General features: G+C 41.6%; 1 long non-coding RNA gene and 1 pseudogene across 1 annotated transcript; one reads left to right on the forward strand and one right to left on the reverse strand.

Annotated features, from left to right (window-relative positions):
* Window positions 1-12623: 12623 nt before the first annotated feature.
* Window positions 12624-13692, forward strand: LOC122425841. The gene is made up of 2 exons (XR_006265023.1): window positions 12624-12884; window positions 13489-13692. It is a non-coding gene; the product is annotated as an uncharacterized LOC122425841 (long non-coding RNA).
* Window positions 13693-17896: 4204 nt separating this feature from the next.
* LOC122425531 lies at window positions 17897-55333 on the reverse strand (annotated as a pseudogene).
* Window positions 55334-72089: the final 16756 nt, after the last annotated feature.

The raw sequence follows: 72089 nt of genomic DNA on the forward strand, positions 1-72089 counted from the left end.
ACACCACGTTGTATGATTGTTACAGACTTGTGTGAACACAACATGTTTGTTGTGTTGATTGTTGTTGCATGATTGTTATGGATTTGTATGAACACCAAATTATTTGATTGTTACTGACTTGTATGAATACATATTGTACAATTGTTATGGACTGGATGTTTATGTCCATGTCAGATTCATATGTTGGGACCCTGTCCTCAGATGGAGTGTGGTTAGGAGGTGAGGCACTAGGGTTAGATGTGGCAGTGAGGATGGAGGCCTCCTGAATGGAATTAATGCCCTTACAACAGTCCCTAGAGAGTTCACTTCCTCTCTTGGCCCTCCAGCAGGTGAAGACATGAGGAGGGGGTGGCAGTCTGCAACCTGCAAGGGTTCTCATCAGAACTTGACCATGCCGACCCCTGAATCTTGGCCTTCCAGGCTTCAGAACCATAGGAAATTATAGCTGTCTGTTGTTTATAAGCCTGCCAGTCTAAGGTACTTTGTGATAGAAGCCCAAAAAAGATATCAGTGTTGTTGTTTACTTTTATTTTTCATTTTATTTGTCTAATTATTTCAAATAGAACCTGCAGTTTAACTCTAGTGGGTATATGTGCCTGTATAACAGAAATGCATGCCTTCTAGTGAGAGGGTGTTTAAAATAAGACTCAGTGAGTCCCAGAAAGCTAGATTTAGTCTTGTATGCCAGGCAATAATAAAGGGACTAAAGTAATGAAGCTTACAAAGGCTTATGGAGAAAAATAGACACCATCAGGCGTTTAAAACTACAACAGCTATGAAGACGTCATGTAATTCCATCTTCCCCATCAGCGCTCTGTGTGCTAATGTGTGCATTTTGCCAAAGGCCTTAATCATGGCTAAATGAAATCAAGACTACTCCCTCACCACCTCATCAAAAAGACATTTGGGCCTTTGAATAAGCAAGGTTAAAAGCTCAGGCGTTCGGAGACTTGGTAGGCATAAATGTCAGCCCTTGCTGGGTTTGCCGCAGCCGCATTTGAGCCACTGGCGGGGTAACAGCCCTGTGGTTTGCAGCTGAGTGCTGTCACAACCCGTGCCGTGGTGTCCCGGGGCTTTCCTCACTGATGACTCTTAGCCATTCTGCAAACACCATCAGGCATCTGGAAGTGGTGGCGAAGCTGACTTGTCCCCGTGGGTAGAAAAGAAAGGCAAGTGGAGAGCTTCCTCAGCCATCACTTGGCCATTAAACAAATGGCCTGGTAGAGACACGACCATGTTGACCTTGCTCGGATGTGTGTCTGGTTTTAATCTAGCTATTACCCTAAATGTTTGCTTTCCTTTAATTCTCCAAATATTTATGGGCAAGGATAACATTCTAAGGGCTTCCCTGGTGGCTCAGTGGTAAAGAATCTGCCTGCCAATGCAGGAGATGTGGGTTCAATCCCTGGGTGGGGTAGGTCCCCTGGAGAAGGGAATGGCAACCCATCCCATGATTCTTGCCTGGAGAATCCCATGGACAGAGAAGCTTGTTGGGCTACAGTCCATGGGGTCACAAGAGAGCTGGATATGACTTAGTGACTAAACAACAAAAACAAGAACAGTCTAAATATGCAGATATATATCTGCTATGTAGGCAAACACATTATTTACTTCTCTCAGAGTATTAGGTTCACTTTTATGGTTTGGAGGGAGAAAAAAAAACAAACAAACTGGAGAGAGGGATCTTTACAAGGAGTGTCCCCTCAGAGAGGTGTCCCAAAATGTCAGAGACCTCGATGGTCAGGTGAACTAGGACCCCGTGTTCCTTCCCCCAACAAAATCAAAGCATTGCCAATTGAATTGTTGAAATTAGAGGCCTCCTCTCGCTCCGAAGGCTGCACTTGACCTTAAGGATTTCTTAGAATTTGTGAGTCCTGCACAGCAGGGAATTTTCTCCTGCCGTCCTCACTGATTCCTCTCTGCCTCAAGTGTTTCTCTTGCTCTAATTAAATCGAATTTAACAAGTTTGAGACCATGATGTCCAGCAGCTGTTCAGCCAGAAACACAAAGAGTGATGAAGGGCACAGAGAATGGCTACATTAAACGAGTCTCTATGTTAGAGGCAAAGATATCGATTCTATTTCTGTTTTTCCAGAAGTAGAACTAATCAGCTGCTGTGGGAATCCAGTTAGACAATTCTACCTCTTAGGAAACCGTGGAAGAATGAATAAGCTGGATTGGCTGCCGACATGACCCTCAGCTCACTGGACACATGTCCATGGGCGTGAGTAGGGGTCCAAATGGTGCTGACCCATAGCCACATCACCAAGGCTGCCAGTTCCTATGTCTGGTTCTATCTGTCATTATTACTACTATCTGTGTTGACAGCATCCTGAAAGCATTTATAAAAATGTTTATAAAAACGATGCCTGTGTGGGCAAAATGAGTCTTATTTTATTGGTAGAAGGTGAGGCTCAGATATGTGGAATGATTCACTCAATTCTTTCATGGGGCACATGGGTGAAGGGTGTGAGCTCTGCCCTCGGCCAGTTTGGTTCAGCCTCAACGACACTGTTGGCATCATACAAGACCTCAGGCAAGCTAAACAACCCTCTGCTTCAGTCCTCATTGGTATGATAAAGTTGTTGAGAAGATTAAATGAGGGAATACAAGAATGAGCTAGCAAGACTGCCTAGGACGTGGTAGTCTATTTCATTGCCCAGGATGAAGCTGGAGATGCGAGAACAGAGTCTCCAACATCCTGAAGCCATTGCTTTGAGATGGTGAATTTGGTGCAAGTGGTTCTGTCATTTGGAAGGAGACAAAATATACAATACAAAAATAACTCCAGCTTTTCAATGTTATGCTATTTTATTGCAGCTGGAACATTTGCCATGAGATCTGCCCTCTTCACCAGATGTTAATTACACAGTCCAGCACCACTGGCTACAGGTGCCATGCTGTAGGGCAGACTCTGGAGCTTAGTCATCTTGCATATCAGGACCACAGCTGTCAAAACTCTCCATATCCCCTCCCCTGAGCCCCTAGCAACCACCATTCTACTCTGTTTCTGTGAATTTGACTAGTTTATTTATTTATTTTTAATTAATTAATTAATTTTACTTTACAACATTGTATTGGTTTTTCCATACATTGACTTGAATCTGCCATGGGTGTACATGTGTTCCCCATCCTGAACCCCCCTCCCTCCTCCCTCCCCATCCCATCCAGCTGGGTCATCCCAGTGCACCAGCCCTGAGCACCCTGTCTCATGCATCAAATCTGGTCTGGCGATTCATTTCACATATAATAGTTTACATGTTTCAATGCCATTCTCCCATATCATCCCACTCCTGCCCTCTCCCACAGAGTCCAAAAGACTGTTCAATACATCTGTGCCTCTCTTGCTGTCTTGCATACAGGGTTATCATTACCATCTCTCTAAATTCCATATATATGTGTTAGTGTACTGTATTGGTGTTTTTCTTTCTGGCTTACTTCACTCTGTATAATAGGCTCCAGTTTCATCCACCTAATTAGAACTGATTCAAGTGTATTCTTTTTAATGGCTGAGTAATATTCCATTGTGTATATGTACCACAGCTTTCTTATCCATTCATCTACTGATGGACATCTGGGTTGTTTCCATGTCCTGGCTACTATAAACAGTGCTGTGATGAACATTGGTGTACACATGTCTCTTTCAATTCTGGTTTCCTCAGTGTGTATGCCCAGCAGCAGTATTGCTGGGTCATATGGCAGTTCTATTTCCAGTTTTTTAAGGAATCTCCACACTGTTCTCCATAGTGGCTGTACTAGTTTGCATAAGTTGAAAACATTTCCCCTAAAGCCAGGAACACGACAAGGGTGCCCATGCTCACCACTACTATTCAATATAGTTTTGGAAGTTTTAGCCACAGCAATCAGAGCAGAAAAAGAAATAAAAGGAATCCAGATTGGAAAAGAAGAAGTAAAACTCTCATTGTTTGCAGATGACATGATCCTCTACATAGAAAACCATAAAGACTCCACCAGAAAATTACTAGAGCTAATCAATGAATATATAAAGTTGCAGGATATGAAATTAACACACAGAAATCCCTCGCATTCCTATACACCAACAATGAGAAAACAGAAAGAGAAATTAAGGAAACAATTCCATTCACTGTTGCAACAAAAAGAATATAGTACTTAGGAATAAATCTACCTAAAGAAACAAAAGACCTATATATAGAAAACTATAAAACACTGATGAAAGAAATCAAAGAGGACATGAATAGATGGAGAAATATACCATGTTCATGGATTGAAAGAATCAATACAGTGAAAATGAGTATACTACCCAAAGCAATCTATAGATTCACTGCAATCCCTATCAAGCTACCAACGGTATTTTTCAGAGAACTAGAACAAATAATTTCACAATTTGTGTGGAAATACAAAAAACCTCAAATAGCCGAAGCAATCTTGAGAAAGAAGAATGGAACTGGAGGAATCAACCTGCCTGACTTCAGTCTCTACTACAAAGCCACAGTCATCAAGACAGTGTGGTACTGGCACAAAGACAGAAATATAGATCAGTGGAACAAAATAGAAAGCCAAGAGATAAATCCATACACCTATGGACACCTTATCTTTGATAAAGGAGGCAAGAATATACAATGGAGAAAAGACAATCTCTTTAACAAGTGGTGCTGGGAAAACTGGTCAACCACTTGTAAAAGAATGAAACTAGAACACTTTCTAACACCATACACAAAAATAAACTCAAAATGGAATTTGATTAGTTTAGATCTCTCCTGTACCAAGTAATGTGGGAAGCATTCTCAACCTAACATGACCTCCAGCATCCTGTGCACTCCTAGGACAGGAGTCAGGATGGCAGGAAGACAGACAAGGATCAGAGTGGAGGCAGAGGGGTGCCAGTTCTGCCCACTGCTTGGTATTTTGACCTATCAAAGTGGCTGTATCAATGTATTTTGTGTTATGAAATAAGTTTCCAAGTCATTCTAAGGCTAAAATCCCATGTTTGCTTGAATTATTTCAAAGTGTGTACTTGAAGTATTAATGAAGAACTACTTCAAAGGAGCTGATGCCCACAAGTCAGCTTGGAAGAATCAGCTGTATTTACCTGTTCCAATTTTCTGTGATCAAAAAAAAAAAAAAAAAAAAAGAAAAGAAAAAATCTATAATCTAAAAAGTAGGCACAAAGGCCCCGAATGCCCCTTTCTGACAATCAATATGTCTTTCTAGCAGCTATACTTCTCCAGGTCTAAGTCCTTACTTTATCTCTGTAACACTCCTTCCCCTGACTTTTTCTGTTGAAACCCTTCTTTTCTTCTCAACCTACCTCAAATTCTAATCACATGTGACTCAAGAGAAAATTTTTAAATTATGAAACTTTAGAGTAAATCTTATAAACCAACATATCCCAACTATATTCCTCTAGACACTAGTAAGTGTATTCAAAAAAAGAAAGAAAGAAAGAAAAGGATTTGGTGGTCATATAAAATTTAGGAAACACTGAGCATTACTTTTTCCTCCTAGGAGATTGCCAGGGCTCATTCTCACAATAAAAACTCTAAAAGTCTGCAACAAAGTGGACTATCTGTTATGACAGCCTCCTGAAATATTTGCGCCCAGAACCCACCCTTCCTTAACTTTCCATGAAACCTCTTAGCTTTGTTTTCTGCACAGCGTGGTCCTTGGAAGCACTTCCTCAGGGCACAAGGAAGAATCAACAGTATTGAGAGAGGAACTTCACTGACTGACTTTCCACTGAGACTGGAGGAGGGTGGGTCAGCCCTTGGTAGGGAGCCATTGCCAGTCCAGGGACTAGTGACAAGGACATGGAGCAGGGTGGTGTCAGCACATGTGGCTAGAGGAGAATACAGGGGTGAAATATCCCCCTGGCAACTGAGTGGATGGATTACAGGTGAGTTTACAGTCTCAGTGGTGACCCACTCCAGTGTCGCCTGGAGAATCCCATGGACAGAGGAGCCTGGTGGGCTACAGTCCATGGGGTCACAGAGAGTTGGGCATGACTAAACGACTAACACTTTCACTTTCACTTACAGTCTCAGGGTCAACCTTGTAGAAAGAAGATGGTACCATTTATTTGTTTTTTCTATTTAAATAGTTTTTCATGAGTCGCATAGCCAGTAAAGAATCTGCCTGTGAGGCAAGAGACCAGGGTTTGATCTCTGGGTCGGGAAGATCCTCTGGAGGAGGGAATGGCAACCCATTCCACTATTTGTGCCTGGAGAATCCCCTGGACAGAGGAGCCTGGCAGGCTACAGTCCATGGGGTCACAAAGACTCGGACACAACTGAAAGACTCACACACACACACACACACACACACACACAGAGCAAATATAATTCCCCAAATGTAAGTCTGCATTAACAATACTAACTTTAAAATAAAATTAATGTTGTGCTAATTTCTGCTGTACAGTAAGTGAATCAGCCATGTCTCCTCCTTTTTACATTCTTTCCCCATATAGGCTGTTACAGAGTATTAAGTAGAGTTCCCTGTGATATACCGTAGGTTATTGTTAGTTATCTATTTCACATATAGTAGCATGTATATGTCAATCACAGTTTCCCAATTTACCCCTCCCTTATCCCCGGTAACCATAAATTTGTTTTCTGCATCTGTGACTCTACTTCTGTTTTGTAAATAAATTCATTTGTAACCCCCATTTTTAGATTCCATGTATGACAATCTCTAGGTTCATCCATGTTGCTGCAAATGGTATTATTTCATCCTCTTTTATGACTAATATCTTGTTATATACATATGTCAGATCTTCTTTATCCATTCCTCTGTTGGTGAACTTTTAATTGTTTCCATGTCCTGGCTATTGTAAATAGAGAGCAGAATGATCTCAGTGTTGGTGTGCTGAATTCAGGCACACACACACAAAAACAAACCACATAAATTAAGAGGTTTGGGGGTAAATGGCAGAGCCAGGCAAAGTGTGGAAGAGAGGACGAGTCTGGGAAATAAAAATTGGGCCATATTTCATAAAATAATAATTAAAGCAGATTGCTGGCTGTTAATATTGTGTTGGGTTAAGGGACATACAAAAATCCCCTTTTAAAAAATTCAAATTGTTTGTAGTTAACCATATATGTTTGTCTCTTGAAATATATTTAATTTTTAGAAGTTTTTGTTTTAATCACATTCTTACCATAGTTCTTTTTTTTTTTAAGTCATTTTTATCCCTGTTATTTTTCCCATCCAGCTTTTTCCAGGCTGTCAGAAGCACAAGCTGCAGTGGTTATGATAGGAGAATGATGGGTGAAATGCCAGTCCTAATTAGAGACTTGATTGCTCCATAATAAAAAAGCTTCAATTTGATTTGGATGGCGCTGGCTTGTCAGGTAGAATGAGTCAAATATGTCTGTACTTTCATTTCAAAATGTGAAAAATGTGAATGTGCATTATTTATATTGTATTTCATGGCTATAATTAATTATGTGTCTGTGGAAATGATGTCCCCAAAGACAGTTGATTTTATGTTCAATCTGTATGTGCATTTGTAAAACTAATTTGTTCTCATTAAATTTTTTAAGGGTTTATTTGAGCTAAACTCAGGAGGTTTTCCTCGGTATCAAACTCACAAAACACAAAGCAAACTGTAATTTCAGCTTTTACGACTGAGTGAGATATTCAGCGCCTGAAGCTTTGTGCTAGATATTATTGCAGGGAGTGTGGTTGGGTTATAAAGATAAAGAGAAGACAGACTTCCTTCCCAGAAAGTGCTTTTGAGCTTGTTTGAAAGACGGGGATGTAAAACAAATGAAAATAATGCAATTTGAACTTCTCCTGCTTTAAGAAAAGAACATAATGTTTAGTCAATGAAATATTAATCCTGTAATAATGAGTTAATCAACTTTTCTTTTTACTCTGTAGAGATTTGGAAGTTATTTTGATGATGATGATTTTTTTAAATTGCCCATCTTTGCTTCCAGTTTCTTTACTTTCACTATTTGGTAAATATATTAACTACTGATATTAAAGTTTCAAAACTATCTCAAACTATATAAATAAAGCATTTTTCTTTGTCAGTGTCAGCAGTAAACTGATTTGCTTTCAAGAAGACCTACAGTTTAAATGTAATATTTCAAATAATTTATCCCATGTTCACTATAATTAAATCTGTTAATTTCTATGGATGTAATTGCAATTATTAAGGCAATATTTACAAAAATTTTGTCTCATCTTTCATTTGGTCATATGATTATGAATTCATATGTTATTCTAGTTATGGTATAACTAATAATTCAATGTAATATGCTAGTTTACAGGTATATTAGAATTTAATTTCTTAAAATATTATTTTTAATCAATGAAGGTAAAAGAATATTTATGTCTGAAATGAATAGGTTGACTTCCTTGGGTTATGAGTGTTCCATTCCTTTGTCAGTGTTCTTTTGCTAATTTTCAGCATGACAATGATGGTAAAACAAGCTGATTCCTTTGTTTTATTTTATCCAATTTCAGAGCTCACTACCCTCAACAAGATGAAGCAATTATTTTCCTCTTTATTTGGTGTTTTCAGAGACCATTAAGCTTATCTTGTCCACATTGGGAAACAAAGTAATTTTCTATTCAAGGTATTTCTGCTTCTCAACAATGCATTTTTCATTAGAGTCAGTTTTGTTCTTCTGGAAGTCACTTTTCAGCAGGCCCAGCTGTGGCCAGAACATGGTCCAGAGCATGGACAATGGAAAAATAAAGTCAAAGCAATGATTGTCACAAAGACTCTACAGTTAATCCTGATGGCAATATTGAGTTGCTTTCAGGTTTGAGTTTAGAGGAAGGTACATGATTAGACCCAGGGAGGGGACTGCATTTTGAACCAACAGTAGTTGGAGGAGACAGAACTTGGTCACATCATAGGCCCACACCAGCAAAGAAGATGAAACCATGAGGTTAACATAGGATTGTCCACAGAGTCTGGAATATAGACAGAGGTAGTGGAGAAACAGCAGGGCCCTTAGAAATGCCACCAGCAAAGAAGCAAGGACCTTCGAAGAACCTGCCAGGAGACCAAGGTATAGACACTGGTTAGGAGGAGACCATGAGCCACGGAAGGGAGAACATTCCAGAAAGACATCAATACCAACGCAGCAGATGGGCACTGCAGAGAAAAATGTGCCTTGAATATTATACATGCACATCGCTGCTAACTACTGTAGGAATTATCCCAGTAGTGTGGCAAGGGTGAGCCCAATAAGGAGAAAAGTGAGGATTGATAAGCAACAAGGACTTATTGCATAACACCTTTGTTAATAAAAACCTACAATGGAAAAGAATCTGAAAAGGAATATATATGTATATATATATATATATATATATATATATATATATCGCTTTGCTGTACACCTGAAACTATTAATAACAAAATACTATCAGTTATATTTCAATTTTTAAAGAGAAAAATAAGGATTAGAGACAACAAGTATGATATGATCTTTAATGAAAATTGACTGAGTTGTGCTTATGAGCTCTTGGCATGTGTGTAGAGTGAAGTGCTTAGTCCCTTAGTTGCGTTTGACTTTTCGTAACTCCATGGACCATAACCCACCAGGCTTCTCTGTCTGTGGGATTCTCCAGGTAACAATACCCAGGGATCGAACCCTTCTTGGCTTATAGTAGGGGCTAAATGGAAATTATTAAGATGCTATAGCTATTATCATGAGTAGCATGTAACTCCATGTACAAGAATTAAACCCTGGATCTTATCTTATGTCACTTAGAGATACACTGTGATGTTAAAATTATAAAAATCCTCCCCTCTCTTGTTAATTTTAGGCATATAAAAATTCTAGCATTTCACAGAACAGCTATTAATGAAAACTGTTGATTTTTTCTTATTCTCTCATCTCATCAGTCTGTACTCAGTATAAAAGTTTTCTACTTTTTCTTTTTCCATCTAATGTCACATAACCAAATACTTGAGAGAGACAAATCTTTATTTACATAGAACACGATTGTCTATGTAGAAAATTCCAAGGACTCTACAAAAATGAAACCTTGGAACTAATAAGGAAGTTTATTAAGGTTGCAAGGTGTAAGATCAAGAGAAAAAAATTAATCATATTTCAATATATTGGCACTGAACACATGAAAATAAAAATTAAAAATACAATACCACAAGGAAATCATCAGCAAAATGAGAAGGCAACCTGGGAGAAGGGAGAAAATATTTGCAAATTATTTATCTGTTAAGGGGTTAATAGCCAAAACATACAAAGAACTCATAAAATTCAATAGCAAAATAGAAAGCAATCCAATCAAAAGGGGGCAGGGGATCTGAATAGACATTCCCCAAAGAATGTCTATTCCCCAAAGAAAACATACAGATGGCCAGCAGTGTGCAAAATGGTGCTCAACATTATTAATCATCAAAGAAACGCAATTCAAAGCCATCATGAGATATCACCTCACAAATATCACCTGTTAAAACGGCTATTACCACCCCACCCTTCCAAAAAAGATAACAACTTGGATGAACCTTCAGGAAAGCGTGCTGTGTGAAAATTCAGTCTCAAAGGTTACATTCCACTTAAATAAATCACATTCTTGAGATGACAAAATTTTAGAAATGATGGTAAAATTAGTAGTTACCAAGGATTAGACTGAAGGTGGGTGATCAGTGTGGTTATATATATTAAAAAAAATCAATAGGAGAGCTCCTTGGAGTAATAGAATATTTTGTATCTTGATTCTGGTGGTAAATACAGAAACCTGCACAGATGTTAAAATTGAACAGAACTTAACACACACATCCCCACACTGTACGTTCAAGTAAACTCAGGAAATCAGAATAGAAGTGGTAAATTTTATCAGTGTAAATATCTCAGTTTTAACAGTAGTCTAGCTTTTTTTTTTCTTTTTAGCAAAATGTTGATATGGGGGAAATGCATAAAATGTAGACAGAATCTCTTTTATATGACTTCTTTTACTGCATGTAAACACATAATGATCTCAATAAAATTTTCAATTAAAAGAAGTTCATTTCCTTCTCAGCACCTGAAGAAATAGAGAGGTCGTCGTTTGTTCCCCATCAAAATCTAAGCATGTGTTGCACACACGTTAGTGATCACAGCAGCAGTCATCCGCTTGCTTGCTTCCTCCAGATACAGAAAAGGGCCTTGCCACTTACCAACAGCTACGGCACAGGGTCAGTTCTTTCTGCTGCTGTGAAATCCGGAGATTTTAAATTGCTTATAATTTTTTTAAATGCACATTTAATGTGGACCCAAATCAGCTTAGTATTATTACCCTGTCTGAGATAACCTCTTATCTAAACCACTACCCCGCCTCCACTGTACAAAACAGCTGAATGTAGCTTGGCGAACTGGGGTTCCCACTTGGCTGTTTTTGTCAGGATCACACTGAGCCTGCCTGATCTCTCTTGGATGAAGTTGACAGGTGGCGCCTGGATTTTCTTGCTCACTGGAACACCCTTGCAAATCCTACACATCTGTAATTAAGCAGGGCTACAATTTCTTGATGAGCCATGTTTGAAACTTCAGCTTTTGTTTGTGTTGTTTGTACAGTTTCTTGACCACTGTATGGGCTTCCCAGGTGGCTCAGTGGTAAAAAGAACCCGCCTGCCAATGCAGGAGACACAGAAGATTAAGTTTCGATCCCTGGGTTGGGAAGATCCTCTGGGGGAGAAAATGGCAACCCACTCCAGTATTCTTACCTGGAGAATCCCATGGACAGAGGAGCCTGGTGGGCTACAGTCCATGGGGTACCAAAGAGTCGGACAGGACTGAAGCGCCTTAGCACGCACGACCACTGTATAGGTCAAAGGTAATGCCTTTCTGTTTTCTCTTCCACTCATCTGGGCTACTGTCTTGCCCTGGTGATGCCTTATATTAATATTTCCTAGATAACTTTTCCATTTCAGTGGGCACTCGGGTAAAATGCATCACTTAAATCTCAGGAAACCTTGTTAGATAGATATTTTGATCCCCATGCTTACACGTATGAAACAGAAATTCTGGGTAATTTTCTAAGCTCCTAAGCAAGAGAGCCTGACTTGAATTCCAGGTTTTCTGATTCTAAATTGAGTGTCTTCCCCTGACAATCAGGACTACTGGGGCGAAACAAAGCCTTCCTGTCTCCATGACTCATTTGACCTTGCTGAAGAGGTGTTGGCAAGCTCTGAGAGCCCCCAGCAGGGGCCTCCGGTCCCAGTCAGGCTTTTCAGTATAAACAGATAAACCAGGATGGTTAGAATACTGCCTCAAATAGCACAGACTTTCTTAAGCTTTTCTTAAGACTTTCTTTATTGGCCTATGGATTTTCAAAAACAGCTACCTAAAGTAATAGTTTAAGGTCATACTTCCTGAGCTATTGACAAATAGAGTAATTAGTTCTGAAAAAGTGCTCACTCCATGATGAGACAAGAACGTCCTCCGAAGAGAAGGAACAGTGACCCGATGCTTATTGAAGAGGCGAGTAAATGCGGGAGGATGTGAGGCTGGTGATGTTGGGGTGGAGGATACGGCATTAAGCCATTTTAAAGAGACTTAGCTTAAAGGTCCGATTGAACAAAACAAATTATGCAACCTACTTGGAATACTGGATAGTCAGAGATGATTTGCTTCATTTGTTGAATCTTTGAACATTTTATGTCTTTGTTGCAGGTTTGTGTATTTTCTTTCCCAGTCTCTTGACACATCTCTGTTGATGATGTCTTTCTAGAGAGAGAAGGAAGGCCAATTACATTCCCCTTTGTGGATGAACTGAATCAGCCATCCAGGTGTGTTTTAAAAAACAATCAAAACGCTGGAAATTTCTCTCTGCTTCCCCCCAGTTAACATTGTCTTGGATAGAACCGGTTTAAATGAAAAGAACATGGAAAGTCCGATGAAGCGTGGCACTCATTTGCTTTCACTGTTGTGCTTCAGCATCAGGTGAGCTGTGTACTTAGTTCATATCTGAGCCCTCGGAGGGGCTGCCCACAAGCAGAAGCCTTGAAGCTGGAGTGTCTGAGCGGGTTCTTCCTCCAGCCCTGGTCCCTGGGGACGCACGAGCTGCAGCATCTATAACAATGGGAACAAATAGAGTGATTTGCAGGACTTTTGTTATTTGGATTAAATAAAAGAGAAGCTATTAATACTTGTGGGCTTCCCTGGTGGCCCAGTAGTGAAGAATGCAGTAGGCACAAGAGACTTGGGCTTGATCCCTGGGCTGGGAAGATCCCCTGGAGGAGGAAATGGCACCCCACTCCAGTATTCTTGCCTGGAGAATCCCGTGGGCAGAGGAGCCTGGGGGGCTACAGTCCATGGGGTCACAAAGAGTCGGACATGACTTTGTAACTGATCAAGCACCACACCCAGACAACTGTTTCAAATTACTGTCTATTTACAATTTAAAAATTAGATTATGCACTAAGCTAAATAGCAATTACATAGCTAGCATCTAATATTAATTCTAATAATCTATACATATGTAACAGTGATAATTTTTCTTTCAGTTATTTATATTTTCATCTTCTTTTCTTATCTCACCACGCAGGCAATATGCTTCAGGACAAGGTTGAACAGCGCTGCTATCAGGAGGAGATTCTTGACTTGTTCCTGATCATAATCGCTGAATCATTAAGCATGAAACCTGCTATATATTTTTGTTGGAGGATTATTACCTTGAGAGTCATTTTTTTCTTTTCTGATTTTGTATAAATTTTCATTATGAAAGGCTATTAAATTTTATCAAACACTTTTTCTGCATCTAATGAGATGATCATGGAATTTAAGTCCTTTGATATGTTCATGTGATACAATTTCTTAATTGATTTGACTGTTAACTTTTCTATTAAAACTTTCCTGCTGTCTTACCCTTTTCATACATTGTTGGACTTGGTTTGCAGTCTCATTTCAGGTTTTGTATTAGTGTTCACGAGCGAGGCTGGACTTTCATTTTCCTTCTTGCCTTGAGCCTGTCAGGCTCGGTATTCTAAAGTCATACTGACCACACCTGTGGAGTCTTTTTCTGGAACTGAAATGGTTTATGCAAGAGGCATTTGATCCTTGAATACCTGATGAAGCTTGTAGTGATCTCTTGGTGTTTTTTTGGAGGAAAATCTTTGAAAAGGATCTGATAGTGACTGTGGGGCTGTTCGGGTCTTTTTTTCTTATTTACTGAAGCTTAGTTGCTTAGCAATGCTGTGTTAAGCGAAGTGACTCAGTCACACGTGCACGTGGACACATATCCTCCCTTTGTCCCCACAGGTCACGGAGTGGAGGTCTGTGTGTTATACAGGAGATTCTCGTCAGTTACCCGTGTTATTCATGGTAAGATGTATATGTGTCTGAGTTCTAATTCTTTTTGAGTCTCTCGTTTCCACTCTGTCAAGGTTCAAGAGAGACCTGTGTTCTTACAGTCTTCTCCCAGTCAAGACTGACCTCTTCAGACCTTCGCTTTACTTGCAGGGAGATCTTCTATCACCCCCTACCCCAAAGAAACCTTGGCTTGGCCCCTGACCCCACAACCCACAGGCTGCTGAACCCAAAGTTGAAAGGTATTCAGTGCTGTGGATATCTTCAAGGGGAGGCTGGGTTTCCAGGCCGTGTCTACCTCCACAGAGTCCTACTCTCACTTTGTTTAGGTGTTCTGACTTGGTTTTTAGCCAAAGGATGGTCAAGGTATATCTAGATAGCCATGCTACTGGAAATGAAGGTTTCTTTCTTTCTTAATTATAAGATTCCTTAAACTCTTAAAATCTTAATTCTGAAAATGTATTAAGTTCTTCTCTATTTTCTTTTCTGGCCATGCTGAATGGCATTCGGAATCTTAGTTCCTCAACCAGGGATCAAACCTGTGGCCCCTGCAGTGGAAGCCTGGAGCCTTAACCACTGAACCAACAGGGAATCCTTCTCTAATATTTATTTCCTCAATTATTTCTTTTTTTCTGGACAATATCCTACCTACTGCTATCTCTGTCTCAATAGGTTGGCTGCTTAGATCCTTGTGTCTTTCATGCGTTTAGAGAGATGACATTAGTCATAAAATACTTATTGCATGTTTTTCTTTGTGTTAGGGACTGTGGTAGATGCTGGAGGTAATATGCAGAACATGAGGGGGGCGTAATGGGTGGCGTGGCGGCTGGGTGGGGATGGCCGCCCTGGACCAGAAGTGGCCCCAGAAGAAGGCTGCAGGCTGTGGGGGTGGGAGCTCAGACAGATGTCTTCATCCATCGAGAGAAACGGGGAGCAACAGCTTACAGCAAAGTGTTTAAATATAGCCTCCTTAGCCTGGTCTCATGCAATTTATTTCAGTCAATTTGATTAAATCTTTTTATTTCAAACCATTTCTTTATTCTTATTGCAGAGTAAATCTTGAAGTACATTTTTGGCCATGCTTTTATTTCTCGTCCGCTCCACCTAATGCCACAAATATAATCTGAAATAATTTAAGATATGTGGACATTTAAAGAAAACATTCCTATCTGACATTTGGTTTTGTTGCACGTTGGTTACAGGCAGACGTGGAGGAGGCAACCTCGGTAAAGAGAAAGTATGGAAACCCAGGATGAGAGGACTCAGACTCAGTTCTCTCACTCTGACTTGTTGAATTTCACAGAGAAGACACCACCCTCTCTGAGCCTCAGTTTCCTCATGTGTCAAATAGAGGCAGCAATGGGTTTTCTCCTGCAGTTCTGATGAGAACAAACATTACAAAATACGATGCAGAAATGATGCTTTAAATTTTGAATCAGCTCATTTCACTGTCCTGCTTGAGGGTCTTTGATGCCTTGTCATTTTAGTTGGAATACAGTGGGATGACCCACAGTGGAGATGCAGAGGTAGAGAACAGACTGTGGCCACAGGGCGGGAAGGAGAGGGTGGGAAGAGTGGGGAGAGTAGCCCAAATGCATATGCCCAACCACATGAAGAACAGGTAGCCAGAGGGAAGGTTCTGTATGGCTCTGGAACCCAAACCCAGGCTCTGTGACAACCTAGAGGGCTGCAATGGGATGGGAGGTGGGAGAGGTTTCAAGAAGGAGGGGCTATATGTATAGCCCACCAGGCTCCTCTGTCCGTGGAATTCTCCAGGCAAGAACACTGCAGTGGGTTGCCATGCTCTTCTCCAGGGGACCTTCCTGACCCAAGAATTGAACTTGCGTCTCTTACATCTCTTGCATTGGCAGGTGGGTTCTTTATCACTAGCGTCACCTGGGAAGCACCTTTCATAGCCTAAGAATGTTTGAAAAGAAAGTGGGCTTCTGTCATCATTCGGATTCAGGGTTTGATGCTGTAAGTGGCAGAGACCCCCCGATAACAAGACATTGGGTCCACGGCAGGTGCAGTCACAGCCTGGGCAGCGCCGCTCTGTTCTCCTGGATGACCATCCCTGGGCTCTGACGGATGAGCATTCCCAGCTGCCATTTTCAGCGTATTTTCCAAACAAGTTGATGGCTGACCCTTCAGTGGCTACAGTGTTCTTTTGGAATCCTAAATTCAAAAGTGTATTTTTCAGAATCCATACTGAGACAACGTCTGCATGACAGCAAACATGGCAAGCTCCAGCTCCATCCAGCCCAGAGCCTGGTGCCTGCTGAGGAATGTTCCATGGGAGACAGCGCTCCTCTATGTGTGATGATGTCAGTAGGAGATGCTTTACCTACACAATGAAGTTAGACAGCACCTTTCACAAACGTGAGGAGTTCCCTTTGGTGTTGTCCATTGCACTTCTCATCATAATTATACTCAGGCATGTTTCCGACTTAATATGATCAGCATCATATGTCCAAAAGCTATACAGCACTTGGTCATTTACAGATGTTCGGAAAGAGAGAGTTTAAGTCAATCTTTTTTTCTGGAATATTAATTATGCTGTTCAATCATATGCTTGTTCTTTTATTGTTTGGATTTTTTTAGGGGAGATGGTAGAGCCCTTAATCATACATACTCTAGATCCAGATGACCTGAATTTGAACTACCACTTCATCTATTACTAGCTGTGTGACCTTGGTCAAGTTACTTAACCTCTCTGTCACTCAGTTTTAACATCTATAAATCAGAATAAAATAATAATAATGATAATATATACTCAGAGGTATTAAGAAATGTGATGAGCTTAGAATACTGCTACATATAGAAATAGGTGTTACTTGTTATTTTTTTCAGCTGTGAATAAGATTTCATATTTTTTTTTCTTGAGGTATAGTTGCTTTACATGGAGAAGGCAATGGCAACCCACTCCAGTACTCTCCCCTGGAAAATCCCATGGATGGAGGAGCCTGGTAGGCTGCAGTCCATGGGGTCGCTAAGAGTCGAACACGACTGAGCGACTTCACTTTCACTTTTCACTTTCATGCATTGGAGAAGGAAATAGCAACCCACTCCAGTGTTCTTGCCTGGAGAATCCCAGGGACCGGGGAGCCTGGTGGGCTAGAGTCGGACGTGACTGAAGCGACTTAGCAGCAGCAGCAGTTACTTTACACCGTTGTGTTACTTTCTGCTGTACAATGAAGTGAATCAGTTGTATGTATATCCCTGGGTCGGGAGGATCCTCTGGAGGAGGAAATGGCAACTCACTCCTGTATTCTTGCCTGGAGAATCCCATGGACAGAGGAGCTTAGCAGGCTACAGTCCATGGGGCCGCCAAGAGTCAGACACAACTGAGTGACTGAGCACATACATAGTTATCTTTCATCACGAGCATCTTTTATAGCTCCATAGGATTTACCATATTAACATCAAACTCTGAGGCCCCAAATATCGATTTCCATAACTTGCACTTGAGATGGTAGAAAGAAAGTCATGATATAAACATTAAATGATAAATATTCTGCATTTTCTGTATTCAACTTCGCCTCAGGCCACACTCTCACTCTGGCTGGATGACACACACTGGGCGCTGTGAATTGTTGGGGTTCATTAGGATTCGACCAAGTGTGGGCACCTGACAAGCTCCTGCGGCTTCAGGGGGGTTCTGACAGCCTTGCCTGGGGATGGATTTTAGACCCTGGTTGACTCAGCACGTTCGCCGGGCCTGTGCGGCTCCAGGGCGTGGGCTGAGCTGGGCTCTGGGTCCCGTGGCCAGTCCCTGGATCCGTCAGGGGCTTCATCAATACTGACACGATCTTCTCTAGTTCTCCCCGGCCCTGAAACAGGGCAGCGTCAGAGTCAGCACAGTTTGGCAACCGCCTCAGGTCTCAGGGCTTTTGCTTGTTTGTCCTTGTGTCTCTGCCACGCTGACCCTTCAGCCTCTGGTCTGGCTGCAAGACGGATGCAGCCTCTGGGGCAGACAGGGTGGCATCCTATGACGAAGAGGGGTGTTTTCTTCCTTATTCACTTACGGTGAATAAGGAAACCTTTCTGCTGAGACCTCCTTAGGGCCCTTCAGGTAGGACTGAATCACAGACCCATGTCCTCACCGGACAAGGGGCTGGAAGTGGAAGGCCACACACAGACCCCTGATCTCTAGTCACATTGGGTGCTGGCTTAAGGCATTGCTGGGCTCTTGTAGCCTGCTTACAGGTGAATGTTTTCCCAGTTAATCCTATCACACTATTTTCCCTCGTGTGTGTGTGTGTTCAGTCGTGTCTGGCTCTGAGACACCATGGACTGTAGCCCACCAGGCTCCTCCGTCCATTGGGTTCTCCAGGCAAGAATACTGGAGTGGGTTGCCATTTCCTCCTCAAGGAGATCTCCCCAACCCAGGGATCAAACCTCTGTCTTCTGCGTCTCCAGCATTGGCAGGCGGAAGCCTGACACCCGGGAAGCTGCTTGATGGCATATGATATTTTGTTTTGAAGTATATCTCCAGAATGAAACACAGTGCCCGACACCAAGCAAGGGAAGTTCTTCAAGGCTGATATCCCTTCCTCCTGACTCAGAGACCAAGGAAGCCAGACACTCCCCCTCTATATGTTATGGGTAGCCAAGTTTCACATCCTTGCAAACTCTATGAAAGAGGATTTTCAACGATTTTGAACGGTTCGGCAGCCTTATCATGAAGTTATTCTCTGAATCGGTTGACAAATATATCAACCTTGGCTATGGTACTGCAAATATTTCAGAATCCTTTTGGATAATGCTTTCACTTTGAGTCTCTAAGAGTCAAAATCTCCAGTCATTTCCAGCATCTGCACACATTTCATCACCTTTATTCAACTCTCAAACTTTACTTCATTAATGTATATGGATAATGTTCCCTTCTGTCACATCTTATTAAGAACTAATGAAGCTCTTCTAGACTTAATTTTAGGACTCAGTGGCTGTCTGCATTTCCTTGCATCAGCATTCACTTTTGTCATCACAGGCCTTGCTAATTCTCCTTCCCACCGCAGCCAATTTTGTGAGTCAGGATGGCCTGCAGGCTTCCTTCCTCTGTGGGATTCTGTTCCGTTCAGTCCTCATTTCCCCATCCCAGCGACCTCAAGGTCAGTAAACATGAGCGCAAATTTGATCTCACACTCATCAGGAGCATAAACAAGGCTGTGAATGCAACCCTGTTAACAAACACATTTTCCCTCGCTTTTTTATTTTCATTTTTTGTTGTTTTCCATTGCTGTTTTAGGGCTATGTTGTATCTCCTTTGGGGAATGAATTCAATACAATGAGAACAATTAAGTACATTTTCAGAGTTTGAGGGTTTAAAATTCTCTGTCATCACTTTGATTTGCTGTCTAAAAAAAGGAAGTAATGCTGATAATAATAACAATAGTGCCACCACCAACAAGAGTATTCACAGTAGCATTGATTGCAAAGTGCTTGGGGAAAGATCACAAGCCTGGTAATACAGAGTTAGTAGATTTCAGGTACTAACCAACTTTTAATCTTCCTTTTCTTTCCATATAGATACACACTGTTAAGGATAATTAACTTTGTGAAAGGTGGTGCCCTTTCCTTAGGGAAAAGGATATACACCATTGTGGTGTGTGTGCTAAGTCACTTTAGTCGTGTCTGACTCTTTGTGATCCCATGGACAGTAGCCTGCCAGACTCCTCTGTCTATGGGATTCTCCAGGCAAGAATACTGGATTGGGTTGCCATTTCCTTCTCCAGGGAATCTTCCCAACCCAGGGATCCAGCCTGCATCTCTTATGTCTCCTGCATTGGCAGCTGGGTTCTTTGCCACTAGCACCACCTGGGAAGTGCACCATTTTGGTAAGATAGGCTAATTCCAATGAATCCTTCTCGAACCTTCTCTTTCCTCCTGACCTCTCATTATCAAGTTGCAGTAGAAGCTTGCAGTTAATTGGCCTGTATTTCAAAATTTGTACTTGTGAGGGGAACACAACTCAGAAGTTTTTACATGCTTTCTGAAAATGAACTGCAAGTCAGCTAGGATATTTAAAGAAAAAGGAAGTCTCTTTTTACAAGATTTCCAGGATGATTCATAGACTTGTTTGCCTGCCATATTTACCTTGTGAAAGAATCAACACCATGTCTGCATGTTCTTTTATGTTACAGTGTTTATAAGCCAAGAGCTAAAAATCAATCCTCTGATATATGCATCAAAAAATTCCCGCGGAAGCCCTAGAGAACAGACTTGTGGTTGCACGAGGAGAGGGAGGGCGGGGATGGGGTGGATTGCGAGCTTGGGGTTAGGAGATGCCAACTATGACATGTAGGATGGGTAAACAGCAAGGTTAGACGTATAGCACAGGGCACTAGATTCCATATCTCATGATAAACCATAAACAAAAGGAATATAAATAAAGAACATGTAAATACGTATGTGTGTGTGGTGCTAAGTTGCTTCAGTCATGTCTGACTCTTTGTGATCTTAAGGATCATAACCCTCCAGGTTCCTCTGCCAGTGGGGCTCTACAGGCTAGGCTACTGGAGTGGGCTGCCATGCCCTCCTCCAGGGGATCTTCCTGACTGAAGGATTGAACCTGAGTCTTTTATGACTCCTGTATTGGCAGGTGAACACTAGTGTCACCTGGGAAGCCCATATAGATGATAGATAGACAGATGTAGATATAACTGAATCATTTTGCAGGACAGCAGAAATTCACATAGCATTGTAAATCAACTGTATTTCAATAAAAAATCAATTATATTTCAATTAAAATTCCTGTGAAATAATAAATCCCATTAATTCCTCCATGGCATTGATTTCATAAATTTACTTCAACCTTATTCTTTCCTATGTGCATTTGTTAAATGAAGACCAGTAACAAACTTCATATTACTCAAATAGGCAGAGAGATTTTTTTTAAAGTATTCTGAAGTCAACGCTCCAATAGCTCAATATAAGCAATTGGCATGAATCTACTAATTAAACACTGCAGAGCGAATCCTCTTCTTCTAAGGCATTTATTAGAGTTACAAGAAGGGAAAGAAAGTTAGCTTTAATTTTTCTGGTCCATGTGCTATCACTCTTGAATTTAAACAAGTTCGGCTTGATATTAAATCTTACAGAAAGTACTGTCCTTGTGTGTAATGGCAGACCATTAAGATGTAGAGGAAAACATTCCATTTTCCATTCCATTTTGCAGATGTCTCTGCATATCCATGATAGATTTAGTGAAATCTGTTTTGAGTTCCCTTCACAGATACAAGTGTCCTTCTCATTGCCTGGACTTGATCGGGAGATGGGAGGATTCCCAATTGGTTGGCAAGAATCATTTGCTAATCGGTTGACAAGAATCAAGTTGATTTGTGATGTGTCCTGAGAAGGTGGAGGCCACATCTAGGAAAAACGGTGTGTTTGGGGAGCAGTGGGGCTAGGTAGAGTCTGAGAAGCACATGTGAAAACATCTTAGCTGCTGAGTGCCTAAAAATGAGTAAGGTGAAGCTCCTTATATATATTACATTAAATCATTTACATTCTGTGTGTGTATATAGCATTAAAAATATGTAATAGTCACATGAACACTACTGGAGCATGCGAGTGTGTGTGTGTGTGTGTTGAGATCTCAGTCGTGTCCAACTCTTTGTCACCCCAAGGACTGTAGCCCACCAGGCTCCTCTGCCCCTTGGAATTCCTAAGCAAGAATGCTGGAGTGGGTTGTGGGGCCCTTCTCCAGGGGATCTTCCCAGCCTAGGGATTCAACCTAAGTCTCTTGAGCATCCTGCGTTGGCAGGTGGGTGCGTTACCACTGCACCACCTGGGAAGTCTTACTCGCACATATCCAGCTGTTAAGCTTTCATCTAGAAGTGAACATTTTTATTCATTGAATTGTAGTGACAGTAATTGATGATAAATGAATTAAAGTTGTTTTTTTTCTATATTACCATGAGATGATTTATTTTTGTTAAGTGTTTCAGTCTCCAAAGCAAGTGTCTCACCATCAATTTATCAGGTTTATGTGGAGCTTCCGAGGTTCATCTGCACCAGCTAAGTCTCTGCAGCAGTCACTGACTGCTCACGGCCTCTCTGCAGGTGTGTCTTTTCGTGTGTACAGTGAGCGTGAAGTGAGCAAAGAAAAACTCCATCGAACACAAATCAGCAAAGGGAGTCTGACTCACGTAAGGGAGCAGCAACTTGACATGTGGCCCATGGAGGAGAGAGACAGGAAGATAAGCCACGAGAAAGATGAATGGGATTATCACAAATGGTGGATAATTAGCTACCAGAGATAAGACGCAGTTGCCTTTGTTTCCTATTTGAATTCGATTAATGGTGCAAGACTTCAGCAAATATGTATATAATTTTACTAATGTTTTCCCTACTAAGTCCCTCATTGAGACCAGATGTAGAATTGGTGGTGGTGGTGTTTGGTCGCTAAGTCATGTCTGACTCTTCTGTGACCCTGTGGACTGTAGCCCGCCAGGTTCCTCTGCCCATGGGATTTCTCAGGCAAGAATACTGGAGTGGGTTGCCATTTTCTTCTGCAGGGGATCTTACCAACCCAGAGGTCCTTACCAACCCAGAGGTCGAACCCATGTCTCCGGCGTTGGCAGGCAGATTCTTTACCACTGAGCCACTTGGGAAGGCCTGTAGACGTGCCCAGTGATGTGTAAAACATTTGTGTTGCTTTTTCCATTTTCCAAGAAGATGCAGCTGGGTGAAGAAGAGACATCTTACCGCATATGGCTTTGTGGTTTCCTTTGAGCCAGTGTCAATGCTCACAGCAAGAAGAGCTGACACAGCTGAAACTTCCTTAAGTTTCACCTTAGATCAGATAGGTAGAATTAAGGATATTTACAAAAACACAAAGCTATTGTTTAAAAATGTTGAGGTATATTGAAAGGAGTGTATCAGGACGTACCGGTATGTATGCATCAATTACTGCTGAGCTTGAAGAGGGGCTTGTTGAAGGCACTAAGCCAAAACACTTGTGTGGGTTGTTAACACTATTTTCTCATATTAAAATGTTCAGGAAAATAACCCTGTTCTTTGCACTGCAGCATCACTGCAAATTAACAAGGTAAGAGAGACTCCCTTTTTGTAAACAGCCCTGTTTTCTTTCTTAACAACAATAATGAAAACAGTGATGCTCCTCATAGCTACATTGTGATCTTTTATACCTACACACATATCTTTTCAATTTATTTATGACAAACCTCGTGGGACAAATAAGACAATCCTAAATCAGCCAGTGGAATATCAGAAGGACGCTGAAGGTCTCTGTTAACTGCTCGCAGAGAAAAATCATGCGGACATATGGATTGGTTACCAGGAGATTTGAGTTCTGTTCCTAATGCCATTTCATAATGACCTTAGTCAGGTCATACAGTTGTGTGTGTCTCTTTGCTTCCTTAAGTATAGAAGTTGAATCATAAATCACTGTTGACTTTATGTGTGACTGTTTAATAAAGGGTTAACACACAGATTAAACATAACACCATGTGTAAGACATTAGAAGAATCTTGATGTGAGTGTAATTATTAAAATAATTTAAACAAATATCTGGAACATACAACTGGGTTAGTAGTATATTTTACTATGATGGTAGATTTTTCTTGCTGATATAGAGAGAGGATGAACAGTATAAAGATTAGGACCCAGATTCTGGTCCAACACTTATTGAATTTATAGCCCAGCTCAGCTGTGGGTCTTTACAAAGGTCACTACGTTTTGGACCTAGTTTCTCTTCTCTGTAAAATGGGATAATAATAGTAGGTAAGTAAAAGGATTAACATGAGGCTGAAGTAAGTTGATAGATGCAAAGTGGTTAGAAGAGGGCTAACACATGTATGGTGATCACTGTACAAGTTAGTTATTAAATTCTGGCAAGTATTTTAGTATTAACTGATCTATTTTGAATTATCATGAATAATTTATTCCCTTATACCAAACACTGAGTCTTCATTTTACTTGGCTGTGTCATATTTTTCTGCTATGTAATACATTTACTTGAGTTATATTTATACTTCTAGTCACTTATTTGGGTTAGTTTGAGAGTAATTTGGTTTGTCTGTAATGAGGTACTGATCTTCCTGTGATATATTAATCTTTTCATTTGTAATTCTGATGATATACATGAATGATTATCATTCTGTTATGTGGGATTTTAGTTTTGTGCCATGTCATTTGATAAGTGAACCTGTCTTATATATCTTAAAGCATTTTTAAAGGCAGGTGAAATGAATGTCTGGATATTGAAGAAAGAACCTGGCTTGTAGCAGCAAGTTCAAAATACTTGACCTTAAAACCTAATTCATTGATTAGTCAGCACCTTAAGATTTTTTTAGAGTATTTCTGAGTGGTAGGAAGTGTGTGCAAAATTTGCGTTTTATTCCATAATAACTTTGTAGTAATATAAATAGTGCATTAATTTATACAATATGGAATGATACAGCACTGCATATCCAAGGTGATAGGAAGCCTACAGAAGCTGACACAAATATATTTTGATGTTCCTAATATCTTAAACATTGATCAGAATGTGTGTGTGTGCATTTACCTGTGTCTATATCTATATCTGTATGTAAATTTGACTAAAAGCAAATTGACCATAGATTTTGATGAACATAAGTGAAAATCACTCAGTCGTGTCCGACTCTTTGTGACTCCATGGACTGCAGCCTGCCAGGCTCCTCTGTCCATGGAATTCTCCAGGCAAGAATACTGGAGTGCGTTGCCATTTCCTTCTCTATTTGATGACCATACATAGAACCAAATATTTTAACAGATTCTTTTCCTTTTAATTTTCCTTTATTTAATTTAAAGAAGGAAATTTTACTGGGCTTATATCTGTAATATCTTTTTTATCTTAAGATAAATATAAAGGCGCCATTTAGGAACTGAGTTAATGGAAGCCATATGCACATGTGAAGGTGTTTTCTGAGTTCATTATCTGCCAACACAGCAGGCCAGACTTAAGCAGAACAGACTAGAAGGGTTTGGATAAAGGCCAAATAGTGATAAATTTGTCATATTTTCATTGACTCACCTAGTTTAGGGATTTCAAAACATCGTGAAAGTTGCCAAGGAAATATGTTTGGTCTAAATACTGAACAATGATAGAGAGTAGATGAGTTAGATCATTTGAAATCAACACAGTATAGAAAAGGAATAGTTGAGGCCATATAGAGACTTCAGATCAATCTCAATAGCTTCATAGACTATCATATCTCACTAATATTTTGAGTTTGCCATATCAGTCCCTTGCCGACAACTTGTGTTTTTGTTCGCGATTTTTTGGGCTCCAAAATCACTGCAGATGGTAACTGCAGTCACGAAATTAAAAGACCCTCACGCCTTGGAAGAAAAGGTATGACAAACCTAGACAGCACATTAAAAAGCAGAGACATTACTTTGCCAACAAAGGTCAGTCCAGTCAAGGCTATGGTTTTTCCAGTAGTCATCTATGGATGTGAGAGTTGGACTATAAATAAAGCTGAGCACCAAAGAATCGATGCTTTTGAACTGTGGTGTTGGAGAAGACTCTTGAGAGTCCTTTGGACTGCAAGGAGATCCAACCAGTCCATCCTAGAGGAAATCAGTCCTGATTATTCAATGGAAGGACTGATGCTGAAGCTGAAACTCCAATACTTTGGCCACCTGATGGGAAGAGCTGACTCATTTGAAAAGACCCTGGTTTTGGGAAAGATTGAAGGTGGGAGGAGAAGGGGTCAACAGAGGATGAGAGGGTTGGATGGCATCACCGACTCAATGGACGTGAGTTTGAGTAAACTCCAGGAGTTGGTGATGAACAGGGAGGCCTGGCATGCTGCAGTCCATGGGGTCACAAAGAGTTGGACATGACTGAGCGACTGAACTGAACTGAAGTGAATAATATGCAATGCAATACGTGTTATAATGATTGGGTTAGTCTATGAAATGAGAGAGCATTTGCTTTTAGATTACTTTAAATTATGTAACAACTTGAAGTCGGTAAGCTCCACAGCAGAAACAGAGTTTGTATGTCTCCGTGAACTCGCTCCGACATTCAAACAGCACATTCAGCTTAATATTGCTGGTGGTAGCCAGTGATGCTTTTCCATTTCAAGCATATGCTTTCAGCTGTTTTATGAGAATTGCTACTTAGAGCAATGATGTGAGACACTTGATCCATAATCTTCTATCATAGTTTTATCCCTTGAAAATTTTTCAACTGATGGCAGGGTATAGATGTTCCTCAGATTTTTCTAGGAATAGGCGTTATACAATTCTGACTGTTTCATCATCTTCACCACACTATTATAATATCTACATTATTATAGTTTGTTCTCCTCTCTAGGGACACATAACAAAAGAGGAATCTTATGGTGAAAACTACACAACTTAATGAAATGGATAATGTAGTTGGCACTTTTTCCAGCATAGTGATTCTAAAATATTTAACAAATAAAATTTGCATTTTATTTTGACTTTTCTATTATACAACTTCTCTTTTAACTTTTTCCAAAAGTTTCTTGTGTCTTTAGAATATTTAAAAATGATTTAATTCCCAAAACAGACATTTTAAGATACTTGGCTTGTTTTAGGGGAGGATCTTTCAAGAATATTTTTGATTTAAGATTAAAGAGGTCAAGAAACAAATTGATACTCAGCATTTACCCAACAAATATCTATTGAGGACTAGCTATATTTTTGGCTAGGTGTAGGATAAAATTTTGAGCAAAGAGAGAGATTATGCTCCTGTGAAGATTATAGTCTCCTCCTAAAATCTGTTCTTTCATAGAATGAAAACAAAGACATCTTTATCTGGTAAACTCTTAGTTTGTATAAACTTTGTTGTTATTGTTCAGTTGCTCAGTTGTGTCTGACTCTTTGTGACCCCACAGACTGTAGCCCACCAGGCTTCTCTGTTCATGGAGATTCTCCAGGCAAGAATACTAGAATGGGTTGCCATGCTCTCCTCCAGAGGATCTTCCTGACCCAGGGATGAACCCAGGTCTCCCGTATTGCAGGTGGATTCTTTACCCACTGAGCTGCCAGGGAAGCCCAAGAATACTGGAGTGGGTAGCCTATCCATTCTCCAGGGGAACTTCCCAACCCAGGAATTGAACCAGGTTCTCCTGCATTGCAGGTGGATTCTTTATCAGCTGAACTATCAGGGAAGCCCTTTGTATAATCCAGTGGTCTATTTATGATAGTAATTCCAAATATACCATGCCAATAAAAGGTATCAGTTGATTTATACAGTACCCATCATCTAGGATCACAGTCAAGGTTGCTTATTCAGTCAACAAACACTTTTTGAACACCTAGAGTATAAACATATTAAAATGTTTTAAATTGTTTTGTAAAGTCCCTCATATGTGCGTGCTAAGTCGCTTCAGTTATGTCTGATTCTGTCCAACCCTGTGGACTGCAGCCTCTCAAGCTCCTGTGTCTATAGCATTCTCCAGGCAAGAATACTGGAATGGGTTGCCATTTCCTCCTCCAGGGGACCTTTTTGACCCAGGAATCAACCCCACAACTCTTACGTCTCCTGCGTTGACAGGTTTGTTCTTTACTACTTACTCTACTTACTACATGGAAAATTAAGTGCACCATCACCATCTCCAGATACGGACATAGTTCCTGTCCTCAGGGTTACCTCCTAGGGAAGAAAATACATGATTATTGCTCTTCATATTCAAAAGAAGGCCAGAATGTCACAAATGCTCAGAGATGGAGCATCTCATATGCCCTCTGAGGTTTAGAAGAAACTTCCTGGATGCTGAGATCGCTTTGTGTCAGGTGATTGGAGGGGGGTTTGATTTAGTGATCCACAGAACATGTACCGGATGGATAACTGAAACAGCACTGTCTAACAGGAAGTTCTCTGTTGACAGAAATATCTTAGGTAAGTGCTATCTAACTCAGGAACCATTTGCCACCTGTGGCCAGGGTGTGTGAGGAGCTGAATTTTTAATTTTATTTAATTAGAGCTTAAAGTGACTTGTGGTCGCTCGATTGGGCAGCATTGGGTTGGCTCTTGTCAGGCTGAGAGCGTGAGAAACTAAGAAAGAAGCTGCTGCAGCAGGCCAGCCCCAGGGAATGCGCTCAGCCAACGGCTGTGGGAGTAAAGGTGAAAACACGTGCTAAAGGGATTTTCAGGGAGAGGGAGAGATCCAGGCGACTACCACTTCCTGGGTGAGCAGCCTGGTACATTGGGCGTCACTCAGTGATACAGGGAATGAGGAAGGAGAGCAGTGTGGGTCAACAAGGACCCACAATCTGCAAGGTGAAGAAGGAGCGGGACCAAGATGGGGGACTGAGTGGGCACGAACTACTTGAGGGGCAGACATGGGGACCATAGCGGAGGGGATTGTTAGGTAGGTGATGGACAAAGAAACTCAGGAAACTCTGGTGCTGCTAATTCTAAAGGACCTTCAGGAAGGGTGAAAGTTTAAAAGTCACACAGAAGGTGAGCAAAATAAAGATACACCATGGAATATTACTCAGCCATTAAAAAGAATTCATTTGAATCAGTTCTAATGAGATGCATGAAACTGGAGTCCATTATACAGAGTGAAGTAAGCCAGAAAGATAAAGACCAATACAGTATACTAATGCATATATATGGAATTTAGAAAGATGGTAACGATAACCCTATATGCAAAACAGAAAAAGAGACACAGATGTACAGAACAGACTTTTGGACTCTGTGGGAGAAGGCGAGGGTGGGATGTTCTGAGAGAACAGTATCAAAACATGTATATTATCAAGGGTGAAACAGATCACCAGCCCAGGTTGGATGCATGAACAAGTGCTCGGGGCTGTGCACTGGGAAGACCTAGAGGATCGGGCAGAGAGGGGGTGGGATGGGGAATACATGTAAATCCGGCTGATTATGTCAATGTATGGCAAAAATCGCTACACAATTTGTAAGATTAGCCTCCAACTAATAAAATAAATGGAAAAAAAAAAAAAAAAGACCAAGTGCTGATTCCCAGAGGATGGGGAATTTGTATATCAGAAGTGATCAGAGAAAGTTTCTTGCTTTCTTTTTTTTTTTTATTTTAGTGGTTTTTGCCATACACTGACAGAGAAAGTTTCAATAGAGACATAATATCTCTGTGGGTTTCAATGATTGAGAAATAGGTTCTGTTTTGCCGGATGTCCAAATCCCCGAGCGGGAATAGAGAAGGCTTCCAAGACAATGCAACTCGCAAAAAGGGACGTTTATTACTGACTCGAGCCAGGGCCTCTGCCACAACCAACGCAGTGGTGCAGGGTCAGAAAAGCCCCGAGCCCAAGCTGTTACACAAATTTGTAGGGTGAGCACACGCTGTTGGTAGTTGGTTTAAGCAGATTGGTTACAAGTTTGCAAAGCAATTTCATTGGTCAAAACTTTCATGCGCGCGGGACTTTCCCGGGGGTTTCCGCCCCGTTCCTAATTTCCTAATTGGCAAACAGCGGTCAGTGTTAAGCGAATGCTGATTGGTTGTATCCAGGTGGCCTGATAATCTTACCACCCAGAAGTAGGAAGGCCTCCTCCTCATCTAAGCTGCCTGCCATGGCGTTACTTCTGCTTGCCTCACAGTTCTTGATAAGGCGGTCTTCTAATGTAAACTTTTAACTTTATATTTAAACAAGTAAATAACTCTCAGGACCCAATCACCCTTTTATCTCTCAAACAAACTTCTGTCCTAACTTATTGTCAGGAAACTTACCAGATACTTATCAGAAGAACGGGAGAACCTGCAGGAAATAACTCAGGGAAGGAAGCCTTGTTTTCATTGATCCAAAGGGGATGTATTGTCATCACTGCTCCTTTAAAACACAGTTGTTGTTATTTTAAGCCTATGCGTTGTCTTCTGTGTACATCCAGCCCTTTAGAGAGTGTAAGCAGTTCTTGTCCTCAGGGTCATAAAGACTAGTTTTCCTGACACGTTCAGAGTCTCACACAAGTCACAATGAAACCTTTTAGATGTTGTAGACAAATGCAGCCTAAGGAACAGCAAGTCGAACCCTTTTAAGTTGTTTTAGAATTCTTGATTGGCTGGTTCTTTTCCATCTTACTAAGCAGCTGGGCTCCAGGCTCCGTGGGGGCTGTGGAAGCAGAGCTCTGCAGTGGGGCTTCCTAGTGGTTTGCAGAGGAGACTACAGTTTCATAAAGAGGTGGGTGAGAGGCGTGAGTAAAATAATAGTTTAACTAGATACCAAGACATAGCCCCCAAACTTCATCCATAAAGCAGAGGCTGACTGAAAAGGATGATGTACTTCTGAGTACAGCTGGAGAAGTTTATCCTGAGAAGCTGTGTCTCTGCTCCGCATCTTGAGTGTTTTTCCCGAACCATCTCAGCGGGATTGGCCTGACTGCATCGTTAGTTCTCGAAGGGAAGGAGGTGCCTGTGTACTTTGGGAAGAGCTATCATACTGTCACAAGCGAGGGCTAAAAGCAGGGGAAAAAACAATCAAATGTGGCTAAAATGTTTAGAAAAGAATCCATTAAAAAAAAGAGAGAGAATCGATTAAGTTAGAGCAGTGGCCAAAGGTTTATTAACTCCTCACAGCCATGTGGTCACCTCTGTCATTCTCAATTTAAAGGGAGAAGTTCTGAGAGAATTGACAAATTCTAAGTCCAAATGACAATGAGGCTGAACTGCTTGTTATATCAGAAGTCAAGGTGGTTATGAAATGCTACCAGACTCATGTCAGCTCGAAGTGACCATCAGTAAAGATGATTGTTGCAGTGCATTGAAGAACATTAAATGTGTTCTTTCCTAGATGAACTGTTTCTCAGAGCAAGCAAACAGTTGGTTGATGACCAAAGCTTTCTGTTTTATAGAATTTACATAATCAAAGAAGAAGAAATAACAGACGTAGAATATCACGCTTTTCCAACTCTTAGCTCAGAAGTAAGGAATCTACGTAATGATGGTAAATAGCGATAAATCTCATGAAAAGCAAAGCAATCACACATTCTGTGACCCCTCCCCAAAGAGTATATCTTACATTGTCTGTGGAGTGCATGTGTGTGTGTGTGCATGTGCGTGTGTGTGTATGTGTTTGCTCAGCCGTGTCTGACGCTGTGATCCCGTGGACTGTAGCCCTCCAGGCTCCTCTCTCCATGGGATTCTCCAGGGAAGAATACTGGAGTGGGTTGCCCTTTCCTCTTCCAGGGGATCTTCCTGACCCAGGGATTGAGCATATGTCTCCTGCGGATCCCGCATTGCAGGTGGATTCTTTACCGCTGAGCCTCCTGGGAAGCCCCTGTGAAGTATTACTGCTCCCCACCCCAAGTCAAAGCCAGTCCAGCCAGTTGCCTGTCCTAATCTCCCAATATAATGGGAATACAGAGCAGAGGGATATGTTAAATAAAACCACAGTGATAAAATTCTAGAGAATTTGGCTGGAGGAAATTCTATAAAATAAGCAATCTGGCATCTTCAACAATGATTTGCAAACAAAAACAAAACCAAACAATAAACCAGCACAAACAAGAAGGGAATAATATAGACTGAAAGTAGGCGTATCAAACAATGACTTAAACCATATAAATTCTTTCATTTTTTTTGCAGTTGGGAAAATTTGAATACTGCACATATATTTAAGGATAGTATGAGGTAGTTAATATTAATTATAAGAAGATACTAATCTTGCAGTTATTTTGGAGTCATTTTTTGGAGATGCATCTATAGTATTTAAGGGTGAAATGATATGTTGTCTAAAATTATGTTCAAAGTAACTGGGAGGAGAGGCAGAGTAGTGTAGGGGGAGTGTATTTTGTGGGTCAGCAGAATTGTGCAGATAGCTTAGCACACCTACCCAGCCATAGGTCTTAAAGGTCACAACCTGGAGAAATCAGGTATTGGAGAGAGAATCCAGGTTAATGTGAAGTGGAGGAAAAGTATATGGCCCCACTTGCATTTGGAGAGAGAAGTCTTTTTTTCAATTTCTACCTGTCTTTGTAGACATTCCTTATATGGCTCAGATGGGCAAGAATCCATCTGTCATGCAGGAAACTCGGATTTGATCCCTGTGTTGGGAAGATTCCCTGGAGAAGGGAATGGCAACCCACTCCAGTATTCTTGCTGGGGAAAGCCCATGGACAGAGGAGCCTACAGTTCATAGGTTCAAAAGTGTCATACATGACTTAGCATCTAGCCACCACAACCTGTCTATGTATTGAGGGTTCTTCTTTCAGGCCATCATTTGAACTGGGTCCCCTGTGGTATTAGGAAGTACTATTTTCTTTTGTTTCTGAGGTTTCTCCAAACTTGAGCACCGGCACTTATTTTCATTTATGTTATTTTGTCAGCAACGCAAAAATGAGTTAACTTTGAACCTCTTACAATTTGTCAGGTGTTCTGGTGGTGTTTTTTTTTTTTTTTTTGCCAGCATTGTCAAATTCAGAAATCACTCCTCGAACACCAGGTCGTGAACTCTTGCTAACTTCTACTTTCCTTAGTAATCAAAATCCTTCCCTTAGGGAACATTGGGTTTATATTTACACTGGCAAACTGACACTACTATGACTCATAGCCACTAAACTCATGGGATCCTCTCAGAACTGCCTGGCCTTTCTCCTATCTTCTCTGGGTAGGCTGCTTTCTCCCTCTCTCTGAAATAGTCATTTCAAATTTTATACACTCTACTCCAAGTCTCCCTACTTCACTCTGACTCTCAGCAGATAACCATCCTTGCTATTTAACCTTGCAAATAGAAGTTATCAGAAGAACTTCATCAGCTTTCCTGTATCTATAGACAAACATAAATGTTTAGCACTCGTCTTTAATTTTTTTTTTTTTTTTTTTGTGGTCATGCCACACAGCATATGGAATCTAAGTTTCCTGACCAGGGATCGAACCTTCACCCCCTACATTGGAAGTGCAGAGTCTTAACCGTTGGACCACCAGAGAAGTCCCAGCATTCATCTTTCTCTCTTCCATGAGTAGGTGATAGAGGCCAATCCCTGCTCTAGGAATGACTCCTTTCATGCTTTTTAGATAAACTTACCTTGTTGATTATCTTTCCTCCCCGTTTTCAGCTTTTTTCCTCTCTCTTCTTGATCCTCCCATCAGTACTGAAGTATGGCTTAGGCTCTATTTTAAAAGCGAAATGAAACAAAAATAACTCTTCCTGGATGTCATACGATCACCTCATCTCCATCTAATCATAGCTAAACTTTTGGAAAGAAGCAGCTTTCTACAGCAGTTAATTTTCTTTGCTTCCCACTCACTCTTCAATGTCAGATCTCTGGCTCTGTCCCACTGCTCAGCGGATCCTGACATTTCGCGGGGACCCAGTAATACCAACTTCCGCCAAGCCGGTGGGCGAGGCTCACTCGCTGTGGACTTGGCTTTCAGCTTTTCCATCATCTTCAACACCCAGGAGCGCTTCCTTCTCCCTCGGCTTTTGTGACTGTTCCCATCATGTTCTCCCTCCCTCTCCCTGATTACCAGGTGGTTTGTCTCCCTCCAGTCTCTAAGCATTGATGTTTTTCCAAATTCGATTCAAGGCTACCTTTTCTTACTTTACCCTATTCTTAGGAAATCTCATATACATCTATAGCCTCAATGACAGAAATACAGAGTATTTTCCACTTTATTCTCCTCTTGAGATATTTTTTTTTGGCCACACTATGCATATGTGGGATCTTAGTTCACAGACCAGGGTTCAAAACCACACCCTCTGCATTGGAAGCCTGGAGTCAGTTGGACCGCCAGAGAAGATCTGAAATCTTTATTTTGGATGCTGGTTCAGTATTTTCAATACCTATGTAGAATTCCCCATGAATGTTCTAGAATCATCCCCATCCTAAAACTGACCTCATAATATTACCAACACTCTTCAGTTCAGTTCATTCACTCAGTTGTGTCCAACTCTTTGTGACCCCACAGACTGTAGCACACCAGGCTTCCCTGTCCATCACCAAGTCCAAAAAGACCCTCCAAAATTGTTCCCTTATTCATCATCCATTGAATTGTCTTAGTTAAAAAGTTTACCTCAGATTGATTCATAGCAACTATTACATTCTTATGAAGTCCCAGGAGATGTCTATAAAGTAGAAATTGAATTCTATTTCTATTAAAACAGAAATAAAATCTCTCCTTCTCCAAATCTGGCTGTCCTTATGTTTTACTGAGATGCTAAATGATAGGGATTTAATTTCAGTCCAATCAAATGCAATGTATGTTATTCAAAAAATGACACATTGTGCCCAGCAAACATTAATCATAAAAGACTATGTTCTTATCTTTGAATTTCATCAATAAGGTACACCTTACTTGGAAATTGATTTCTTCCATTAGCCACCTGATATAGCCAACAGTCACAGTGATTTTGCCTCTGCTCCTCTACCTCTGAGAAGGATGCCAGGGAAAAAAAAGCAAAGGAAAAAGGTAGCAGTTTGGAGCTTTTATACTTGTCATCTTAGAAAATTCCTGAAGGTCAAATTTCGTTTCTTTGTCTCCAAATAATGGGGTTAGATAAAAGCAAATTGTTGCCTTTTAAGCAGTCAGAAAATTAGCGTGTTCAACAAACACCCTGATAGGTTTTTAAAATGGTTAAGGGTAGAAGGAGAGGGTAAGGAAAAACACTGAAAGCTATTACACAATGTATTTCAACTTGAGTGTGAATTGGCTAATATGTAAAGAAAATGAAATTGGACTGAAGGAATCAACACGTGTGAGTTTGAGTCCTAAGTCTTCCATAAAGCCTTGGCTTTGCTGAATCATGTAGCAACACCATGACTCAACATTTCTCCAACTCAAAAAGCCCAGTGCCTCCAGCAATTCATGCATGTGAAAGTATGTCATTATAGTTTTATAAAATTGTAAGCTACTGTCCTTTACAAAAATCCATAGATTTCCAAGCTATCAGAGAATCAGATTTAGCTCTACTCAAGCTCAACATTTTTAAAGCTTCTTGATAGGGGAAACCTTCCATCTTTGTATCCTGGGGGAACCCAGAGAGTGATCAAAAGGATCTCCTAGAAATTCGTGCTGCTGACAATGTCAACAAGGCAAGCAGACCCACGAAGGCAACCTGGCCCTTTTGTGATCATCCTGGGGGACTGTGCACCCGAGTTCAGGCCAGGGCACAGACTTATTTTCAGGTATCATCTTTCTCTTCCTGGTTATTATAATTTCACTGAATACAAGGATGACAAATATCTGTTGCATGCGTGAATGCTAAGTCACTTCAGTTGCGTCCAACTCTTTGTGACCCCGTGAACTGTAGCCCACCAGGCTCCTATGTCCATGGGATCCTCTAGGCAAGATTACTGAAGTGGATTGCCATGCCCTCCTCCAGGGAAATCTACCTGACCAGGGATCGAACCTGCATCTCTTACGTCTCTTGCATTGGCACCCGGGTTCTTTACCTCTAACGCCGCCTGCAAAGCCCAAACATCTGCTAGGAGATGCTTAAGAAAGAATGTGTTTATTTTTGCCCAGTTGAATAATTTCTAGATGTATAAAAATTCTATAGGTCAAACCCATTACTAATTAAACAAACTTTAAAGGAACAGTTATGACTTTAGCCTCCTTTTTATTTGGGGGACAATTTATTTGGTCTGTTTTATTGTTTTTCTAGTCATCTGATTTCATCCCAGTTGGGCAGCCCCTGCCCGTCCTGCCCCTGGAGGGACTGGGGTGGCCTTGAAGCCCTTCATGCAGGACCTGCTGGTGTGAGCCTTCCCTGGCCAGGCCTTTGCTCTCTGCTTTACTCCCTCGAGACTCAGGCATGTCAGGCACCGAGTCCTGCAAGCGGTACCCATGTTCCACCCTCCGTAGCACAGTGGACATGCTGTTTTGCTCTTAATCTGCCACTCTTCCTTGCTTGGTTAAGAACTGGTTAAGAATCCTGCAAGGAGGTGCCAGTTCCCACTGAGCCACAGGGGAAGCCCGAGAGAATAATTCAACTTTTCCAGATACCCAACAGACGCACCTGGAGTATCACCAGGCTGGAAAGACCCATTCTGTCAGCTGCTCTCCTGGTTGGATCAGCATTTCACTGGCTTTCAATTTGTAATCCCACTTAGTAGGGAGAATCATTGTGTGTTTTTAAAAATTTGGTGGAGTATGGTTGCTTTACAACATTGAGTTCGTTTCTGCTGTGCGCATTGATACAGCCTCCATGGAGAACAATACGGCAATTGTTCTTAAAAAACCAAAAATAGAGCTACCCTGGTTGTTGTTCAGTCACTAAGTTGTGTCTGACTCTTTCTGACCCCGGGCACAACACCTCGCCAGGCTACTCTGACCTCCACTATCTTCTGGAGTTTGCTGAAATTTACATCCATTGAGCTAGTGATGCCATCTAACCATTTAATCCTCTGCTACCCCCCTCCTTTTGCCTTCAATCTTTCCTAGTCCCAAGTCTTTTCCAATGAGCTGGCTCTTCGCATCACATGGCCAAGGTACTGGAGCTTCAGCATCAGAACTACCACTTGCTGTAGCAGTCCCACTCCTGGGCACATACACTGAGAAAACCATAATTCCAAAAGATAAAAGCACCCCAGTGTTCACTGCAGCACAGTTTGCAATAGCCAAGAACATGCTTCCAAGACATGGAAGCAACCTAAATGTCCATCTACATATATAGAAGATGTGGTACATATATACAAGAGAATAATTGTATTTTCCTCATCTGTTCATATACCCTTTAAACTGCTAAACATTTGTGCAGGGTTCTATGTTTCTGTTGCCAAAATGAAATATATTTTAGCATCATTTCATCACCTAATAAAATGGTGTTAGTCACTCAGTCATGTCCAACTCTGTAATACCGTGGGGTGTAGCTTGCCAGGCTCCTCTGTCCATGGGATTCTCCAGACAAGAATACTGGAGTGGGTAGCCATTCCTTTCTCCAGGGGATCTTCCCTACTCATATGTCCCACACTATGGGCAAACTCTTTACCATCTGAGCAACAGGGAAGCCATATAAATTGGTGGACTCTTTATTCTCTTATTCTTTGGTGGGAAATAGATTACCCTCAGTGTAGGTGTGGTGGTGGAGGTTTAGTCACTAAGCCATGTCTGACTCCTGCGATCCCATGGACTGTAGCCTGCCAGGCTCCTCTGTCTGTGGGATTCTCCAGGTGAGATTACTGGACTGAGTTGCCATTTCTTTCTCCAGAGGATCTTCCCGACCCAGGAATTGAACCTGAGTCCTCTGCATTGCAGCAGATTCTTTACCACCTGAGCTAGTGTGTTTACCTGCAATTAGAGGGCAGTCACCAGATATATGCTGTAAGATTCTTTTAAACTCAGGGGCTAATAAATACATGCAATTGTTCCAACTGACTTTTAAGAAATGCAAATAAAATGTTAAGAGATGAATTTTACCTATAAAATGGGGAAGATTAATAAGAATACTAAACATGTCAACCAGCCTATGGAGATGTAGGAAACCTCTGTGCTCCTGGTAGGTATATAAATTTGCATAAAATTTCTGAAAGTCATTTGTCAATATTCATCAAAAGACTCTACCCCTCGAATCAGAAATTTTACTTTTGGGAAACTCTCCCAAGGAAATAATTGAGCATATTTATATAATAAAACAGCTACAGAGCCAGCAATGCAGTCTTTTTGCAACAGCCCCAAATGGGAATAATCTAAGGGTTTAAGAGTAGATGGAGAGTTGAAGAAATCATGGCCGAGTTGTACAGTGTGCTCATTAATATGCAAGGATAGAAATAAATTTTCTGACTTGGCAGGATAGTCACATGCATGCTTGCTAAGTCGTTTCTGTCGTGTCTGACTCTGTGACCACGTGGACCCTCCAGGCTCCTCGGTCCATGGGATTCTCCAGGCAAGAATCCTGAGTGGGTTGCCATGCCCTCCTCCAGGAGATCTTCCCAATCCAGGGATCAAACCCACATCTCTTACATCTTCTGCATTGGCAGACATGTTCTTTACTACTAGTATCACCTGGGAAGCCCAAGATAGTCACAGCATACTGTTCAATAGAAATATAAGTCATTAAAAAGAATGAGCAGTGTTTAAAAATCTTCACATGTGGAAGTGATTTTCTCTGGGTGGATGGCTGCTGAGTGGCTTCCTCTTTCTCCCCTACTCTTATTCTCTTTGTCTCTCTAAATTTTATTTTTCAAACAATAAACACATGACTTTGTAAAAACTAAGATATTAGTTGAACAAATGTTTAAAAATAACCTTTTTATATGATGTCTCTTTCCTCTTCCCAGTTCCCTCCAGGGACAGTTCACCAGCCAAGGCGCTCAGGGAAGGACATTCTTGTCGGTGTGGTTTATCTGTTACTATTGTTTGTTTGGCTACACCAGCTCTTAGTTGTGGAATGCAGAATCAGTTCCCCGACCAGGGATCGAACTCCTGTATTGGGAGCAGGCAGTCTTAGCCACTGGAGCGTTAGGGAGTCCCTACTTTTATTATTTTAAAAGAATGTGCTGGCGTTCAGTAGCTAAATCATGTCCAACTCTTTGTGACCCATGGACTGCAGCCTGCCGAACCCCTTTGTCTGTGGGATTTCCCAGGCAAGAATCCTGAAGTGGGTTGCTATTTCCTTCTCCAGGGGATCTTCTCTACCCAGAGATCAAACCCAAGTCTCCTGCTTGGTGTGAAGATTCTTTACCACCATGCCATCTGGGAAGCACCATTATTATTTTAAAGGAATACAGTTCATTGATTCCCTCACTCTCTTCACATAGGCAGACTTTGCAAGAGGAGAAGAGACTACAATATTCAGATTGGGGAGAATCAGTCATTTGATTAATGTATATACTTCTTCTTGATTTTCACTGAGGAGGGCATGAAGATGCCAAATCCTTTCCAGAGCTGGATTTGTTCTATGAATGCAAATAAATAATAGTCACCCATTAATTTAATAGGAAACTCAAGATTAACACCTAAGCAAGGTCATTGTGGACTTTTTATTTTTTCTCACTCAATACTTTAAAATGTTGAAATAGGTGGTTGAGTAACAAAGCTTTACCCTTCCACTGTGTTTAAATTTCATTAAATTATATAAAGTCACTTACAGTCTTGGCTTCAAACTTGCTGAATCATTTTTTGGCTTATTTTGGGCAGTATGTGAAATTTTTCTTTCACCACCCTGTCTTCGTAACATTGTTTAAAGAGTCTCTTCAAATGGTTTACTTTGTTTATACTTCATCTATGTTCCCGCCTTCCAAATAAATAACTTAAGTATCAGTAACATTTATTTTGGCCCATCTTTACTCCTGAAATGGGACAAAGCCTGCCGTGCTTCTTCCATACGTGGGGCATTTCTGGAATATTGAGAGAAAGACATTTCTGATTATTAATTATTTTCTTTGAATTAATTTCCAGTGATGGTCACACAATTTTTCTTAGCACTTTCCAAAACATATCAACAGAATTAAATTTTTTAAAATTAGTAAACTTCTATTTGTGTAAAGTAAATTGCAAATAGGAAGGTTGGGTATTGTAGTTGAGGAAAAATAGACTCAGCATGACTTCTCTGTTGTTGTTTAGTTGCTAACCTACTCTTTGTGACCCGATGGACTGTAGCCCACCAGGCTCCTCCGTCCCTGGGATTTCCCAGGCAAGAATACTGGAGTGGTTGCCTTTTCCTTCTCCAGGGGGTCTTCCCCACCCAGGGATTGAACCTGGGTCTCTTGCATTGTGCCAGGCAAAATCTTTACCACCAGGGAAGCCCATCACTTCTTCAGCTCAGCTCAGTCACTCAGTCATGTCTGACTCTTTGCCACCCCATGGACTGCAGCACACCAGGCCTTTAGTGCATGCATTAAAAAATGCCGAGCACTGATGCAGAGATAACTTTGCATGAAATGTTGCTTCTTCTTCACCATGGCTCCATTTGAGGCAGCACTGAGTCCAAGGAAAACCAGTCAATGATCCATCCGGGAGGAAACTGACTCGTGTTCCTTCCTCAAATCAAACTTTCTCTTTGCCCAAAGGCATGGTTGAAACTCTGTAGACTCTGTTCCCTAGCTGAGCAAGAATTCCTATGGGCCTTAACTAGTAAAACTTACCTTCTTATTAATCCCTTTAGGAATGTGGCCACCTGGGTCTCAAAGTGTTAGCTGAGCTTTGCACCATCTTTAGCTAGATGAGAGCCCTCCACATGATCTCTGTGACTCAGGGGCAGCGGGAGGAATGGTCAGCGACTCTGGAGAATTCAGTCAGGAATGACTTTTTGTTTGTTTGACTAAGCATATTATCCTTTTGCTTTGATGTAAACCATCAAAACCATGACTATAATGTTTAAAGTGGTTTGTTTTGCTAATTAATTTGAGTATGTCTTAATGGAATGACAGTTAGCTTCTCCTTAGCCTGAAGTGAATTATCTACCTTTCTGATACGGTTTTAGCCAAAGATCCCTGTGACCAGAGAGAATTGTAAGTGGATATAGGCATCCCTGGTGGGTCAGCTGGTAAAGAATCTGCCTGCCATGTGGGAGATCTGGGTTCAAACCCTGGGTTGGGAAGATCCCCTGGAGAAGGGAAAGGCAATCCACTCCAGTGTTCTTGCCTGGAGAATCCCTTGGACAGAGGAGCCGGTGGGCTGCAGTCCATGGGGTCACAAAGACTCGGACACGACTGAGCAACTAACACTTGATCGAGGGTCCCACTGACTGTTCTGTTGTGAGGTCCAGGCATTTTCAAGTTTCTGTAACAAACAGTGCCTTCACTATGATGCCAGTTGAGTCAATTCTATGCATAAAATTTATTGATCTGTTCAATCCATTTTCTTGACAGGATACAGCTAATCAATTTGAATTTGCAGTGTACCAGTGCAGGCAAAACATCACTTTCTTTCTTTAGTTGTGGCTTATCTGTTCATATGGCCTGTGTATCTTTCCTGCTGTCCATTTAGATGGAATTTTGCACATTTTAATGAGCCAGGTTTACTGTTCCATTTGCTTTCTTCAGACAACAGTTTCATGCAAACTTTCTATTTGTGAAGAAGTTCTGGCCTTCTAGAAAGAAGACTCAGAATATCTTTTTCATTTTTTAAAATTTCAAACTGTAAACTTTTTATTTTTTATTGGTGTATAGCCGACTAATAATGTGATAGTTTCAGGTGAATGGTGAAGGGACTCGGCCATACATACACATGTATCCATTCTTCCCCAAACCCCTCTCCCTTAATGTATGTAAAAATGTGGCATTGCAAAGACAACCTTCCCTAACAAAAGGAAAGGGAGGGAAAGGAAGTCATTATATCCAAAATAAGATCAAAAGTGTAAGATTTGACACCCCGTGTTTGTGGTTTAATCTCTTTTAAAACTGGGATCTAGAATCCCATTAGTGCCAGGGTTCTGAAACTCACCCAGCATGTGTAGATAAGAATGGTAGACATCAGTGGGGACCAGCGGAATCCGAAAGAGGAAAACTTCCTTTATTTAATTGAAACCATAAAGTGAAATGATAATCCACGTCACAAGGTTGCAATTTTACAAACTGAGAAGAGTCTCATTTTATAGCATCAAATCCCTTTGTATTCTCCACAATTTCCTGAGTGAAATCACCCTTAGATTAATTCCTTGTTGCATTTGCTCCATCCTGTCTCCTTGGAGAATCAATCAGGAATGCGTGGGGGTATAGTGAATGGTTAATGATGTCTAAGGCTTCCTACTTATCCTTAAAGGCTGTAGGACACCATTGCATTGCATGGCAAGGTGGGCCATAATGTCATGTTACATAAAATGTTAGAATCCATCCTGATATATCCATGCCCAGAGACAACCAGGAATACCCTTGCAGCCAAAGTTAGGTCTGTTAACTTGCCCCCACACCATGAGGAACCACTGGGTGGCTCGAGAAGCATGTGGGGATGGCTTGTCATTTGGTTTGAAGTTTTGATTTTGGGGGAGAATGTCAGGAAATTAATTTAATTTTGGATTGGACGCTGCTAGAAAGCAGGGGTGATCTGTTAGTTGAGCATCTTAACACTTTTTATGTAGGAAGAAGAGGCACTAGTGGTTGAGAACCCACCTGCCAATGTTGGAGATGCAGGAGACACTGGTTCAATCCCTGGGTTGGGAAGATCCCCTGCAGGAGGGCATGGCAACCCACTCTAGTATTCTTGCCTGGAGAGTCCCTACGGCCAGAGGAGCCTGCCTGTCCATGGGGTCACAAAAGAGTCAGACACAACTGACTGAGCACGCACACAAGAGTGATGAAGTGGCAGTGTCAAGTCATGACGGAGAGATGCTTGTTCACTTAAATGGGAGCAGGGTGTCCTGGTTTTAGTTTTGTCCCAACATGGCCTGGAGTGAACACATCCGATGTTCATATTCTGTGAAACTGTTAACATTTGCTTGGGGATCTCCTGGCCCAGCTTCACGGTTCTCTCCAGGCATTACAGCCCACTCTCCAGGGCACCGTTGCACAGTATAAATATTTGAAGGAAGCACAGGAACATTTGTTGAGTGTCCTGTGAACATAACTGCACTCTTTGGACCTAACTATGGAACTGTGGAATGGTTAGGACTTCTCTTGGCTTAGGGCTGCAGTGAAAAAAAAAATTACCCAAAATGCCAAGGACACTGTGGATGGGCACACTTGAGAAGGCTGGCCTTGATATTATTTCACCTTCAGATGCTGGGCTCCAGCTCCTGGGGCCACGGTGTTCTTCCTCAATCCCCTTCTCTTCATCTGTCTCCCAGCACAGAAAAGTTTGAAACTGGGGAACCTTGGTCTAGAACTGCGTTGTGTGGTTCAGAAGCCGCTTACTGCATGTTTCTGTTTAAATTAATAAACAGATACAGCTTAAGTCATCAGTTCTTTGATCCCACTGGCCACGTTTCAGCTGCTCAGTGGCCACATCTGACGAGCGGTCACACAGTAAACAGCACAGATGGAGAATGTTCCCATCCCTGGAGCAAGTCCACTTGGCAGGGCTCCTGCCCACACAGTGCCCACAAAGCAGTCTGCATCCCATGGGGCCAGTCATTCTGCCATAAGAGGATGCCCACACACAAGCTCTTACCTGTCCCGTGAAAGTTTCAGCCCCAAATATTCTTAAACGTGGAATCAGCCTGGCTCCTGGCCCTTACTCACCCATCGAAAGCATTCGATAGCCCTGCTTCGTCCAGGCCAAACAGCACCTCAGGCTGAAATGTTTGCCTTTGTACTACTTCAGCCTCATCTAGAATATCATCCCAGAATGAAATGATGTCTACAGCATAAACAGATTCTCATTTCCACAGTGAGAACCCCCAGAACAACAAACAAAGAATCCCATTAGAGAAAGTCATAAACTTACTGTCTCAGCTTCCAGGAATTAAGGCATCAAAAACCTAAAGTTCAATGAGTATCGTTTAAAGGCAGGTGACTAAGCCAGCACACTGCTTGCTCCTGGACAGCTGGGGACCCCTTGAGGACCCACATTGTCCTTGATCATCACTGAGTCTTCCCAGCTTCTTGAATAAAGCTGCCCTGGGGGCGGCAATCCACTTCCCCGAGAATTCAAGTGCCGCTGGTGACAGAGAGCAGGGTCGTGAGCGTGGGTGGGAGTCAGGCTGCCTACCATTGATTCCCACGTCCTCCACTTGCTCTATCTGATGACTTAGATAAACACCTTAACTCTCTGTGTCCAAGGTTGCTCATCTGTAAATTTGTAAATTTATAGACGAGGAAAAGGACAGTATGTAACCCAACTCAGAGGGTTGTTTTGTGCATTAAATGACTCAATGCATATAAAATTATGCCAGATATACAGTGCTCACTTAATCAATGCTAGTTATTTTTATTACCGTCTATCAAGTAATAGATGGGTGATTTCACAGGATATATGACTTACTTTTCATTAGGACACTGTAAAACATTAATCTCATTTATAGATTAGAAAATTAAACATTAGAAAGTGTAAATAATTCATCCTGACTCATACCCATTAGATGACAAGGCTGAGACCTTAAAGAAGGTTAGGTTTGTCTGTGATATCCTCCCAAAATACCCATAACATTTTCTATTACACACTCAATACACTTGCAGTGATTTGTGAAGCTGTTCTTCCCAAGGAGATGGTACTTTCCCTGAGAACAGGATTCATGTCTGTCTTGTTCAGCATTCTACTCTTCCTTCTTGTAACACTGTGTAGAAGCTTAGTGAGCACTTAATAAAGATGTATTGAGTGGATAAATTAACAGACAGATGAATGAATCTATGTGTTCTCTAGTTTTCCAAATGCTATTTTATTTTGGGTGAAAAGATGGTAAAGGAAAAAAAAAAGTCGAACATTTTATGGGTAGATTAAAATTCTTGTTCACTTTTTAGAAAAATAACATTGGTATGAACAAGCAGATTTAGGTAGCATTTGTCATGGAAAAGGGACATGGGTTTTAAAGTTGAATAATACATTTAACTGGAAAAAAAATAAACAGGCAGCATTTAACAGTGATTTAAAACAAAAAAATCCTGAGAGCCAGTGCTAATTTTGTAGTACAGAAGGTTCTAAAGTAATCCAGGCTAGAGATGACTAAAGCCTGGATCAGGGATTTGCCTGCAGGGATAAAGAAAGAATAAATGAAGATCTGTGACCTTTAAGAGTAAAAAAATTGTGTTTTTAAAAAAATCCCAATCACCTTGAGAATGACTCTTTCTGTCTAACACTAAGTTCCATTTTTAACACAGAAATCCCAAATTCAACGTAAAGTGATTTGCTGCTAGATTATTTAATCTGTAATTAACTGGTCTTTATACTTCTTTTATTAGAAATTACAGATTCTTGCTTAATAGCTAATATGCCAAGCCACCAAATCCATTACTTATACGAATAAGTGCAATTTAAGTGGAACAATATCCGCCAAGTACTGATAACAGGTTAAAGCATTTACCCATGAGTAACGTCAGCAGAAATGAAACGTCCTGACTGAGGGGACGAAGCCCTGCAATGCAGCACCAGTTACCTAGGACACTCAGCCTAGACAACTTGGCAGCTCCAAGGCCGATGCAGGGCAGTCGTCAAGGTGGCGAGAAACCGTACTTCCCTTGTTGATCTGCAAATCCTTATCTCTGTCATTGTCCAAAGACTAAGAACATTTCTATTTGAGGACACACAAAGCATGATTTTATCACAGCTTGGAGTTGTGAAGTTCTTAATCTGAACAATGCCGGGATAAACTTACCTGCAGCAATCTTTTATTGTAATACTGGAGTTACTGTGCTCTAGTTAATTGGATGATTTGGGTATCTGAATTTCTTTTCTTTTTAGTATCATAATCACATTTAAAAATGTATTCCAATATCAAATAGTAAAGTTCAACAAGGCAAAACTGAAATTACTTTTGGCATCTGAATTTCTAAGTTAGATACCTTCTGAATTTGTTGGGGAACACTGCTTTTCCTTTAACTGTGTTATGTATTGAATGTTTGTGTCTCCCCAAAATATGTAGGGTATTAATACCTAGTGTGGCTGTATTTGGAGAAGGGGCCCCTGAGGAAGTCATTGATGTTAAAGGAGGTCAAAAGGGTGATGCCTGGAAACCACAGAATTAGGGTCCTTATAAGAAGAGACCCCAGAGAATTTGCATCTCCCGTCTATATCCACATCTCGTCTACCCAACCCCCATGCCCAGGCACTGAGGAAAAGTCACAGGAGGACAGAGTGAGAAGCCCAGATCCTTTCTAAGGCACTGAAGGGGACAGTGAGAGAGTGACCCCATCCTGGTCTCTTGTGTAATCCCACCTGGCTGCGTGCTCTGTATCCCCAGCTCCCCTGGGAGGCGTGTTTGTGTTCCCACTTCTGCCCACGTGCCCAGCAGCTGGTTCTCACTGCAGGGTGCTACCAAACTCCTCTCCCCGTGGTCTTGTCATCTATGTGTGTCTAATTCCCTTTTTATTATTAAACTCTCTTTGTTGAAACATAAAAAACTAGTCCCATTTCCCCGCTTAGACTCTGATTTTGTTGTTTAGTTGCTAAGTCGAGTACGATTCTTTTTTGACGCCATGGTCTGCAGCCCTCAGGACCTTCTGTTCTTGGAATTTTCCAGGCAAGAATATTGGAGTGTTGCCATTTCCTCTTCCAGGAGATCTCCCTGACCCAGAGATCGAACTTGTGTCTCCTCTGTTGCAGGTGACTTCTTTACCACTGAGCCACCTGGGAAGCCCAGGTGAATCTTAGGCAGGTATTTAACCATATATGTCACACTTCAAAGATTCAGAAATTAAAACCTATGCTGATATTCTGATTAGAATCACTGCAAGATTCCCAGTGCTACTATATATTTATGTAAGTTTTTATCTTTTTGCCACTTTGTCAGCACTGGAAGTAATTCCATTTTGAATCAGAAGTCCGTGTCTTTCTCTAATTTCTTACTTTCAATCTTTTTCCCACTGCAGTTTCATTTCTAATCACTCAAGTTATTTTCTTGATAAGGAACTAGATCAAGCCATCCCCATTCTCGCAGGACTGTTTGAGTACTGCTTGCTCAATCGTGTCCAACTCTTTGCGACCCTATGAACTGTAACCCACCAGGCTCTTCTGTCCTTGGGATGGTCCCAGCAGGAACACTGAACTGGGTTGGCATTTCCTCCTCCAGGGGGTCTTCCTGACCCAGGGATCAAACCCATGTGTCCTATTTCCTACATTGGCAGGCAGATTCTTTACCACTGAGCCACCAGGGGCACAAGACTCTTTAGCACAAGATAAATGTCCTTTAGCCACTTTGTCCACAATTTTCCCCATTGCTTCTTTTTTTTTTTTTTTTTGGTTATCCGTTTTATTTATTTATTTATTATTATTTTTTTTATTAGTTGGAGGCTAATTACTTCACAACATTTCAGTGGGTTTTGTCATACATTGATATGAATCAGCCATAGAGTTACACGTATTCCCCATCCCGATCCCCCCTCCCACCTCCCTCTCCACCCGATTCCTCTGGGTCTTCCCAGTGCACCAGGCCCGAGCACTTGTCTCATGCATCCCACCTGGGCTGGTGATCTGTTTCACCGTAGATAATATACATGCTGTTGAACCCTGATTCTCTGTGAGCACCATACTTTTCTCCACTTAGGGTTTTTCCACAAGTTAGGTCTTCTGAATGGAACACACCCCTCTTCCTGCCTCCCTGGAAAGCTCCTATCCATTTTTCAAGTCCAACTCAAGGTCCTTTTTCCACGATCCTTCTTCAGCCCAGCGGATATCACGGGAGCAGCGTCACCGACCCCAGTTGTCCTCGCTGAAGCCCGCTTCTCTGTCGCCCAGTTGGCACTGAGGGGTCAGAACTGCTTGGAATAAGCAGTTTTTTTTATCCCCACAGGTTAGCACAGTGTCTTTTAACAGGGTAAGAACCCAAATATTAGACTGAATATTAGACTAAATAATAAAGTAGCAAATAAAAACACTTCAAGGTGAACAGTACTTTTTCTGGATTACTAAAGAATAATTATTTTTAGTAATGCCAAATAAAATTTTTAAAATAAAAACTAATATTCTGTGAAATCTTATTCTGTGCCAGTGCTACATATTCAAGACCTAATCTCTTAGCATAGTTTTGGCATCAATCTTGAGAGACCCTTGGACAGCAAGATCAAACCAGTCCATCCTAAAGGAAATCAACCATGAATATTCATTTAAAGGACTGATGCTGAATGTGAAGCTCCAATACTTTGGCCATGCAATACAAAGAGCTGACTCACTGGAAAAGACTCTGATGCTGGGGAAAATTGAGGGCAGGAGGAAAAGGGGATGACACAGGATGAGATGGTTGGATGGCATCATCGATTCAATGGACATGAGTTTGAGCAAACTCTGGGAGACAGTGAAGGACAGAGAAGCTTGGCGTGCTGCAGTCCATGGGGGTCGCAAAGAGTCAGACACGACTGAATGACTAAAATTGAAAGTCCATCTAGTCTCAGTCTTTGCCTCTATTTCTCTTTCATGCACACAGACATAAAAAAAAAAAAAAAAAAAAACTTAGGCAAAACCATGCCCAAACTATTCCATACCTATACACATTAATTCTAAGTTTCTATTTTTATAATACTTTATTTTAAATTATCTATTGGTCTTAAAAATAAAACATCATTGCTGGCATAGAATTAAAAATATAATAAACTCTTTAGTTGCTACTTTTGTAAGTTGTGGCTTCTTAAATCTGCTCTTAAAAATAAAAAATGCAGAGAAATGTGGGCAGTGACATGTCAGTGGGTGTAAACTGTGGTGTGCCAGCAAGTTTAAAAGCTTATTTGAAATGTGAAGATAAGCTTGATTCCAAAATTATTCCATCTTTATTTTTCTCTGCCTTTTTTTTTGACTTGGAGATATCTCCTATTTAACATGACAAGAGCCTCCTGCTCCCAAACTCCCAAGTTTGAGAAGAAATTGTATGAAATGTCATCATATCCCACCCCACCCCATTTCTTCCCTCCTTCTTGGTAACAGAGAGGTCTTAATGAACCCGATCTGATAATTTGACTCTCAGAGAATCAGATTTTATTTTGGGCAACACATCTGCCTGAAATGTCAGCCTTTACCTGACTTTCAGACTTCCTTTAAGTGGGAGGGAGAAAATAGATGTGGCTGCATTAATAATAGCTAAATGCTAATATGACATTAGAATTGGGATGGAACAGCACATACTTTGTCGCTGTCGCTCTGAATGACAGCCCTCCCATAGGTGAGTCAATAAGGAAGAAAATCGTGTTGGAGAATATAGTCCATGAAGGAAAGAAGAGAAGGATAAAGGGAGAAGTCACATATTTTACCTTGTAGAAATAAGAAAGACTTTAGGCTAAGTACTATCCACTTATTACAGTATTAAGGTGTCTGATCACAGGGTCTGATCACAGTGTCAAATCTTGCTTTTCCATCATTTTCATGGTGAAACAGAAATTGTTTAGTTTCTAAGCCTTATGTGAGTCTTTGAGACCCCACGCACTGTAGCCCATCAGGCTCCTCCGTCCGTGGAATTTCTAAGGCAAGGATACTGGAGTGGGTAACCCTTCCCTTCTCCAGGGGATCTTCCTGAACCAGGGATTGAACACGCATCTCCTGCACTGGCAGGCTGACTCTTTACCACTGAGCCGCTGGGGAAGCCCTGAAACAGAAGTGAGACATCATCAAAGCCTCCAGCTGGCCCTACTCACTCTCACTTGCTTCTTTCCTTGCCTTCTCTCTCCTTCAGAGATGTTGAAGTCTCTGGAATTCCATCTCTAATACACTGCCAGATTAGATGGCAGGCAAGCTTAGATAATTATTCCAAGAGGTGATGCTCTCTGGGTTCGGACTGCAGGGTGCAGTTATTAACCTGGCCCAGACGACTCATCTGAGAGTCTTCATCAAGCAAACTCTGATATTCTTTTCTGGGCCACACACTTCACCATCATGAGGAAACATGCTCTGTCCCTACAGTCCCATCATTCAATGCTTAGTGATTTAGTAACATCCCTCAGGGAAACAAAACTAAAATAATCTAGCTCCCTATAAACAAGGACAAATGAAATGTGCACATCATTTAATTTTAGTTCCATACCTTTCTGGAAGTCAATTGTTTACCAGGTTAACCAGGCATTCTGCAAGATCCTGGAATAATCAAATCTAGTGAATAATGAACCCCCATTCATGAAGGAAAATATCTCTTGCTCCTGTAAATCCCTTCATCCTTTCTTTTACTTACTTTAATCTCCTCCCAACTTTGGCTCATTGGGCTTCCCACTCCAGTATTTTTGCCTGGAGAATCCCATGGACAGAGGAGCCTGGTGGGCTACAGTCCATGGGGCTACAGAGAGTCAGACACGACTGAGCGACTGAGCTCACAACTTTGACTTTGACTCATTGGGGCTCCCTGGTCCCTCATCTTGTCTGATCAGAGCCGAACTTATTATCTGACCTAAAATATTTGTCTGGTTCTTTCTTCTCATCTTTCTTTTTCCCATCTCTCTTTCTCTCCCTCTTTTTCTCCTTTTCTTGCTCCTTTAAAATATTCCTGTGCACTCACTCTGTGCCGGGAATTGTGTGCTGGGACGGGAGCTTCAGTGGTGAACAAAACACACGTTTCTGACAACCTCGTGCGACAGAGAAGCCCGCCATCGCACAGATGAGAGATGATCATAGAAAGAATACAGGAAAGGCCTCATTTATTGAGTTCATGTCAGAGAAGATGCTGTCAAGAGGACACCCTGAGCTGAGAGCTGCACGGAAGTGAGGCAGGCAGGCAGGCAGGCAGAGGGCAGAGCGTCCTAGGCGGAAAGCTCAGGGGTGGTGGAAAGGCGCTTGGGTGGCCACTAAAATGGTACTTTGTGTTGCAGTGAAAAGGAAAAAAAGAATAATGAATTTTCCTTTTCTTCCCTGAGAATGAAGAAGATAAAGGGAACAGTGAGCAGGCCTGATCATTCCTGGTTTTTTCACTTTCACTTTTCCCAATCTGTAGTCTGTAACTAAATCTGCTTTTCTGCCCCCTAACTCTGCATGGAAAAGGTGAGTTTTCATTCCAATCCCAAAGAAAGGCAATGCCAAAGAATGCTCAAACTACCCCACAATTGCACTCATCTCACACGCTAGTAAAGTAATGCTCAAAATTCTCCAAGCCAGGCTTCAGCAATACGTGAACCGTGAGCTTCCAGATGTTCAAGCTGGTTTTAGAAAAGGTAGAGGAACCAGAGATCAAATTGCCAACATCTGCTGGATCTTCAAAAAAGCAGGAGAGTTCCAGAAAAACATCTACTACTGCTTTATTGACTATGCCAAAGCCTTTGACTGTGTGGATCACAAAAAACCGTGGAAAATTCTGAAAGAGAAAGGAATACCAGACCACCTGACCTGCCTCTTGAGAAACCTATATGCAGGTTGCAAGTTAGAGCTGGACATGGAAAAACAGACTGGTTCCAAATAGGAAAAGGAGTATGTCAAGGCTGTATATTGTCACTCTGCTTATTTAACTTATATGCCGAGTACATCATGAGAAATCCTGGGCTGGAAGAAGCACAAGCTGGAATCAAGATTGCTGGGAAAAATATCAATAACCTCAGATATGCAGATGACATTACCCTTATGGCAGAAAGTGAAGAGGAAACTAAAGAGCCTCTTGATGAAACTGAAAGAGGAGAGTGAAAAAGTTGGCTTAAAGCTCAACATTCAGAAAACTAAGATCATGGCATCTGGTCCCATCACTTCATGGGAAATAGATGGGGAGGCAGTGGAAACAGTGTGAGACTTTATTTTTTGGGCTCCAAAATCATCATATTAAAAAGCAGAGACATTTCTTTGCCAACAAAGGTCCGCTAGTCAAGGCTATGGTTTTTCCAGTGGTCATGTATGGATGCGAGAGTTGGACTGTGAAGAAAACTGAGCACCGAAGAATTGATGTTTTTGCACTGTGGTGTTGGAGAAGACTCTTGAGAGTCCCTTGGACAGCAAGGAGATGCAACCAGTCCATCCTAAAGGAGATCAGTCCTGGGTGTTCATTGGAAGGACTGATGCTGAAGCTGAAACTCCAGTACTTTGGCCACTTCATGTGAAGAGTTGACTCACTGGAAAAGACACTGATGCTGGGAGGGATTGGGGGCAGGAAGAGAAGGGGACGACAGAGGATGAGGTGGCTGGATGGCATCACCGACTCGATGGACATGAGTTTGGGTAAACTCCGGGAGTTGGTGATAGACAGGGAGGCCTGGCGTGCTGTGGTTCATGGGGTCGCAAAGAGTCAGACACGACTGAGTGACTGAACTGAACTGAACTCTGCATGAGCTACCAGTTGTACCTATTAGCCTTTGACTCTGTGCTAATTGCATCCTGTATTTGCTGCTCACCTTGATAGCACTCTCTTTGAAGACCACTCCTCCTAGGTTTTTTCTTTTTACAAAAAGAAAGCCTCACTCAGTACGTTGCACAAAAGACGATGGGCCCAATCATCAGCTGCCAGAGGCTACCTGACACCGGCTTGTGACTGTTCTTGAAAGTGTGCAAGAGGAAGAGATGAAGATGCTAGCACCTTTGATCCTCATCATGGACCCAGACTGCAAGCCCTCATCTTACATAAGCCCTGAGACTTTCATGGAGGACAGGGCACAGCTCTTGAGGCACGAACCTCCTGTGTTCCCCACTCTGCCGGCTGAGGATTAAAGCCACCTTCCTATTTCCTCCAAACTCTGTCTCTGTGTTTTTCGTGTGGCTTCATTGGGCTCGGAAAGCCAAGTTCTTGGTGGCAACACTTGGAAGAACTTAGATGCCCCTGGCGTCAAAGGGTACTGGAGGGTGGGGGTATTTTCTGAGATGAGCCTGAGAAGGCAGTGTTGGGAGAAATGCAGGAGGGTCAAAGCTCAGGAAAAGATCAGGGGCTTTCTACATATTCGGAAGCCAAGGGTGTTTGTTTTCTTATCTAGCACAGGAGTGACAAAATTTAGTTTGAATGAGGTAAGTCAGGAAGGCCTTTCAGGAGGCTTTTTGCCTGAAACTGTAGCTTTCAGAGAATTGCACGTGGAGTAGGGAGTCTATGGGCTTCCCAGGTGGCGCTAGTTGTAAAGAACCTGCCGGCCTATACAGGAGACGTAAGAGACTTGGGTTCAACCCCTGGATCGGGAAGATCCCCTGGAGGAGGGCATGGCAACCCACCCCAGTATTCTTGCCTGGAGAGTCCCGTGGGCAGAGGAGTCTCATGGGTGATGGTCCACAGTGTCACAGAGTCCGACTCAACTGAAGCGACTCAGCATGCTTGAGCACACACTACTAGAAACTACCAAACTCTAAGGAACGTCAGTGTTTCAAGACTATGCAGGGAAGCAACACATTGAGAAGGAGTGGGCCACGAGGCCAGAGTACACTTTTACGGAACAAAAACATGTCGAGAAAGAAAGAGTCAGAAATGTTGAATGCTTCTGATACAAAAGACAGGAAACGTGTCCTCTGAATAGAATGTGGGCATCACTATGGCCGTCCTACAGGTGGTCTGACTTCACATTTCCTCCATACAAAGTGACCTCCCAGGGTCTCCGCGACCTTGTATCTCTCAGAGCTCCGTTCTCACCAGCTCCCCAGACTCGCGTTTCCGTCTGTTTATCCCCCTACTGACCTCCTGTTCCCGACCATGGGTGGTCCCACTGCCTTCTTTCAGAAGAAATAGAAATACAGACATAGACTACTCAGCGCCCCCTGCCCATCCCCAGCCTCCTGCGTGAGCCTCTCCACATTCCGGCTTTCACTGGACCTCACCACTCCCTCTCCTCTCTGGGATGTCCCACAGCGGTGACTGCCTTTCCCCCAGGCTTTTGCTTTCTCTCGTCTTTTATTCACCTCTCTGCCTATGATGACGCTGAAGCCACTCCACCTCTTCACGGTGCTGCTTGATTTTCAGGGGACCATCCTAGCTGTGCTTTCCTTGACTGATAACATTCTAAAAGATGCTATATGTAGACACCTGTATCCCCCAATTCTCCCACATAAACAGCTCTCTTCACTGCGCTCTTTGACACTTGGACTCCACCACAGCAGGGGCATCATTCATTTAAGGTCTGTTTTTACCACTAAATCCTGAGTTCCTTGAGGGCAAGCGGCCACATCTTATCTCTGCAGACTACTCACTGGCCAGCACATGACATACAGAAATTGCTTGATCATCACCCGAGGAATAAATAAATAATGCCTTTGAACATTATTATAACTTGGCAAGTGTTACTCTTAATAGCAAATGTTGACTTTAATAATGTACTGAGGGTTATATTTCTCCACTATAACCCATTGCTGGGCAAAATTGAGTATAGACTCTCCACGCTAAACCTTCAAAACCCCTTAGAGAAAATGCTGACATAACCTTTCTTCCAAATGAAGCCAATATATTCAAAATACCAGAAATCCTTTGCTGACCCCACCGTGATAGTTGACCTCCTAACATGCAGACTGTTAAAATCCTAGGCTCTGTCCTCAGAGAAGAGTTGTTACAAACAGTTCTTGCCAAGTAAAGAGGATTCTGCATTTCTAATCCACCAAGATGTTTTTAAAAAACAGCTGTTACAATGACTATTTAAGCTGAGGATATGTGAGGTTCTTTTATTTACAAATTTTTCATGCATGAGTACTTGTCGGGTGTTTATTTTTCAAAACCCATGTCATATCTGTCTTGCATGCCATACTCCTGATGACATTCTTTTCATCTGAAATCTAGAGATTTAGGCACATTCAGTGTTGTCACCTGCTTGCTAATGCTCAGGAGATCAACGGCATTCTGTAGGCAGACCATCTGGAGTCAATGGTTACATCATGTGGGTTGTTGAAAAGGAAGATTTTAATGCAGAGGAAGCAGCCAGATCCAGAGAGTTTTCCTCTCCTGGTGCTCCTGCTTTGAAGGCTCAGTATCAGATTTTGCAGTGTGTGACAGAGACAAAGGTAATCAATCTGGTTGATCCAGCTCTACATGAAAGGAAGTAATCTAGGTCGCTCAGCCATGTCTGACTCTTTGTGACCCCCTGGACGATACAGTCCATGGGATTCTCCAGGCCAGAATACGGGAGTGGGTAGGCTTTCCCTTCTCCAGGGGATCTTCCCAACCCAGGGATTGAACCCAAGTCTCCCACATTGCAGGTGAATTCTTTACCAACTGAGCCACAAGGGAAGCCCTTATTAACTAGCATGATGCATGTCACAAGCAAAGAAACAAAAGACAGATTCGATACCAGAGCAGGTGTTCCACAAGCATTCACCAAGGAATAGGGGTGGGCAGGGCTAAGGAAGCCTTTTGAGCAGCCAGGGCAGCATCTCCAAGAGTGTGCCCAGGTCCATGGCTGCTCCAAGACCTGGGCCAAGAGCAGCCACTCCTAGGGCTGGCATCTGAGAAGCCTGGAGATGAGGTCCCGAGTCCCCAAAGGTATCAATGCAGAAAATCTTACATCTACCTTGAGGATGCAGCTGTAGGTCTCACTATGGGAGGCACCCTCAAAGGGTGGATTTCCCACCAGAGGCTCATAGCAGAGCACCCCTAGGCACTATAGATCTACTTCTCATTGTATGTTCTCCTCTCAGTCATTTCTGGGGGCAAGTAGTCCAGAATCCCACACATCATCTTTCTCCTTAGAGAGGGTGTGTGCACAGACCAGCCAAAGTCTGTATCTTCACCTCACGCATGAGCCCCAGTGGTAGGTTCTCCGGCTTAATATCCCTGTGAATCACCTTCTTTTCATGGCAGTAGGTCAGAGCATCTGCCAATTCCTCCATTATTTGGTGGTTCAGGGGTAAAGAATCCGCCAGCCAATGCAGGGGACACAGGTTCTATTCCTCATCTGGGAAGATCCCACATGCCACAGGGCAGCTAAACCAGTGTGCTACAACTGAAAGAAGTAATAGTATTAGATTTACATGTTTGCTAATATAGTCAGCTGTTTTGCAATAAGTTGTGGTAAAAACAGATTGGCATATTTATAAATTAGGCAGAAAAATAGAATAGTTTTTTACTGGTTCAAAATGAGTCGTTTTTTTTAAATTTTAAAGACAGCAAGTAACTCTCAAAATGGAAATTATATAAGGCTAAATGAAGAAGAAAAAGCCATCCCCCAATTTCATGTTACTTGATTACCAGAATTTATTACCCTGACTTTTTTCATGAACATATCGATAAAAAAATACCAAATACCGATTTGAACATAAACATATGCTGTATGCACATATGTAGAGAAAGGGGGCTTCTCTGGAGTCTCAGTGGTAAAGAATCTGCTGGCAATGGAGGAGACGTGAGTTCTATCCTTGGATCGGGAAGATCCCCTGGAGGAAGGAATGGCAACCCGCACCAGTACTCTTGCCTGGAAAATCTCATGGACAGAGAAGCCTGCCAGGCTATAGTCCATAGGATTGCAAGAGTAATATACAGCTTAAGAGACTAAATCACCACCACCACCATGGAGAAAGGAGAAATTTTGATTTTTCTATTTCCTATATCAAAACTGACGGGTATTTTTAAAAGTACCCTATGAGTTACACTGGACTTGTTATCATTAAAACAGCATGCCTTTTTTCCTAAATAAGAAGCAACAATTTCAAAGAGAGTTTGGTAGGCACTCCCTTTAGTGCTTAATAAATCATCCTGAATCTAATAGAATCTCATTTCTTTCCACATGTAAGAAAGTTCACCTGCTGATACATGTGGGCCTGGACCACCTTACTCTGGGTACTGGACAAAGCGTGGAGCTGGGAGTGAGTGGGGAATCCATACTTGTGTATTAGTCCCATTTCTGCCAATGAACTGATTGGCAAATTACTTCTCCGTTTTGAGCCTCAGTTTCTTCACCTCTAAATTAAGGATATAGGCTAAAACATATCACCTAAATCCGTTCGCAAAGAGTTAGGAATCAAAGGGCATAAAGTTTCATCCAAGCAAGATGAGTAAGCTCTAGAGATCAGGTCCACCACGGTGCCTGGAGTCAACAGAGATCCACGACACACTTTGATGTTAAGAGGGTGGAGCTCAGAGAGTCTTGCCTGGAGAATCCCATGGACAAAGGAGCCTGGCGGGCTGCTTCCACGGGGTCACAAAGAGTTGGACGTGACTGAGCAACTAACACTTTCACTTTCACACACGTGTGTGCGTGTATACGTGCGCATTGTTGTCTAGTCGCTAAGTTGACCCCATGGACTGTAGCCCGCCAGGCTCCTCTGTCCATGGGATTTCCCGCATGAGAATAGTGGAGTGGGTGCCATTTCCTTCTCCAGGAGATCTTCCTGACCCAGGGTTTGAACCCTTGCGTCCTGCGTCTCCTGCACTGGCAGAGGATTCTTTACCACTGAGCCACCTGGGAAGCCCATCTGACCACCGTACTTGGTACTCATTTATTCTGCATGTTTAAGGACCTGAGGGCGAGACAATCCCACCAAAAACAACTCTCTGGATCGAGTTATTCAGGAAGAGAGCTGGAGCAATTTTCCTCCAATCTGAAAATCTGTTAAGGAGAAACAGACAAAGACTTTAAAGGCACTCTTGTGGTGGCATCAATAATTTAAGTATTGGCATGATATCCAGGGACTTTTCATCATGATTCACATCCTGGGCAGAAGAAACTGATGAAAATCGTAGGTGTGTCATGCAAGTGATAATAAATAGAGAAGAAGCAGGTAGAGGAAGGCACAGGGAAATGATAAAGGACACAGAGTATAAAACTGCAAATTCATTTCAGCTTTAAAATGCGCTGAGGTGCGAATAGCACAGCTAGTTTGGGGACCTGGGGGTGAGCAAAGACAGTGTGTTGGGGTGAGCTTTGTGCACTGCACCAAAAAGAGATTTTTCACATTAGAAGTGGAGAGAGGTTAATGTCGCGCACCTGCTACAAATGTGACGTGAGAGGCCTTGGGGTGGTTTACAGCGTGGCTTCGAGCTGCCGTGTCTAAACACTTGTGGATGGTGGGATCTACAAAAGTGAGGGGATGGTGGGCAGGATCCGGGAGATTTGGGGGGAAGGAGCCCCGGACCTCTGGTCCTTGAAGCCGAAGTCAGGCCACGTCTGGCCTTGCAGCATGGACCCAGCAGGACCCACCCACACGTGTCATGTCTTAGTTTCCGAGACAGAGTTAGAGCTGAGCAACTGATTTAGCAAAATCCAAAATAAATACACAGGACAGCAGTGCTCCTGGCTTGGAGCAAACAAACACTGGGTGGGTGATTTCAGTGAAGAAGAGAAATTTTAACTCACCTTAAAGACCCCGAAGAAGGGTTTAGTTCATGCAGCAACTTGACTCTCTTTGGGGTTTTCTGTTTATTTTTCATTAGTTAATGGAAGTAATTGCTGATCATAGCGCAATAAATGTGCTTCCATCTTGCACTGACAGCAGCATCTGGCCACGGATGCTCTTTAGAGATGGAGAGGCCAGGCCACGCTCTGACAGAGGCGGGTGCTACAGCTGCTTCCTGGATGGTCCATTAGGTCCGACTCCAGTTTTTTGTGATTTTCTTCATTTTCCTGTTATCAGTCCACAGAGCAGTTATTAGCCTTCCTCCTCCTTTAACTGAAGGTTTCTTTCCTCCTCACTCCTTCGGGGTCCCTTCTGGCTCCAAGCTCCTGACTTTTATCTCTGCTGGTGTATGTGTCATTAATGTACGTGACAGCAATGAGCTGGTCGTCATACACATTATTTATGATGTAAGGATGTTTCACAAATTTTTTTTTCTTACTTCAAATGATATTAATTTTAGCATCACAGAATATTGGTCTCTGAAATTGCAGTTCTCTTTTCGAACTGATGCTAATGTAACTTACAAATTGGACACTGCTACAACTCTTCCAAAGGCTTTTTTGGTCGATAAATAAAATATGCTAAGCAAGAGACAACTGTTTTGCCAGACGTACTCTGCTGCTAAAAACAAGACAGAAAGCTCCTATACCTATGCATCATTTAACTACACGCTAAATAAACCGAGTGGTCTAAAAATATGTTGATCAAAACAAAAGGGAGATTGCCCTCACAAGAGAACATGATTTTAAAAACAAAAATTGGAGAGAGGGACTTTCCTGGTGGTCCAGTGAGTTGGACTCTGTGTTCCCAACGCAGAGGCCATGGGTTTGATCCCTGGTCAAGGAACTAGATCCTGGATGCTGCAAATAAGACCCGGCACAGGCAGATAAATATCAACAAATAAAAATAAATACTAAAAAACTGAAGAGAAAGCAGTGTGATGAGCAGGGGCTTAGGTTCTCACACTCCTTGGCAGTGGCTTCCTTTTCAGGCTCACACAACTTGGCATCAGCGGCTGTCTGTCCTCTTTCTGTGAATAGTGACAGCGCACTTGGGCGGTGGGGTGAGGACTCCCGGCTCATCCTCCCAGGACTGTGTTTGGCGTGTGCTGTTACTGTTACTGCGGGGAGAGGTGTGCTTGCCTCTACATCGCAAACTTCATAGCAACCCTGGCAGCAAGATGTGTGTAAGTCAGAATTGGATGATAGGACTTTTTTTTTCAGTGAGACTTTATTAAAAGCAAGCATGGGGCATTAAAGGGATCAGACTCTTCAATATCACAGTGATGGTCCTCAATGTTATTTTAAAGAATAGATATCCTTAAAAACCATCCCTGGGAATTCCCTGGAGCTCCAGGGGTTGAGAGGCTAAGACTCCATGCTTTCATTGCCAAGGCCCTGGGTGCTCTTCCTGGTCAGGGAACAATTAATAAGATCCTACAAGCTGCATGGTGCTGCCACACACACACACACACACACACACACACACACACACAGAACCTATACCTGGCATTTAAGTGTTTTCTAATACACGTGGAAAGGAAAACATCGTTTTCAAAACTTCTTCCAGGGAAAGCAGCCAACTGGGTTATGCTCTATGCTCCTGTGTGAAAATGGTCTCTTATTTGCCCACAGGATATTCTTAGTCACTCTTTGTAAGTCGTCTGCAGAGCATGCAGGGTCTTGGAAGAGACTCCTTTTGGAGCCTTGTTTGTGGTGTTTCTCCCACTGCAGTCACCCGGGTGAGATCTCCACCAGAACCTTCTTCATCTTGCTTTAAGTACATTCTGTTCTTACTTTTATGACTTTCGCTAGACAAATGGTCACAGAAACACCTCTTTGTGTCCTCAATTGCTTAGTCATTTTCAACTCTTTGCAGCCCCATGGGCTACAGCACACCAGGCTCCTCTGTCCATGGGATTCTCCAGACAAGTATAAAGGAGTGGGTCGCCATTTCCTTCTTCAGGGGATCTTTCTGATTCTGGGATCAAACCCATGTCTCCTGCATTGGCAGATTATGAATTTATCTGATCCTTAAACCAGGTGGATATGCCAGTGTCAGCCTATGCTTCATGCAGATATGAAGTCCAATGTGTGTCTCATATTTCAAATGAAATAAAAGAGATTGGGGTTTAACATTTCCTTCCTGCACATCAGCTGGGTCACTCTGAGCTCTCCCTGAACTGTACAAACAGCCTTCTCACTCTGGAGACCACCATGCTCTGGAGTTAAAGATGCTGGACCAGTCAAATCAATCTCGTTGTTTTGAAACTAGGAAGAGAGGGTTGTCAAAGGCATAAAAAGAAAGCATATCACGGGAATATCTGAGAGAGCTAGAGAGATAATTGAAACCATATCCAAGGAGGGCCAGAGAAGTTGGAAGTTTTCCTTTTGCTGTTGATATATTTCTGCAATAAGAAATTCAGGATCATTTCTTTAGATAGCCTGGAGCAATGAAATGACATGCATTGAAACTAAAAATCTGCAACAGACTTAGCAAACATTTTAAATGAAGATGATGCTGCATCATTTTTTTTTAACTTAAGTGTGTTTCAAATGTTGTAAGTACTTTACACTAAGTAGGGAACTACTGATTTCAAAAAACCAAGACAGATGTTTTATTAGAGCTACAAAAACCAAAACAGAAACCTTTCAAATAAACTTTGCTGCTTCAAATGCTATTATCCAATTTTCTACAGTGAGCAGACCCTAAAATATAATATTCCCATAAGAATAATGCAGTAAGTTCTATTTAATTTTCTTTCAGATGTCAAAGGTAACAAAAAGTGTAAAAAGGAATATTTTAATGGTTAAATTGAAATAAATGACTATCTGACTGTTAATAACGTATTTAGTGCAGATATGTTGATAACTCAGCAGGGAAAAATATATACTTCTTTTGTAAGTGATAATTTATAAAGTACAAACCAGTATTTTGGATAAACTGTTAATGATGTAAATTGTGCAATATGTATGCATGCCTTTCTGCTCTCAAATGGGATGTTTAAATAGGTAACACATTTATCAACTTGTGATACATCTAAATTTCTTTTATAAAATATATTCCCCATCTCCATTCATGGCAATTTTCATGCTGATTAGTATTTTTGCATTTCCACAATATGAATAAATTAGCATAAATGTCTGGCTATATGTCTAGACTATATGTGAAAATGCTTTAAAAGCTACAGATAATTTGCAGAGTTTAGTATGAGGTAAAAACCACTATTTAACATTTGTAAATATGTTATGGCTGCAATAAGATTTTATTATATAAATAACATTTGTTTAATAAACTGCTGGCTACAGTTATGTGCAGTTTATTAATGGTGTTTATAAATAACCCAAAGAAACTGATTAAAAAGTAAAATCTTTGCACTTTTGATCCTTCTGTAAATGTGCTGTGCTCAGTGGTGTCCTACTCTGTGTGACCCCATGGACTGTAGCCCACCAGGCTCCTCTGTCCAGGATTTGGGATTCTCCAGGCAAGAAAACTGGAGTGGGTTGCCATTTCCTTTTCCAAGGGATCTTCCCCATCCAAGGATCGAGCCCTCGTCTCCTGCACTGCAGGCAGATTCTACACCACTGAGCCATCAAGGAAGCCTCAGTGTAAGATTATGATTGTCTATAAAGGAAAAACTTAAAATAGCATGGTTAGAGATTTGAGTACAATGTAATTAGCAGGATACTTGGATATTCCTGTAGCATCTGCATATATTTGGATGCAAAACAATGTAAAAAATCCAGACCTCCATGTTTGCTTAGTTCTGTGAAGAAGAGATATGTCTAGATTCTAAAATGAGGGCAAGATGATCAAGAAAAATCAAACAGTTGACACAACCGCTTAGGAATATAGTGCATGCTGTCCAAGAGAAGTCTCCAAGTTATTCACACAGGATCTGTATATGCTTCCTGGGTGTTTGGTATTTAAAGCAGATCATTACTCTGAAGCACTTTGCTTTACCACAGCGGGTATTGTTTTTTTCTTGGAGAGATAACCAAGGGATTCCTGAGCTTTAGTGAGAGAGAACTAGGAACAAAAGTAGGGGAAAAAAATGGAAACAGTGACAGACTTTATTTTCCTGGGCTCCAAAATCACTGCAGAGGGTGACTGCAGCCATGAAATTAAAAGATGCTTGCTCCTTGGAAGGAAAGCAATGATAAACCTAGACAGCATATTAAAAAGCAGACACATCACTTTGCTGAAAAAGGTGTATCTAGTCAAAGCTTTGGTTTTTCAAGTAGTCACGAACGGATGTGTGAGTTGGACTATAAAGAAGGCTGAATGCTGAAGAATTGATGCTTTCCAACTGTGGTGCTGGAGAAGACTCTTGCAGTCCCTTGGACTGCAAGATCATACCTATCAATCCTAAAGGGAATCAGTCTTGAATATTCATTGGAAGGGATGGTGCTGAAGCTCCAATCCTTTGGCCACCTGATGTGAAGAAGTGACTGATTGCAAAAGACCCTGATGCTGGGAAAGACTGAAGGCAGGAGGCGAAGGGGACGGAATAGGATGAGATGGTTGGATGGCATCTCATGGACATGAGTTGGAGCAAACTTCGAGAGATAGTGAAGGACAGGGAGGCCTGGAGTGTTGCAGTTATTAGTGTCGCAAAGAGTTGGACACAATTTAGTGACTGAACAACAATGAGAAACTGTAAGAACACACATTAGAAGCACAGCTAGATCTCTCAGCTGGTCTAGAATTGACCCTTGCGTGCTGGGACTTTCATTTCCTCCCGTCCTCTTGTATGTCTTAATGAACTACAAGGCAGTTGATTTACCTGATTCCTGGCTTGGAAGTTCTGGGGCTACTTTCCAAACTTTAGTCATCTCACCTGCTGCTCCAAGCTGTTGTCAACCTTCACAGCTCTTTTTATTCTAACATATTTATTATTTATAGGACATTGCTAAAGTTGGCATCTATTGTACTATCAAATTTTATGCTTGTATGTTTTATGTATGCTTTCATTTATTTATATTTTTATATTTTGTGTTACATTATGTATTCATTATACATTTTTTACTTTCTTTCTTCTAATCTGTGCAGTATATACTTATAATGGATTATGTATAGAGAGCGTCTGATACTTTTTAGCACTTTGGATAAATAGCAGAAACATGAATGGAAACTAATATTTGTTCCATGTGTGATGTAGTGTTAGGTGCACTGTATAGACTGCACCTTTAAATCTTACACTAACTCTCTAAAGTAGGCACTTTAATCTTTATTTTTACAAATGGTGGGGCAGAGATACTAAGCAGCAAACTCAGTAGAAGCAGACTCTCTAAGGGAGGCAAGGGCAATGCTGGCATTTGAAACTGGTTCAGTTTATTTCCAAGTCTGAGACTTTTTGCTGTGCAAAGGCATCACCTTTCACCCATCTGCTTAGGAAGCAATTGATTCTGATTTTACTGCCTCCTGGTTATTATTGTTTTTTATAAGCTTGCTCCTTGTGGCTCTGAGTCTCTGACACTTGAATTCTTCAGTTTAGAATCTAAACTAAGGGATGCTGACTACACATTAAAAGCATGAATTAATGTTAAATTCCAAGTTGTTTTTGTTACTGACGGCAGTGGTTGTGGTGGTGGTGGTGTGTGTGTGCATACTTTATTGGCTTGGTTGAGCGTCATTTAAGATGACAAATATTTATCTGGAAGTTTGAAGCACTTTATAAACCTGTTCTCATTGAAATTGTGAAACATATAACTCATGTAACTCATAGTTATGAACATCTAACTCATAGTCTATGAGTTATCTGTAACTATGGGACAAACCATTCCAAAATCTGGCTTAAAGATGCCACCATTTGCCTATCTAAGACCCTGAGCTGACAGTCTGGTCTGGACTCGAGTGGGTACCTTCACTGCTGTGGGTGGCCCTGGCCAGCTCACTTCTGTGCTTGCGGCCAGCCAGTGTGCAGACTAGGAACGGCTGGTCCCTCTCAGAGCGTCTGGGGCCTTCTGTCCATGTCTAGAGTGTCTTGGACTGCTGGACTGCTCCCCAAAAGGACGTTTCTCTCCACTTGGTGTCTCATCCTTGTTGAGACTGGCCCTGACTTGTTCATGAAGTGGCGGGAGGAACGTTCCAAGAGGGTGAGAAAGTAAGCTGAACAACCTTCTGAAGTCAACACTGGAAAGTCACACAACGTCAGTCACTCCTGCTGCATTCTCTTAGTCAAAGCAGGTCACGGGCTCCGCCTGCCTACAAGCAAGCGAGGAGACCTCACTTCTTCACAGGAGGAGGAAAGAATTTGCTATCATTTCTATTTCACCATGAATATAGAAATTTAGAATGCAGTATCACAACCAAGCATTCCTTCTCAACCCCAGAGGATCAACGTATCCTTTGTTTGAAATAAGAATGTCGTGTATTTTCCCTTTCCAAATGCGACATGTGCATCCTTACTAGTCCTAGCATTTGTGTACTTTGCTCAGATAAATTCTTCTTGTCCAGACATTCAGTGATGTGACTTATCTGATACTGAGTCTTGAGCTGGAGGCAGTAGAGATCAAATTTTGACATTGACTGTTGAAGGCAGTGCACTTCATTTCCTCTCCATATATAAATAAAGTGACTGATATGTCAGCTGGAATCCTGACACCTTTCCTGTTTGCCTTGCTGCCTGATCAACAAGAAGGGCTCATTCAGAAGGGATATTATTTATTTATCTTAATACACAATGCATGAATCCTAGTGTGGTTTATTTTTGCTTAAATCAGATAAAGGAAGGATGTCTGATGCTAGATACAATTCTACCGCAAACCTCAGATGCTTTCCAAGGAGATTGTTCCTCCACAGCCAGTACCTAATACAAAACATGAAGTCTGCAGGTGAGAAACTGAGAAAATCAATATTCCTGTAGCAAAACAACCAATCAAAAACACAGTATTTTTATTAGGTGATAAAATGCTTCATGGGTTTTTCTTTTGCATTTATTTTAAAGAAAAAAAATCACCCTTATTATTTGATAAGCATCTCCAAATTTTAATATTTTGCTAATAATTAGCTTCTAGGTTAGAAATTTGCTATAACTAAGCTTCTAAATACCTTGCATTAAGGAAATGAGAGAACTACTGGAAAGTCCATGTCGTGTGACACAGGCAGTTCTCCTGAAAAACACTCATTAACCAGACGTCCAGTTCTTCAGCCCTGCTAGCTATGACTTTACTAAACCAAAAGAATTTTGTAAACATGTATATTAAATAAAGATGGCTTTGAATATTGTTTAGGTGAGTTCAGGTGGGTACACAAAGAAATGCTGGAGTGGAAAAAAAAGTTGGTTGATTTGAAAATATTTTTATAACTGATGTCAACTTTATTTGACAATCACATCACTGTCCATTAAATAATAATCATTCCTACAAGCGATGAAGTTCTTTAGTTGAAGTCATTCTCCTAGTAACAATGCTTCGATCAGCAGCTTCACAAGAGTTTTCTCAGCCTCACATCCTCCTGTGTTGCTTTTCATTTTCTAGAGTACTGACCCTGGAGTTACCCTTCTCACCTTTATTTGCTTTTGCCACACTTTCTGATCACTTACTTTATTTCATTTAATATATTAGTTTCAGAGTCACAATCAGCGTCATAGCATTTTGAACATGGAGATGGGCTCTTCCATCTTGTTTTAAAAAAAAATCTTCTATTTTAATTATCTTAAGCTGCAGGAGTGGAGTATGCAATTTTAGGAGTTGATCTAAAACCTTTGGGCACCAGTGCTGTTCAGCTCAAGAAGTCACTTCACATGCACAGAATATTGTTTTTAACTATTTTTTCAGTGCTACAAAAGATATGTTAGTGCCATCCTTTATAAAAATTTTTTCACATGTAACTCCAGCCATGATTTTATTTTACCTTTTCCCTTTATTGGACTGCTGAGTTCATTTTAATTAGAATCCTGAGATAACAAGTTCCTGAGGTTGAAAATGTTATCACTCTGCTAATCCCATAAAACTCTCGTTTGATTTATCACGTTTGTAAGGGGCCCTATATTCAGTATCAGAAGTATTGCCCTTTGTACCTCTGATTTGTGGTTATTGTCTTTATTGTTTGTGTGTGTGTGTGAGTTGTGTCTCTTTGTGACCCCATGGACTGTAGCCTGCTAGGCTCCTCTGACCATGGGATTTCCCCAGCAAGAATACTGGAGAGGGTTGCCATTTCCTTTTCTAGGGGATCCTCCTAACCCAGGGATGGATTCTGTCTCTCCTTTGCAGGCAGATTCTTTACGGCTGTGCCACCAGGGAAACCCAGTTATTGTCTTTACCAACATATATAATTCATACATTGTGTTTGACTGAAGGGCATAGAATAAAGAGAAGCATTACTTTATAAAGAAGTTAAAAGTAAAAATTCCACCCAAAGAATGGAATTTTTTTAGTTGTTTACTTTTTATTTGTTTGCCAAATATAACCATAAAAGATAAATAAAGGAGATTGATTCTTTTTGGAAAAAAATACACATATTCACATACACACATGTATAAAAAGTCTAAAAACAAATGCATTAATCATTACACTTTCATAAGAATACTTATAAGGCTTTTAATTTCTGTATTCTTTCTCCATTATTTAACTTTTTATATTTTGGTTGTGCATTGCACATTTTGGGTTTCCCAGGTGGCTCAGTGGGTAACAAATCTGCCTGCAATGCAGGAGACACAGGGGACTTGAGGTCGATCCCTGGGTTGTGAAGATCCCTTGGAAGAGATCATAGCAACCGACTCCCGTATGCTTGGTGGGGAAATCCCATGGACAGAGGAGCCTGGAGGCTACAGTCCATGGGGTTGCAAAGATTAGGATACAACTGAAGCAACTGAAAATTCACACTCACAATGTACATTTTACATACGTAAAATAGACTTTGCAATTCTCTAAAAAATGTACAACTCATTCAAAGTGGCTGAAGAAAATGCTTCCAAATCATTTACACCTAATTATTTATAGTAATTTTTCTGTGTCTTAAAACAGCATTCATTGCTATAATTCCAATGACCAATATGAGATAGGAATAATTGAATTACAATTAGGAAAATACAAGGTGGAAAAAGAACACCTTAAAAACAAGAGAAACTTTCTCAAGGAAACATGATTATACCTCATCATGTTTAGTCAGTTAACAAATATTTACCATGTAGCTGGTGTATGCTGACATTTGAAGTCCTAAACCCTAGTACTCAGAATGTGCCCTTATTTAGAAGTAGAGTTATTACAGATGTAATTAGTTAAGATGAGCTCATATTGTTGCATTAGGGTGGGCCCCTAATCCAAAATGACCGATGTCTTTATAAGAAGGCAGGTTTATGAAGCAGTGACACGTAGAGAAAAGGCCTCATGGTAACAGAGGCAGAGACAGAAACAACGATGCTACAGGTCAAGGAAGACCTAGGACTGCTGGAGACCACCAGAAACTGGAAGAGACGAGGGAGGCAGGGAGCCTTCCGAAGGATCCTGGTCCCGTGCACTCTGTTCTGGACTCTTGCCTTGAAAACTGTGAGATGATTTTCGTTGTTCTGAGCCACCTTGTTTTGGCATTTTGTATAGCAGCCCCCAGGAAGACGGTGCAGAGCGCACCAGGGAAAAGAGAGCGCAGCTGAGATGTGACTGAAGGACACCAGTCGGTCTCAGCTGCCTTTCATACCCCCACCGTGACTCATTACAGTGAAATTGTCACTGTTGTCCTTATCTGACCTTTAATCCCCACCCAAGTCACTTTCATGGACTAGACAAAACTGGCAAGGCCTGTCTTCAGGGAGCCAAACTCTAAATGTACACTGGGGAGGAGAGGAGATACAGGCAGCTAACAAATGAATATTGTTGTGTTCAAGTTACTGTAATGTCTTACTGGTTTCTTCATCTTGGTATCACTTTTGTATTTTGTGCCTAGTAGAGTGGGCTTCCCTGGTGGCTCAGAGGTAAAGAATCTACCTGCAATGCAGGAGACTTGCAGGAGATGCAGGTTTGATCCCTAGGTCTGGATGATCCCCTGGAGAAGGGGATGTCTACCCACTCCAGTATTCTTGCCTGGGGAATCCCATGGATGGAGGAGCCTAGTAGGGCTACAGTTCATAGGGTAACAAAGAGTTGGACATGACTTTGTGACTTACCACATGTAGAGTGCCTGAGATATGCAATTATGAACTAATGAATATCTTCCCTTGAATGAGAACGCTGGGGGTACCCTAAAGTGACGGTTTAAGAATGACCAAGGAAAAGTACCTTCCTTGTCTACATTCTTGACAAGATCACACTTCCCGGGACTAACGGTTCTAGGATTTAGGCTCTACTGAAAATTCAGCTAAGCTCTAATTCCACATTTATTTCTTCTTATTCATAATTAAGTCCTAGGTCTAGAGAGCATACCAAGTTCTTTCAGACCCTATTACAATCACATTCCCTTTTGTTTGTTTCTTTAAAACACATCCTTCCATTAGCATGGCCCTTCAACTTAAATTGCAGTTTTCTGACTTTGGGCAGGATGCTTAAAGAATTCTGACCCTCCATTTCCTCATCTAGAAAATAAATATACCAATATCTATCCCATAGGGTTGCTGTGATGAACAAACAATCATGTATACTAAACAAATTCAATAGTATCTCGTTACTCAAAAAATGGTGGAGCTATGGCTATTATTTACTTTTCAAGACCATATGCATGCATCACCTATTTTGTAGCTGTTCCCTGGTTTTCTCCTCTCCTGTATGTTTATAACGCTCTCTGTACATAGCTTTCACTTTTATTTCACTTTGCATTTTTATTGATTCTTGTCTGCCTTTTCTACTATGTCATCCTATAAATCAGGGGCTTCAGGAGTCCTGGCTCCCAAGATGAATTAGGTGCTCATCAATCATGGGTGAATTTAAGGTGCAAATATTGTAAAGATCCAAGGCAATAGAGAGATCTGGATATCTGTATAAGTGAAAGAGTTACAGATGTCTGGAGGTTCAGTGCTGAAAAAGATGGGATTCTGAAAACAGTCAAGAAATCAAAACCAAAATTTGCCATCTTGATTTTTGCCTGGGGCCAGCCCTCCTATGAAACACTTCTGTCGTCAGTCAAAAGTCGAGTGACTGTGCCTTGGTTATCTGTAGCTCTTAGGCATTCTGAACAGTTCAGCTCGCCATCTGCTTTGAGCACAGTGAAAGAAGAAACTGCAATAGAATATTCCTTTAACTAGACCAGGAGCGTTTGAAGTCCTTCTGCCCAGTCTTTGCTTTCTTTTCCTTCCTTCAGGCAATAAAACATGTAGTGTGTCTTGCTGCAAGAGTATTCTCTTGATCAAAAGGGGGTTTGATGTTTCAGTATTATTTCTCTCTTGGGATGATTTCATAATCGTTTATGGATGGGGAAGGGCTTGGGGGTGAATGATGGAGGGAGTGAGAAGAGGCTCCGCTGTCCAGGACATGCCTATGGTTCTGCTGAAGACATCATTGAGAAATTTCATAGTATTTATAGGGTTTCCCAGGTGGCACTAGTGGTAAAGAATCCATCTACAAATGCAGAAGATGTAAGATATGCGGTTTGATCCCTGGATCGGGAAGATCCCCTGGAGAAGGGAATGGCAACCCACTCCAGTATTCTTGCCTGGAGAATCCCATGGACAGAGGAGCCCGGTGGGCTACAGTCCATGGGGTTGCACAGAGTCAGACATGACTGAGTGACTTAACACAACACACAGCACAGTATTCTACAGGGAGGCAGACTGTTAATACTGAAGAAGAGAGCACACATACTTCATCTGAAATGCATTTTAATTCTCTGAGTCCCAATGCACGTGGAGAAATGACCAGTTTCAAGCATTTTAACCTTGTCTATCTTGATGACTTAGGGAATCCCCATAAGTTCTTCTGTTGCAAAGAACTCCTAAGTAATAATACCATCCCGAGGGACACTTTTGCTCAGGTATTAATTTACTTGTGTTTATTGTAAAATTCCTATTTATCCTCTGGGCTGAATGGGAAGTGAGGAGCTCAAATTGAACAACAACCCAAAGCCCTCAATTCTGTTATCTCTTTGTCTTACCTGAAATTCACAGTGAGCGCTACCATCTGAGAAGCACCACACTGTGGTCACTTAGTCGCTAATTGTGTCCTCTTTATCGTGACTCCATGGACTATAGAAGCTCCAAGACCAAGGATAAATGGCTTCTTTGTTCTCTGTTTACTGTCATCACTGAGGAATGAGAATATTCAGTGACTTACATCAAAGAAAGAAGCAGGTTCATAGGCGATCACCGACTTCAGAGGCTTGGGAGTAGCTGAAATCCTGTTGTTCTGCGTCTGTTCCCTCTTCTCACCTGCTTTGTGGTCTGAGATGATGTCCTCAAGGGTTTACATCACCCAGACCCCCACCTGCTCTGGCTTCTAGTTGAGTTTGGTCACTGGGAAGTAGCAGAAGACTTTGAGAAGGAGAAAGAGAATGAGGCCAGAGAACTGGCCCTTCTTACTCTCTGGGCACAGCTCCTTTTGGATCACGGATGTCAATCTCTTTGGATTCTGCAGAAATAGTGACTTCCTACTGTTGCTAATCCCTGAATGCTCTGTTCTTCCTTCTTGGTTCCTTTAAACCTTTTATAACTCTGTAAATATCTCTCAATTTACTACCCCTCTGAGTTAGCCAGCTTTCTTTTGGGCCCATGAATGATGCATCATTTGTTACCAAGAGTAGGTCTAGGAACCGACTTCCAAAATGGTAGCTGATGTGTGAGATGACACCCTCTGGAGAGAAAGGGAAAACCCCCAGCCCTGAAACTTTTTTTTGGTTCTACTCAAGAAAGCTCCCTTCTACTGCACTATATAAATAGAGATGTATGCTTAGTAGTCCTTGGCATCTGGATGATTGAGGGTTAGATTGGCCAGAGGTTTACACAAGTGAGACAGACAATGGATTGAAGGCGGAAGCCACCATGAAGAATTCATGAAGAACGGTTATCAGGAAAGAGGCAGAGAATCATTATAGTAGAACAACCTCCAAGCACAAGAGGAAGATACTAAGAAGGAAGAGGAGATTAATTCTGGAGCAACATTAATGTTTCAGGGAAGCCCATGGCTTTGGCATCAGACTATTAATTAATTTCCATCTCCTAATTCTCTCAAATCCAGGTCCTATCTCTCCAGCCTCTGAGACAAGTGAAAAGTGAAGTCACTCAGTTATGTACAACTCTTTGTGACTCCGTGGACTGTAGCCCACCACGCTCCTCTGTCCATGGGATTTTCCAAGCAAGAATTTTGGAGTGGATTGCCATTTCCTTCTCCAGGAGATCTTCCCAACCCAGGGATTGAACCCGGGTCTCCCACATTGTAGGCAGACGCTTTACTGTCTGAGCCACCAGGGAAGTCTGAGACAAGTCCACGCCATAATCACCTTCCTCTTGTCAGGCCTCGTGACTGGATTTTCCATCTCCACTCATGTACTTATCTAATTTGTTCTTTGCAAACACCCAGTTACTCTGATGTGGATAGTCAGCCATGGTGACAGTTGCACAGCTCTGTGAATATATTAAAAACCAATGAATTGGACACTTTGATTGGGTGAAGAGTCCCTTGGACTGCAAGGGGATCAAACCAGCCCATCCTAAAGGAAATCAACCCTGAATATTCATTGGAAAGACTGAAGCTGAAGCTCCAATACTTTGGCCATCTGATGAGAAGAGCCCACTCAGTGGAAAAGGTCCTGATGCTGGGAAAGATTGAAGGCAAAAGGAGAAGGGGATGACAGAGGATAAGATGGTTGGATGGCATCACTGACTCAATGGACATGAACTTGAGCAGACTCCAGGAGATAGTGAAGGACAGGGAAGCCTGGTGTACTGCAGTCCATGTGGTTGCAAAGAGTCGGAGGTGACTCGGTAACTGAACAACAATAAGAACAACAACAAAAATACTGTTGAGGTGGCTGGAACAGAGGGTGTTCAATAACTAGTGCCTGAATGAGTACATGAAAGAATAATGATAAATGAGGACTTTTTTACTTTAGGCTAAGTGAGACTTGAATATGTTTATAGACTGAGAAGTGACAGTTGGGAAAAGACACTTGAAAAGAAAGGAGAGAAAAGATACATTTTTTGGGGTCTAATTTCCTAGTAGAAACTGAAATTGATTCTCCTTTGTATTTGTACTTGCATATTCAGAAGTGTATATTGGGACTTTTTTTTCAAAGCGGTTTTGTTAAATGTAAGCACCAGTAATTGATCTGTGGTTATTTTCAGTATCTCCCTACTAGGGAATTTATACACTCATCTGATTGGCTTTCTTCC

Source organism: Cervus canadensis, chromosome 23, assembly GCF_019320065.1.
Source record: "Cervus canadensis isolate Bull #8, Minnesota chromosome 23, ASM1932006v1, whole genome shotgun sequence".
Classification (NCBI taxonomy): Eukaryota; Metazoa; Chordata; class Mammalia; order Artiodactyla; family Cervidae; genus Cervus; species Cervus canadensis.